The 72,089-nt window shown below is 36.3% G+C and overlaps 1 protein-coding gene and 3 pseudogenes across 1 annotated transcript; 3 read left to right on the forward strand and 1 right to left on the reverse strand.

Annotated features, from left to right (window-relative positions):
* The first annotated feature begins 3,639 nt into the window (after positions 1–3,639).
* Positions 3,640–5,258, forward strand: LOC150032919 (uncharacterized; annotated as a pseudogene).
* Positions 5,259–21,059: 15,801 nt separating this feature from the next.
* Positions 21,060–21,816, forward strand: LOC150032920 (receptor-like protein EIX1; annotated as a pseudogene).
* Positions 21,817–21,824: 8 nt separating this feature from the next.
* Positions 21,825–22,421, forward strand: LOC150032921 (uncharacterized; annotated as a pseudogene).
* Positions 22,422–27,200: 4,779 nt separating this feature from the next.
* LPAT2 (lysophosphatidyl acyltransferase 2) lies at positions 27,201–35,100 on the reverse strand. The gene is made up of 11 exons (XM_039049371.2): positions 34,722–35,100; positions 33,951–34,073; positions 33,423–33,462; positions 33,220–33,293; positions 32,939–32,998; positions 32,666–32,743; positions 32,380–32,538; positions 29,969–30,094; positions 28,601–28,693; positions 28,147–28,233; positions 27,201–27,675 (listed from the first exon to the last, which is right to left on the reverse strand). The coding sequence occupies exons 1-11, from the start codon at positions 34,800–34,802 to the stop codon at positions 27,430–27,432; spliced, it is 1,167 nt and encodes a 388-aa protein (XP_038905299.1). The 5' UTR covers positions 34,803–35,100; the 3' UTR covers positions 27,201–27,429.
* Positions 35,101–72,089: the final 36,989 nt, after the last annotated feature.

Raw genomic sequence — 72,089 nt, forward strand, 5'->3', positions numbered from 1 at the left:
ATCTGAAGAGTTGCCTCCCTTCGAGATTGCGAGGAATATAGAGGAACAAATTTCAAAACAACCGCAAGGTGGAATTGTCATTAAAGAAAGCCCTGTAGTTAACCGACATACTCTGCCTTCTGAACAATCACATGAAGAAGCATCACACCCAAATATAATGTCAGTCACGACGGCCAATGTGGGAACAAGTGAAGAAAGGATGGCTGAACTCGAAAAGAAAGTTAACATGCTGTGGAAGGCTGTCGAAGAAAAGGATTTGAAATTGCATCCCTCAAGATTCACATCGAGAGTCTTGACACTGGTGAATTAAGTCGTACACCTGTAGCCAGGAATGATGATAAGGGGATGACTATTCTGCAAGAAGGTCAACCACAAAATTCGACGTCAAATGCTCCGTTGTCTGTTCAGCAATTACAGGGGATGATTGCCAACGCTATCAAGGCTCAATATGGTGGACCTACTCAGACTTCCCACTTATATACTAAGCTATATACGAAGAGGATCGACAATTTAATAATGTCAAATGGGTACCAACCATTCCAATAGTTTGACGGGAAGGGCAACCTAAAACAACACGTTACCCATTTCATCGAAACATGTGAGAATGCTGGTACATGAGAAGATTTGATGGTCAAACAGTTCGTTCGAACTCTGAAGGGAAATTCCTTTGACTGGTACACTAATCTTGAACCTGAAACTATTGATAGCTGGGTCTAGCTTGAAGGAGAGTTCCTCAACCGTTTTTATAGCACGAGGTGTATCGTCAGCATGATAGAGCTCACGTCCACCGGACAACGAAAAGGGGAACCGATCATTGACAACATCAATCGCTGGAGAGCATTAAGCCTTGATTGCAAAGATATATTAACTGAATCATCAGTAGTGGAAATGTGCACTCAAGAAATGCATTAGGGACTTCTCTATATTATGCAAGGGGTAAAATCCCACACCTTTGAAGAATTGGCGACTTGAGATCATGATATAGAGCTAAGCATTGCTAATAGAGGAAGAAATGATTTGTTGGTCTCAGAGGTAAAAAAAGAAAAGAAAAAAGTGAAAAGCATCCAAAAGGTATCGAAGGTTGCCACTAAAGAAGCCATGGTCGTCAATACACCCTTTTGAAGTTCATCTCCAAGGAGAAAAAGATTGAAAAAGGCCAAGATGGGGGCGAGAAAAAAATGCTCGACATTGAAAAAGAGAAGAAAAAGTCTACCTGTTTCTAGACTTCGATCTGCCTGATACGTTAAAGCAACTACTGGAAAATCAACTCATTAAGCTTCCCAAATGTAAACGACCTGCAGAAGTAGGGAAAGTAAATGATCCCAATTACTGCAAGTATCACAAAGTTTCTAGTCATCCTGTAGAAAAGTATTTCGTACTGAAGGAGTTCATTTTGAAGTTAGCTCAAGAGGAGAAAATTGAGTTGGACCTTGACAACGTGGCACAAACAAATCACACTGCAATAACGATTCATCCTGATACTCGACTACCTATGATAGGGAGTTTGATCCAATTTGGATCTCTTGAGCCTGTCATTATATATTCTTCACCGGACCCCTTCCAAAAGACCGACTTCTAGAAAGTTGACTCCTGAAAAAAAAGAGGAAGAGGTGGAAGATGCAATGAGGGATGGGCATTAGTAACTCGTCAGAAGAGACGCGAACAAAATTTTGTTTAGAAATAATCTCGTGTGTATCGAGGCTATAAAAGAAAGAGTAAGACTCAAAGAAGAAAAGCAAGGAAGAATACAAGAATACTTAGTTTAGTTATTGAAGAAAGTGAAGAGATTCCTTGACCTCGACAACCAATAACCTTGAAAGACTTTTTTTACAAAGAGTTTTCCAGTTGAAACAATTTCGTGTCACGTCATCAGTTCAACCGAAGATGATGACACCTCTTCAAAGTCTTCAGAAGCGACAGTCAAGCTAGCGAAACTACCTTCTTTCAGCATAAATGTGAAGGAAATCAAATATGAGGATTTCCATGAGCAACGAAAAGATCATTCCAAATTACAATCGTATATGAACTTTACAATTATAATCATGAATAAAAACATATAGTTATGCAAAAATATAGAAATTACAACATGCTATACAATAGATCAAGGACAAGATTAACACACATTTGTCGACTCATCATAAAGCTCCTTGATCACGAATGCTCGACCACAGCTACACGACAACACACAAACTCTCGTCCAACACGACCGCTACACAGCACGAACACTGCACACTCGAACTATGCGATCGCCTTGGTCATGAACACCCCAAATAACACGAACGGCCTCCACAGAACCTCAACAGTATCGAGTTGAATATGACACCACCAAGAAGGCTACCTTAGTGTTTTCGATGTGAGAATCCAGAGGGTGGGCTCTGTGTGGACTTGGTTTGAGGTAGAAAAATGGAGGAAACACAATCGTGTAAACGATTGAGCAAGTGTGAAATAGAAGAACCTATCGTATAGGTCGATGCCCAATCGTTTAGGAAAAACTAAGCGATCATTTAGCTCATCGTTTAACTGAGTGTCTATCACCTACTAACACTCCATGATCATTTAGCTAACTCCAAGCTGCCGCTTAGTAAATCTAATTTACTTGACAACTTCCCGTGAGTATTTTTCGAGATTAGAAATCTCAAAACAAAAATTTTCTAAACATTACTAAAGAAAAGTTGTGGCCACTATGTTCAAGTCCCGGAATCAACCCTTAAGGGAGCAATCTCTACTTACCCCTGCTTCGGGGAAAGAGTGAATTCCATCTTGTGTAATGAGTTCCCAGCTTCCAAATCAGACAAGTCCCCAAAAAAAAAAAGGCATGTTGAGTTGGCAATCTGGTCACTCTCACCCATACTAATCAAAGGACTGCCCTCAAAAGCAGGAGTTCCCAAAATACTCAGGATTGAGGTCATGTCACCTATGGTCGTTTAGGTGAGATGTAAGTTTCCAGTATCAACGATGTTATATATAAAGTCTAGTCATCTCGTGGTCTGGTCTTATACAAACTCTTTATATAGGATACCCCTGCTCGCATGTCTCTGCATGAATGGTCAGGATCTATCATCCGTAGTAGTTTACAACACTTGCAAACCTCTACAAAGCGGGTCGTATCTGTAGTGTCACCAGGATCAGGTATCCCACCTTAATCCTTATACTACAGACCTATTTAGGTTATCACTTAAGACATGATCCACTTGTATATCACATATACATGCTTATATTTACATAAGATAACCTTGGAGCTTTGTCTATTGGATACAAGTAAATGCCAGAATGAAATAACAATTATTTTATTCATAAAACAATGTATATAATTACAAACAACAAGACTCCGAAAGAATTAAGACACCATCCCATCAAAATGATCTGTTGTCACCCCCCCCCCCCCCCCCCCCCCCCCGGAGGTCGAGGATGCACTTGTCAAAATATTAAAAGAAAGTGAAATTTCAACTACTTTGGCAACCCAAAAAAAATACATGTGCTTCATGTTGTATATCGATATGATTCACCGATGAAGATTTAATACTTCGATCAAAGCTCCATAATAGACCCCTATTTGTGTCAGGATATGTCCGAGAGTAAAAACTCAGTCGAATCCTCATCAATAATGGCTCGATTGTCAATATATTGCCAAAATTAACCATGAATGAATTGGGTATTTCAGTGGAGGAGTTGTCGGGTAGTAAATTGGTAATTCAAGGCTTCAATCAAGGAGCCCAAAGAGCGATAAACACAATTTGTCTAGAAATCACCATAGGGGATTTGCAAGAAAGTACCATATTTCATGTGATTGATGTAAGAACCACCTATCGGTTATTGCTAGGGCATCCCTAGATTCATGAAAACGGAATAATAACCTCCTCCATACTCCACCAATGTTTTAAACTCTATCAATGCCGCATAAAAAAGGTTGACGCTAACTCGAATCCATTCTCAGAGGTTGAATCTCACTTTGTTGATGCAAAATTTTATCTAAAAAGTAATAATATTAGTGAAGTTATAACGAAAGAGGTTTCTGTGGCTAAAGGCACTTATAAGCCCGAACAACAAACGATTACAACAACAAAGTCAAATGAAGTAGATGCTTCCAGAAATCGAGGAAATGATGAACCGACCACCGAAATCAAATATGAGGTGTTAAAGAACGAAAAGACGATTAGCCCACAAAAAAGGCAAGTCACCATTTGCATAATTGGAAAAGGCGAGTCACCATTTGCATAACAAAATCAAACCCGTCTGTCCTACGTGTGTTTGATATTTCAAACAATAAGCTTTTAAGAGAAATCCCAAGTTACTTGAATAATTGGACGAAGATGGTTCATAAACACTATGTTGACGAATGGTACTACAGTAATTTCAATAGCAGCAAAAATTATTTGGAAAGAACAAGATTGGTTATGAAAGGAAGAACGCTTGAATATGATTCTATTCCCTACTACATTTTGACAATAGATATTTCAAGCAATAAATTGAATGGTACAATTCCAAATGAATAACAAATCTCCTCAGTCTGGGTACCTTAAACTTGTCGAACAATGATCTTGTTGGTACCATACCAGTAAACATCGGAGCCATGCAACAGTTACAAACCCTCGATCTCTCCTGCAACCATCTTTCTGGAAACATTCCCACTAGTCTAGCTTCTCTAAATTTCTTGACAAATTTTAATTTATCATTCAACAATTTGACAGGAAGCATTCCCACGGGTAGGCAAGTACAAACATTGAATGACCCTTCCATTTATGAAGGCAATCCTTTTCTAACGAAGAACTCGAGTGGCAAGAATACAAACAGTGGTGTTCTTATTTCAACAAGTGAAGTAGATGGGAAGGAAAATGACTTAGAAATCTTTGGCTTTGGCTTCTATATCAGCATTGCAATTGGTTTTCCTGTTGGTCTCAACATTTTATTTTTCACCATGTCACGAGCCGATCATGCAGAATATTGTACTTTCGCTTTATAAGTCGTGTCAGTTACAACATACTTGAAGGAATTGGATTTGTTATCATCTACATGAGAAGAATGAGAGGGAGAATATTTTAATAAGTGTGTACAATGCATGTATGTGGAGACTTGATTGTCAACCAAATGTGAAGATTTCAAAGTAAGAACACTGTATTTGCAATCCTTTTTATGATATACAATATATGAAGAAATAAATTTTATGTTACTTTTATCCTTGTATTACTCTGCCTTTGTTTTCAATATTTAAAGTATGTATAATTTCTTTTAATACTAATAAAAGATACCGTTTAGGGGTTGTTTGGGAGGATGAAATGGGAAGGGCTGGAATGGGATTTCATTCCAAGCCCATGTTTGGATTGAGGGCTTTTTGTAATCCTAAAATCATTCCCTTTCCTTTTGATTACAACCCAACCCTATTACAACCCTCTTCACCATCATCAATGCCTACAACGCCACTACTTTGAAACGTCAAACATCTTATTAGTACACATGAAACTGTATATTTCAGCTTTATTTGTTTTAGCCAATAAATCCAATTAAAATAGCACAATCTTACTCCAAATCCACAAGTTTCGATGACATTTACTGTTGGCAGTACAAATGACAAGAAATAACTGATCCGAAGCACCCTTGCGTGACTGTGGAACTCGAGATTCTGGGCATCGACCTGCAACCCATGGAGAGCAGTGCGGGTTGGCGAGCGATACCGTTGAGATTCGACGATCAGAGGCGCGGCTGAGCGTGAATCAAGTGGCGGCGACTGCTTCGTGGTCCAGACGTGAGAAGGGGTAGTGCAGTAGCGTTCAGATCTGGGCAGTGAAGGGAGGCGACAGCCGAAAGCTAAAGTCAGAAACGACGACTGAAGCGTAGATCGGGTCTTGGCAAGGGTGGCGTGCTGCTGAAGGGGAAAAGACGACTGAGTGGGTTTCGGTTGGGCAAAAATGGCGAGGGCCTGAGCTTCTGCAGCGACGTGACGAGAGTGGGCTGGGTCGGCTGAAGAGGCGAGGCGGCTGGCTCACGGAGGACGAGTGACGGAGAGTGGTGTCTAGGCGACGACTCGAATCGGGGAAGAGGACCTAGGGCTGCTGCACGTGAAAGGAGAGGGGAAGGGAAAGGGAAAGAAAAAGAAAAAGAAAAGAAAAGAATTGAATAAAATAAAATAAAATAAAATAAATAGTAGATTTTATTTTATTGAATTACCAAGGATAATGTTACTGAAATTGCATTATTATATAAAAATGTGCAGGATGTTACATAAGTCGTGCATGCCTTCAATTTGTGCACATTAACCATCAAGTTAATTTCCATTTTTTTTAAACAAATTAAAAATTTTAAGGTAAAAGATAATAGAAAAAATTGAAGGCCTAGAAACATGCTTAAAATCTAGTCCAAAGTTCACGAAAATTTGTAATTAACCTTAATGATATTCAAGTCGACTCGACAAGCGATGCTGATTTTTCAAATGATTCATTTAATGGACAGAGAGTTGTAGTTGGAAATCAATTCCCCTTTGACCTTAAGTCGTCACAATAAATCTGATGGTAGATAGTTCCAATTCAACTTGACCTAAAGTTGTAGCGATAAATCTGTTAAAATTGTCAACATTTATGCCCATTGAAATTGACCTAGTAAACCACATGCAGTTCTCCCTAATCACTTTGTTTTAAAAATAAGTTGCACAGTTTGTTGAGGTTTTTTCTCTCATTCTGCAAGAACTTCCCAAGTACTTTTTTTAAAAAGAAAAAAAAAACATTCACGGTGTTCTGCTTCAACCTATTAACACAATTTGTTTAGATTTTAAAAATCAAGTTTTGGAGAAGCTTTGAAGTTAAAAGGGTGCTGTCAAGAGGATTTTGGTTGTGGTTTCGACAAGCTTTTCGGTAAGATGATTGGGAATTATTTGGTTAATTTGGTTGCTGGAACTAAGCTTTTTTTATTAATTGTAAATTTGGATTATGTTTAGGCCTAATTCAAGATCCATCTAAGCTAAGAGGAAGATTAATTTGCTTGTCGCTTAGACATAATTTTTTACTTCGAGGTAAGTAATCTTACCACTAGAACTGCCCATGGGCCAGGCTTTAGTTGTATGCTAGCATGATAAGTGTATGCTATGGTAAATGTTAGCATGTTGATTGACAGTATGACCTGAATCAAAGTATGTTCTGGCACGAATTCTCATTTGTTTACATATACAACTAAGTACTTAATCGTTAGTATGTGATAGTATGTGTTTTCATATGTCGATGTCTGATCTGCTGGTGTTGAAGCATACTTGCATGTTGTGGATTTATGATGTAAGTTATACATGGATGATGTATAATATGTTATTAAGAAATATGTGTATGTGATGAAGCCATGGTATCAAGGATTTTTATGTATGTTTTAGAACTGTACAATGTTGAATCTTAGCACGTTAAAACTGTGTGAATATCCTCATTGATTAGTTAGATGCTCACCAGTTTGTGTTTCCTTCGGGATTCACCAGTTTGTGTTTCCTTCGGGATTCACCAGTTTTGTGTTTCCTTCGGGATTCACCAGTTTTGTGTTTCCTTCGGGATTCACCAGTTTTGTGGTTCCTTCGGGATTCACCAGTTTGTGGTTCCTTCGGGATTCACCAGTTTTGTGGGCATACTTAACTACAATAGGTTAGGACTCAGTCTCTTGTCTGTTTCATGTATTTATGTGCCATATGCGGGTATCTAGAGGACATAGATGCCTAACCTGACCCTAGTGGTGGGGCTACTTACTGAGTATTTCATACTCATTATTTCTTATGTTGATGTTTCAGGTAAGAGTAGAGATGCACCGACGATGGTACAGTGGAATTCATGATCGAGCCACTGGGACTAGTTTTTACGCTTCTGCATCATGAAATTTAGAATCCTTATTTTACCCTCAATTTCTAGTTTTACTGTTTGAAACTTATTACGAAGGATTGTTACTTTTATATTTTAATAGTCTTTACGAATTATGGGTACCCTATTATTGTTTTAAAAATTGCATTTAATAAATTGCTTTTGAACTTCTCTTGTCTATTTAGCATTTGTTTCAACATTACTGAGCGTCGTTTCAAATCCTATACATGTATTTATTTTAGTAACGGCCTAACCTAAGTCCTAGGGGGTCAGGTCGTTACAACTTATTTACAAGATCATTCACTTAAATTGATGTAGGTTAGATAAATGATTATAATAATGTTTTTTGAGATGAAATAAATGATAACAAGGATGGTAATCTTCTATATTGTTATAAATAATTTAATTTTTTTCTAACTTTTACGTATCAACTATTATGGAAAAATTGTATGGATGACCCATTTTTTGGGTCTAAAATGTCAAATGACCCATTTTTAAAAAATAATGTCAATTGACCCTCTGCTGACATCATCGTCATACCAAATTACGTAAATTACCCTTAAAAGTGCCTCGCTCTCGCTTTAAATTTCCTGGTTTGACATGATTACTCATCAGTGTACGAATGATTTGACAATTTTCACAACTAAATTCTCAAATCAATAATACCTAAACACAATACAATGGTGATTTCTTTAAACTCTAAACTCCATTTCAATGATGATTACTCCCTTGTTTTCGACAGTGTTTTGTTGAACAGAGTTTTTTTGAACGGGGATTTCCAAGACGAGGCTTTTTTCAAAACGGAACAGGTTTTTCAGAACGGTGTTTCATTATTTTGAGTCTGTTTCATTATTTTTGCTATGTTATTTTTGGAAAGGTGGGAATTGAGCATTACGAAATTTTGTATTGGGAGAGAGAGCGAGAGATAGAACGAGAGTGAGAGAGAGCAAGAGTAAGAGAGAGAGCGAGATTAAGAGAAAGCGATAATACATTTCAATTGCTTGTACAACTTAATGAAAAATGTTCTCTTAGTTTGTAGGATGATAGAAAAGTATCTACTTATTCGATATGGAGGTGATTGAGATGAGAATAAAAGTTCGTATATTGGGGGAGAGTTAACAGAAATCATTGTGCCTGTTACATTGAAGTACGAAGAACTTAAATCTCACATTTATAGGGTTACAAATGTCAGTTTTTCAGAGTTTGATCTTATAATCACAACCATAAACAAGCAACTGCTACGGTTGTTGGTTAGTTGATTAAAGATAAGTTTACAGGTATAGGACGTATTTATAAATCTTGTCATATCATTGAGGACATAAGGAGAGATTATGGAGTGAACATAAGTAATGATAAAGCGTAGCATGCAAGGGAAGCCGCATATGATCTCACTAGAGGTACTTAAGAATACTCATATTCCATACTACATGCTTATGGGGAAACGTTAAAAATAGAGAATTTGGATACAGTGTTTGAGATCGAAGTTGAAGATGATGTGCATTTCAAGTATATGTTTATGGCATTAGACTCTTGTATTAGAGGTTTCGCAAGCTATCGGCCTGTGATAACTGTTGATGAGTCGCACTTGAAAGGAAAGTACAAAGGGACCATGTTGGTTGCAGTTTCTATGGACGAAAATAATCAATTATACCCACTAGCATAAGCAATAGTGGACAATGAAACCGATCGATCATGGAAATGGTTTATGTCGAATTTGAAATGCAGTATCGAAGAACCCGATAATTTGGTGTTTGTGTCTGATCGAATGATATCTATCAGCAATGCTATTCGTGCATTTTTTCTCACGGCATTTCATGGATTGTGCACGTGGCACATAGAACAAAGTCTTATTATAAACTTTAAGGATAGTACGGTCGTTGGGATATTTAGAGTTGAGCAAGGGCATTTCGCATGACAGAGTTCTAGACAAAATGGGATGAACTCCGTAATTTTTGAGACGGTACTGTCACGAAATATCTGGAAGACATCGGTCTTCAAAGATGAGTACGGGTTTATCAAATAGAATGAAGATATGACAACATGACGTCCAATAGTGCAAAGTGTTTCAATTCTTTAACTAAAGAGTATTGGTTATTGCCCATAGTATGCTTGATTGAACATGTTAGAGGAATGCTCTAATTGTAGTTTTATGAACGGAGGAATTATTGGACATCTTGAACGACATTGCACTTTGACTACTGTGAAACCTGATTGGTAAGTGAGGCCGATAAGGGTTGACGATATAGGGTTGAGCCTACTGATTGTTATCGGGTCCACGTGCGAGATAATCGATTGGACGGTATTGTGAATCTTCACACGAAGGAACACGTATTAGGAATTCGACTCACTTGGTATCCCGTGTTCGCATGCAATTGTGGCCGCCAAGGAACGAAACATACCCATTTAGAATCTTTGTAATCGATTTTATATAATGGACTCTCTAATGACTGCATATGCAGAGCCTATAAATCCACTCGGGCATATATCTGAATGGAAGAAAGCTCTTGGATATGTAGAAAAAACTATCCTTCCTCCAAAGTTTGTGGCACAAGTCGGGCAATGGAGAGTGAGAAGAATACCATCTAGAGGAGAATTTCGCAAACAAATAAAATGTGGTAGGTGTGGGAATTATGGGCATAACCGCAAAAACTGTAGCGAACCGTTTACAATTGTGCGACATCCTGAAAATGGCAGAAATGACTCAAATGTTGGTCATGGTTGATTGTCTAAATATAGTGAAGAAATCGTGACTCAAATACCTCTCATCTAGTTTAGTTTATCACTAACTTTATCTTGTAACGGTCTGTTGGTATGTATTATAAATACCACTGATAAGAAAATAAAGAGGAGTTTTTCATACTTTCTATTTTGTCTGTAAATAAAAACAAGCTGTAAGCAATCTTGAAGTGAGAAAGAAAGTGAATCTTCTTGTAAATCACGAAAACACAATCTTGTTATCAAATCATATCGATTTCAGAGTATCAAGTTGAATCGCGTATCAATTTTCTTCTATTGAGTAGCATCAAGTCAGAAGTTTTTCATCTTCGAGTTGCTTCAAGTAAAGATTAATACTCATCGAGTAGAGTCGAGTATCGATCAGCACTCATCGTGTTCCATTGAGCAAAGAACAGAAACTCGTTGAGGATAAAAGGAAATTTCCACCAAGTATCGAGTATCTAGCATCGAGGATTTAACAGAGCATTTCTCAACCATTTCTTCATAATCTCGCTCTCTCTCAAAATCTCGCTCTCTCAATCTCCATAAGTGAATGAATTTAAATAATTTTTTTTTAAATAAAATGGTTTTATTTAAAAACCATTTTATTTTTAAATTGCTTTTCAATAACCAAACCTATGGTGGTTTATCACCTAATTCCACCATCTTCTTCATCAATTCTCCAAGTAGGAGCTGCCCTCCATGCAGCCATACTTTGCTGCATGATTTCAGAGTTTAAAATAAACCTCCATGCAGAGAGGTTAGGGGAATTATGAGATTTTTGATACTGAACTGTTGCAAAGTTGAAAACCTTTTCAAACCATAAAAAATCATCCCAAATTCAGCTTGATTTGAGTGCTTCCACCACACATTCCTTCTTGAGCTTTGTAGAAAAGATCTTGGTTGTGGTCTTGTTGAAGTTTCAAGCTTAATCTTGAAGTGATTTTGTTGAATTTGTGAATTAAGTCTTCAAAGCACTTTTCCAGTCAGATATGTGCTCGAGTGGACTTTATAGGCTCTACATACGTAGTCATTAGAGAGTCCACTGTATAAAATCGACTGCAGAGACTCTAAATGGGTATGTTTCGTTCCTTGGTGGTCACAATTGTATGCGAACACGGGATACCAAGTTAGTCGAATTCCTTATACGTGCATTCCTTCGTGTGAAGATTCATAATACCATCCAATCGATTATCTTGCACGTGGACCCGTTAACAATCAACTGGCTCAATCGTTTGCCTTTATCGGCCTCACTTTCCAATCGAGTTTCACAGTAGTCGGTGTGAAATGTCGTTCGAGATGAACAGTAATTCCTTCGTTCGTAGAACCATGATTGGAGCATTCCTCTAAAATGTTCAATCAAGCATATTATGGGCAATAGCCAATACTTTTTAGTTAACGAATTGAAACACTCTGCACTGTTGGATGTCATGTTGTCATATCTTCGTTCTATTTGATAAACCCATGCCCATCTTTGAAGACTGATGTCTTCTAGATATTTCGTGACAACATCGTCTCGAAAAGTACGAAGTTCGTTCCATTTTGTCTGGAACTCTATCATGTGAAATACCCTTGCTGCATCTCCAAATATCCCAACAACCGTACTATCTTTAAAGTTTGTAATAAGATTCTATTTTATGTGCCACGTGCACAATCCATGAAATGTCGTGGGAAAAAATGCACGAATAGTATTGTTGATAGATACCATTCGATTAGACACAAACACCAGATTATCGGGTTCTCCGATATCGTATTTCAAATTCGACATAAACCATTTCCAGATCGATCGGTTTCATTGTCCACTATTGCATATGCTAGTGGGTATAATTGATTGTTCCCGTCCATAGAAACTACAACTAACATGGTCCCTTTGTACTTCCTTTCAAGTGCGACCCATCAACAATTATCACAGGCCGACGACAGCTTGTGAAACCTCTAATACAAGGCCATAATGCCATAAACATATACTTGAAATGCGCATCATCTTCAAGTTCAATCTAAAACACTGTGCTCAGATTCTCTATTTTTAACGATTCTCCATAAGCATGTAGTATGGAGTATGAGTATTCTAGAGTACCTCTAGTGAAATCATATGCGACTTCCCTTACACGCCACACTTTATCATAATTTATGTTCACGCCATAATCTCTCCTCATATCCTCAACGATATTTCAAGGTTTATAAATACGTCATATGCCTATAAACTTATCTTTAATCAACTAACCAACAACCGTAACAGTTGCTTGTCTATGGTTGTGATTCAGAACTTCGATGGAACATGTGTGTAAACTACAGTATTTTGTGATCTTGAATATATCAGACCCTTCCATTTTCACTGCACGAAGGCTCCACTTACAAGTCTTCCCAATACATTTGACAGTGAACAAAGATTTGGTTGTCTTCCTGACCCTAAATTCAAAACTTTTGTTGGACAAAATAGATAATCACATTTTCAACTCCTTTTTACTAAAAAAAATAGTTGACCAACTTCAACGTCTCTCCTCTACGACTTGAAGACATAGATGGTGGAATCACTGAAGCTGCTATTGAACAACATACATCTCTATGATCACGATCCATTTCATTCAATCTTGTTGGTTGCTCATTAACATCCACTAAAGGACCACAATGTTGCTCTGGATGACCACAATCCATATAATCAAGTCTAGGTGATCTCTCATTACCAACAGCTGAAGTATCACCTAATTTTGTATCACCATAATTCATTGAATTCAATCTTGCTGGATTAGTGCGGTCGTTGTCTAGTGATAATGTTAATGGTACAATGTTAGTAGACAATGGAATATCATCCTCTTCCCGACGAAACTCATGATTCTTCATATTATTTTTCCACAGTCACATCATCATAATCACATTTCCAAACTCCATTCTAATATCTTCATCCTGATTCGATTTTAGCATTACAGATAACTGAAGTCTACAAAGCTCTTCTCGGAAAAGAAAGAAGCGAACATCATCATCATTCTTTATGGATTGTGGAGGGGCTTTATATTCAAGCTTATATTTAACTCTCATTATAAGATCAAACTCTGAAGAACTGACATTTGTAGCCCTGTAAATGTGAGATTTAAGTTGTTCATACTTCAATGTAATAGGCACAATGATTCCTGTCAACTCTCCCCCAATATACGAACTTTCATTCTCATCCCAATCATCTTCATATTGAACAAGTAGACATTTTTTTGTCATCCTACAAAGCAAGAGAAAATTTTTCATTAAGTTGTACAAGCAATTGAAGTGTATTCTCTCTCGTAATCTTGCTCTCTCTTACTCTTGCTCTCTCTCACTCTTGTTCTATCTCTTGCACTCTCTCTCCTAATACAAAATTTCATAATGCTCAATTCCTACTAGGGGTGTTCATGGGTTGGGTTGGGTTGGGTTAGGTTGGGTTGAAAGACTTTTTAGACCCAACCCAATTGTTTAGGTTGTAAATTTTTTCTTCTACCCAAATATCCCTTATTAAAAAATGAACCCAACCTAACCCAACCATGAAATATTTGGGTGGGGTTGGTTCGGATTAAGCGGGTCATTTATTTAAAATTTTGTTCTAAAAAGAAGCAAAACGTAAATATATACAAACCTAATTTAATTATTTTCATATTTTAAATTAAGATTAACTACTCAATTTCAATTTATATAGTGAATTTTTTTTTTCTAAAGTGCAAATAAACTACTTTTAAGAGTTATTGAAGAATAAATTATTCAAAAAATATTAGAATTAAATGAAATTAAAATCAATATATGTATAAATAATTGTGTTATAAGTAACAAAAAATATATTTTTCAAAGTTAATAATAAATTCGGGTTGGATCGAGTTGGTTTGGGTTATATTAGGTGAACGCATGAACCAACCCAACCTATAAAATTTTAATTTATTTGAACCCAACCTAACGGTTTGGGTTGGGTTGATCGGTTTTTTCGGGTCATCGGATTTTTTGAACACCCCTAATTCCTACCTTTTAGAAATAACACAATAAAAATAATGAAACAAGCTCAAACTAATGAAACACTGTTTTGAAAAACCTGTCCGTTTTGGAAATCCCCGTTCGAAAAAACTCCGTTCATCAAAACACCATCGAAAACCAGGAAGTAATCACCGTTGAAATAGAGTTTAGAGTTTAAAGAAATCATCATTGTATTGTATTTAGATATTATTGATTTGAGGCTTTAGTCGTGAAAATTGTCAAAACGTTCGTACACTGACGAGCAATCACATCAAAATAGGGAATTTAAAGCGAGAGCGAGAGTGTTTAACCAGATAAGAGCGGGACTTATAACGTGAGGCACTTGTGAGGGCAATTTACGTAATTTGGTATGACGATGATATCAACAGAGGGTCAATTAATATTATTTTTAAAAAATGGGTCATTTGACATTTTGGGCTCAAAAAATGGGTCATCAGTACAAATTTTCCAACTATTATATTAGTTTAAATTCTTAATTCTATTAGAAAAGATGTTTTTTTAAACAATTTCAAAATTAAAATATGAAGCCTTTTTGAAGTCTAGAGCATAATTTCGATATTTTATATCTATATAATGATCATTTTTTGCCCTCTAAATATCAAAAGATTCAAGCCTATGCTATGAGTATGAACAAACCTCCTCCATTATTAGTTCCCTCATTTCTCTATGGTTTTGCTGCATTTGTTTTATCACAGTTCGCACTTATGCTATCAACTATCTATAAAACGAAGTCTATCTAATCTTTCAGGTAGATTTTCTTCTTGAAATAATGGCAGAAATTGTTGTGAATGGCATGGTGTAACTTGTCATTTCATATCGAGAAAGATCACAAAACATCTATCTGTAAAACTCTTTGGGGTTTACCAACTTGATATCTGTTATGACCCTGCAGCTATCCTAAACTGTTCCTGCAAATTATCTCCTTTGATAGAACAATATAACTCCCACAACTATCTGAAATAAAAAGAATTCCAGACCAGCTCACAGGCAAACGAAATATTTATATATTCTCATTCAATATAGAAAAACTTGAGAACAGAGCAGCTTGATAATCAGACTTCCACAAGAAAAGAAATAAAAAATGATGAAAATCTATGTAAAGAACAGTTAGCCATTCAAGGAAGCTCGGAAGCCCCTCCTCTAGGAAACTCTTCCTTATTTTTCTACCTGCCCTTGAATTCCTTTCTCCTTTCTTTTTAAATCTGCAACTGAGGGCCCTACCTCAACCGTTTTCAATCCTTACTATCTTCTCTGCCCTTCCAATTGCTGATTCATTCCCATCTCCAACCGTATTCTCTCCCTTTCTTTCCTTTTACCCCTCATCTTATATGTGTAAACAATTAAAGGTCTTACAATTCCTCCCCTCTCGAAACACACCTTGTCCTCAAGGTGGAATGTAGGGAACTGTTGTCTCATTGCAGGTGCAGCCTCCCATGTTGCTTCACTTTCGAGCAAACCCTTCCATTTTACTATCCATTCTTGCATAACTATTTCCCCATTCCAGCTTACTCCTAGTACAACTTCCGGACTGACTTGGAGTTCAAACTCTTCTGTTAAAATAGAAGGAATGTGCTAGACTTGTTGAGTTTGGCCTAACTTCTTCTTGAGTTGTGACACATGGAACACATTATGAATGGCTGCCTCGACTAGTAAATTCAAACGGTAGGCCACTTCTCCAATCTTCTCTGCTATTGTATTGGGTCCATAAAATTTAGGAGATAACTTCTCACTTCTTCTTTTAGCTAGAGTTCGCTGCTTGTACGACCTTAACTTGAGGAATACCTCATCTCCCACCTCGAAGTTTAGTTCTCGACAATGTAAATCAGCATGTTTCTTCATTCGATTCTGAACAATCACCAAGTTTTCCTTGAGAGCATTCAAAGCTAAATCTCTGTCCTTCAGCTGCCTTTGAACACAGTCATTAGAAGATTTTCGATCTCCATAGTGTAATATAAGGGGAGGGGGACGACCAAACACTGCTTGGAAAGGAGTGGTTCTGATGGATTGATGAAATGTCGCATTGTACCATAATTCTGCCCATGCTATCCACTTGTTCCAATGAGTGGGCTGTTCATTACAAAACACATCTTAAATAAGTCTCTAGGCAACAGTTGACACTCTCGGTTTGTCCGTCAATTTGTGGGTGAAATGTCGTGCTTCTTTTAAGTTTTGTTCCCAAGGATGTGAACATCTCCCTCTAGAAATTACTTAGAAAAAATTTGTCCCTATCTGTTGTGATTGATTTAGGAATGCCATGGAGTCTAACTACCTCTTGTATGAACAGGTCTGCCATTTGTTTCGCAGTAAAAGGGTGTTTCAATGGCACAAAGTGACCATACTTGCTAAGCCGGTCGACCACTACAAGGATATAATTGAACCCTCTAGCCTTTGGCAGCCCCTCTATGAAATCCATGGTCCATTCTTCCAATGAAAACTCGGGAATTGGTAGCGGATGTAGCAACCCAGTCGGTAAGAGTGACTATGTTTTGTTACATTGGCATATTTCACACCTTTCAACATATCTCTGGACATCAGATTTCATCCTTAGCTAATGTAGCTCCCCATTCATCCTCTTGTATGTCCTTAGAAAATCCGAGTGACCACCCAATACGGAATCATGAAAGGTGTGTAATAGTGAGGGGATCAAGGATGATGTTCGTGGGATAACTAACCTGCCTTTGTATAGCAACCTTTGATTTTTTCCACTGATAAGGTGGTTTTCCTTCCGGATTCTCCTTAAGTATAGCTATGATCTTTTGGAGTTCTTCATCATCTTCCATTTTCTTAAGGATCAAATCTACATCCACTAGGGCCGAAGATATTAAGCTATGTAATTCAGGTGCCTCTTGAACCCTCGAAAGAGCATCTGCTGCCTTATTGGTCAGTCCTGGTTGATATAGAATCTCGAAATTGTACCCTAGTAGCTTGGTTAGCCAACGTTGAAACTGAGGTTGGACCTCTCTTTGTTCAATGAGGAATTTCAATGCCTTCTGATCAGAAATGATGGTGAACTTTCCCTTAAGTAGATAGTGTCTCCATTTCTGAACTGCCAATACCACGGCCATTAACTCTCTTTCATAAACAGACTTAGCCTGTGCTCTTGAGGAAAACTTTTGGCTAAAATAGGCTATTGGTCTGTCTCCTTGAGTAAGCACTGCTTCTAACCCTATGCCGGATGCATCAGTCTCGATGATGAATGGTTTGCTGAAGTTAGGTAAGGCTAGCACTGGACATGATATCATCTGTCTTTTTAGATCCTCAAAGGCTTCGGTGGCTTCCTCACTCCATTTAAAGTCGTTCTTCTGAAGTAATTTGGTGAGAGGGGAAGCTCGGGTGTTATATCCCTTCACAAATTTTCGGTAGTACCCTGTGAGTCTTAAAAACCCACGCAATTCTGTTATGTTCTTTGGTTGTGGCCAGTTGACCATGGCTTTAATCTTATCTCCATCCGCCTCTACTCCTTGGGAAGAGATTAAATGTCCCAAATACTGAATTTGTTCTTGACAGAAGACATATTTCTTCTGGTTGGCATACAATTAATGATCCCTAAGGATGGTGAACACTATTCCCAAATGTGATTCATGTGAAAACACGTTCGGGCTATAAACCAAAATGTCATCAAAGAAAATAAGGATAAATCGACGTAAAAATGGTCTAAAAACTTGGTTCATAAGCGATTGGAATATGGTTGGTGCATATTTGAGGCCGAAAGGCATGACAAGAAACTCATAATGTCCCTCGTGTGTGCGAAAAGCCGTTTTTTCGATGTCTCCCTCCCTCATTCTGATATGATGGTATCCGGACTTGAGGTCTAACTTGGAGAAAACCATGGCCCCATGTAATTCATCCAATAGTTCTTCTATCACCGGTATAGGAAACTTACCAGCTACCATGACCTGATTTAACTTTCTGTAATCTACATAAAAACGCCATCCTCCATCCTTCTTTTTGACTAATAGAACAGGGCTCGAGTAGGGACTTCTACTAGGTCGTATAAAACCAACCTGCATCATTTCTTGAACTAACCTCTCTATTTCTTCCTTTTGTGTGTGCCCGTATTTGTAAGGTCTTACATTGATGGGGTTCGTCCCCTCCTTGATAAGAATGTGATGATCTATTGATCTTTGTGGGGGCAGTGTGGATGGAAGCTCGAAAATGTCCTGATTCTGTTCCAGAAGCAACCGAATCATTAATGATAGTTGGAAGTTCATACCAACTCCTTCTTGCACATTGTTTTCTGTCTCTTGTTCGATCTCTAGCTGCTGGAAGTCTACTAGGAATCCCAAATCTTCTTCTTCCCACTGTTTACTCAACATTTTAAAGGATACTTCAGCCTTGGTTAGCGATGGATCCCCTTGCAACGTTATATGAGAGCCCTCGGCCCAAAAGTCCATGGTTAGAGACGGCCAATGTATTCCCATAAATCCTGTGGAATAAAGCCATGACATTCCTAAAACTACATTCATCCAACCCAATTCAATTGCCAAAAAGTCTGCCTTCACCTTCAACCCAGGAAAATTTAGTTCTACCCCTTTGCAGATTCTCTTTCCTTCTATTTCACTGCCATTTCCGATCACTACCCTAAACCTCATGTGTTTTTCTGTGGGAATGTTTAGCTCTCTTACCGTGTCTTGGTGGATGAAGTTGTGTGTCGCCCCTGAATCGATAAGGACGAGCATTTCCTTTCCCCTGATTTCCCCTTTCAACTTCATGGTTCCTTTTGCTGAGAATCCTAGCAATGAATTCAGTGCCAACTCCAATTTCTCTCCTACTTCTGCATTATTTAGCTCCAGCTTTTCTTCTCCTTTCTCGCCTACCTCTTCCCCTGGTTCCTCCTCTTCATTAGCAACGAACAACATTAGTTGGTGATTCTATTGGAACTTACATTTATGACCAGGTGAATATTTCTCACTGCATCTGAAACAGAGCCCTTTGTCGAGCTGATCTCTGAACTCAGCATCAGACAGACGTTTCACAGGTGCTTCTTTCTTCGTGGGAAAAGATTTAACAGGTATTGCAACCTGTTTCATCGGTAACACTTCATTCCCCTTAGTTCGGGCCTTCTCGGTCAATTCTCTCTTCCCCTGGTGGGCCTCACGGTTGCTAAGCCCATTAACTCCCAGATCCTTGAGAGCGATTTTTAGAGCCAAATTTCTGTCATTGACCAGTTGAGCTTTTCACATACAATTGTCCAACGTCTTCGGGTTGCGGCTGATGACTTCAGCTTGTACGGTCGGCTTCAACCCATTCAAGAAGGCGTCTCGTAAAACCTCTTCAGACAACTCCGGTAACGGCGCGTAGTAGGTTACAAACTTCTTCACATAGTCCGAGTAAGTCCCTTCTTGTTTGATTTTCAGCAATCGGGCGTACAAATTTCCTTCCCTCACCTTCCGATAATGATCGAACAACCTTGTTTTTAATTCTTCCCAAGTTGTTATTGCTCGGCGATTGTTACTCTAACGAAACCAATCCACTTCATCAGAAGCAAAACTGATGACGACCACCTTCACCTTCTCGGCATCAGACAGTTCGTGGATTTCGAAGTAATGTTCTGCTCGATAAACCTAGGACTCGGGGTTCTCACCTGTAAACATTGGCATTTCAAGGCGTTTGTACTTACCTTTGTCTGCTCTGGTTGCAAATCCCGCGTGGGATGGCTCTGCTTCTTCTGCTTTACCCTTCGCCTTGGTCACACTACTATCAGTGAGTGTAAACTCCTCCTTCTTCCTGGTTGTGTTGCTCTCCCTCACTTCCTCGATTAGTCTCTCTAAGTTTTTGCACAATCCACTTATCAACTCTCGTAATCCAGCCATCTTCTTCTCGACCGACTCCATTCTTTCTTCAAGTTGTTTTTGAGCCATTCCTCGCGTCTTCCCCAGGTTTACGGCTCTGATACCACATTGTTACGACCCTGCAACTATCCCAAACTGTTCCTGCAAATTATCTCCTCCGATAGAACAATATAACACCCACAACTATATGAAATAAGAAGAATTCCATACCAGCTCACAGGCAAACGAAATATTTATATATTCTCATTCAATATAGAAAAACTTGAGAATAGAACAGCTTGATAATCAGACTTCCATAAGAAAAGAAATAAAAAATGATGAAAAACTATGTAAAGAACACTTAGCCATTCTAGGAAGCTAGGAAGCCCCTCCTGTAGGAAACTCTTCCTTATTTTTCTACCTACCCTTGAATTCCTTTCTCCTTTCTTTTTAAATCCACAGCTGAGGGACCCACCTCAACCATTTTCAATCCCTGCTGTCTCCTTTGCCCTCCCAATTGCTGATTCATTCCCATCTCCAACCGTATTCTCTCCCCTTTTTCCCATTTTACCCCTCCTCTTATATGTGTAAACAATTGGAGGTCTTACAATATCATCTTCGTCGTAACGACGATATGACCCTCTTGCAATACAAAAGGTCGTGCTTGGGTGGTGAAGTTAGTTCTTCTCTACTTGAGCTCAAAGATCTAAATTATTTGGACTTGAGTCTAAACAATTTCAGTGGCGCTTTAATTCCACATTTCTTCGGGATGTTAAAAAACTTGAGGTACCTTCAATCTCTCTTCTGCATATTATGGTGGACAGATTCCTCCCGTTTAGGAAATTTGTCCAATTTGAGGTATCTAGACCTTTCTGTAGATAATCAATTTCTAGATGATAGAATAAATTTCAAGGTTGGAAACTTGCTATGGCTTTCTGGTCTTTCTTCTTTAGAATACCTTAATGTTCGAATGATGGATTTGAGTAGTTTACAAACAAATTGGATGCATGAAATTAATCAACTTTCTTCCTTGTTGGAGCTACATGAGTGACTGTAGTCTTCTAAGTTTTGATACTTCAGTTAGATTTCTAAATCTCACTTCCCTTAGGGTTTTTAACCCATCGGACAATTTGATAAATTCTTTGTTTCCTTTGTGGCTGTCTAATTTTATCAGTCTTACAAAACTTAAACTATAGGATAACAATTTTCATGGTTCAATTCCTCGAGATTTTGTAAAATTGAAAAATCTTCAATATCTTGATTTAAGTGGGAACAACTTAAGGAATAGTGGAGATCACAAGCCAAGTTGTTTGTGAAATCTTTACAATTTATAATTGTTGAAACTTTCTTTTAACAATTTTGGTTGTACAATTGATGAGCTTTTTAGAAGTTCTTCAAATTGTTCCCAAAATAGTTTGGAATATTTGGAGTTGTTTCATGATGAATTTGTGGGAGAGATCTCAAATTCACTGGGGTCACTTCGGAACCTAAGACACTTGGATCTTTCAAGTAACAAATTCGATTGACAAGCTCTATACCTTCGAATATCGGTGATTTGATACCCAATTTGAGTATGTTATATTTGTCCAACAATCGTCTTAGTAGTATGATTCCATCATCAATTCAAAAAATGAGTTATTTGGAAGTACTTTCACCATTAGATAATCAATTTTCAGGGGATTGTTTGATTATTCGAGTGATTTCAAATCATTATTTGTTATTGATTTGGCCAGCAATAATCTAGATGGAAAAATTCCAAGCTCAATAGGTTTGTTGACACTCCTCGAATATCTAATATCGAGCAACAACCATCTGAATGGAGAAATTCCAAAGTCTTTACAGAGTTGTTCATCCTTAAGAGCATTGATCTCAGTGAAAATAGACTATACGCAAGCCTTTCTATTTGGATAGGAGAAGTTGTGTCAACATTGTGGTTGCTAAACCTACGATCTAACCATTTAAATGGAACCTTCCTTCACTTCGTGTGTTTGATGTTTTAAACAACAATGTTTCGAAAGAAATTCCAAGTTGCTTGAATAAATGGACAAATATGGTTTATAGCCACTTTGATAATGAATCGTATGCCAGTAAGTTCAATAGCAGCATTAATGGTAGATATTTCAGGCATTGAACGACCCTTCCATTTATGAAGGCAATCCTTTCCTTAACAAAAGCTTGAGTGGTGAGAATGCAAACAATGGTGTTCCTACTTCAACAAGCCAAAAAGATGGAAAGGAAAATGACATGGAAATCTTTGGCTTTGGCTTCTATATCAGCGTGGAAATTGGTCTTCCTGTAGGTCTCAACATATTGTTTTTCACCATTTTCACAAGCCGATCACGAAGAACATTGTACTTTCGCTTTATAGATCGTGTCAGTTATAGCATACTCGAAGGAATTGGATTTGTTATCATCTTCATTAGAAGAATGAAAGGGAGAAGATTTCAATAAGGTTGTACAATAAATGTGTGGAGACTTGATTGTCAACCAAAAGAGAATTTCAAATCAAGAACACTGTATTTATAATCCTTTTTATGCATATCCAATCTAATAATGTTTGTTGTCTAGTGTTTGTGGACTGTTTACTAAATGTATACAATATATAAGAAATAAATTTTATGTTGTTTATCCTTGTATAACTCTACCTTTGTGCCAAACTGAGCATAGCTCAATTGACCGGAGGATTTAGAAGTGCGGTTTTCATAATCATCATCTTTTTTCTAAAAAAAAAAATAATAAAGTTGTTACTCAATCAACAATAAAACTCGAATATGACATCTGAATATTATAGACATGAAACAAGAACACGATTATACGATTAAGCAGCTCTTATAGTGTTGACAAAAACATACTATAAATCATCTAATAAAATGAATTTTATCAAAAAATTGATTGTTATAGTCATAGTGAATCAATCAAGACTTGGATCATCTAAGATAGTATGAAGATTGAATTGCTCCTGAATAATGGGAAAAAGATAAGGTATTGGTCCTGGAATGTTCATCTCTTGAACCCACTTATCCATCTCTGATTTATTTTCCAAACTTTCTTTATTATCTTCTTTTTCAGTCTTTTTGGTTTCTTTTCTGAATAATCTTGAACTTTCTTCTTCACTCTCTGATCTCTCTGTCTTTTGCATACTCAGAAAAACATCAACTTTCCCTTGGGATATCTCCTCTGATAATGACGACACAGCCGGAGACTGTATGTCGTCGTCGCCGTTGCTGATGTGACCTTTGTTTGCAATCTTCCCTCTGCTACTTTTCTCATTTTGCATACTCAGAAAAACATCAACTTTCCCACTGGATATCTCCTCCGACAACAACGACATCGCCAAAGACTGTATGTCGCCGTCGCCTTTGCTGATGTGACCTTTGTTTGCATTCTTCCCTCTGCTACTTTTCTCATTCATCGTCACCCAAGAAACCAATACAATATTGAGAGAGGGGGCAATCAGATGAAATCGAATCCCTCGATCCGTTTGTTTAACTTTTTATATTATTTACGTGTTCATCAAAATATTTAAAGATGTGAAAAACAGTTCATTTATACTTCTAATAATTGCAAGTGAGTTCGTTCACATTAATAAGGTCTATTTAGCTTTCTTTCTTTCTATATTTTTTATTTAACAACACGAGAATCGATCCTCTGATTTTGAGGTTGATAGTATAAGTAGTATGTTAATTGAGCTATATTATATCAGTTGAACTATGCTCACTTTAGCGTTTATTTAATTCATTTGAGCGAAATTTAACTGATTAATGTATATTCTCGATCAAATATTCGAATCTCCTATGCACACGCAATAAATCCATCTTTACTCATTAATTGTATCAATTTTCACCTTAAATTTTTTATTTTATCATGTTTATTTTTTACTATTTCATCCACCACTAATTGTAACAAAAAGCAATGCCTAAGAACATTTCTTTAAGTTATTCATTCTCTAACAACTTTTAAAACTAATTTATGGGTCTTAGATAAGAATTCAAGTTATTCATCTTTAATTAATATTTAAAAACTCAAGTAAAAACGGATCTTTGATTAACATTATACCTTTTTATTTTAGAGAAAACATTTTGAATTAATTAACCAACCATCCAAATATTTGGTTGAGTTCATAAGAATTATCAAGCATATAAAAAACTTATAATATGAACAACTGGGTTTGATAAAAAACAAGGTTGGAGTCCTAATTTTATGAAAATATCAATATGGATGGTAATTTCGAAAAAAAATTATGAAAATTGATGGAAATTATTATAATTAGTTAATAAAATTTTGATTATAGTTTAATTAGACTATAATTGACCAATTTTAATCACAATTTTTATAAAGTAAGATAACATTTAGATGTTTATTGTAAATTGTGTAAATGTTGATGCTAGAGAAAAAAATTAAAAAGAAAATTACAAAAAATTACAAAATAATATAAAGTTTAAGAATTCGAATTAGGTAATCAATTTGGTTGTAATTATATACAGAATTATTTAAATGATTAGTGAACACAACTAAAATATATTGTGATTTGATATACAAAATTAAAGTATTAAATCATGAAAGAAAGTATGAAGATCAAAATTTTCTTGCATGATGGAGTAAAGATTATCAGGAACAGGCCCTGGAATTTGCATTCCTGGAACCCATTCATCTATTTCACATTCATTTTCTTTCCCAGTTGAACTAATTCCAATTTCTTTTTCTTTTTCTTTTTCACTTAATTTTTCATTCTCTCTCTCTGATCTCTTCCTTTTTGACCTTTTCTTCTTTATTTTCTCACCCACCACCGTACACGGCGGCTCCGGATATTGCTGCTCGCCACCATTCTTCGCCGGTTTACCTTTGCCGCGCTTTTCTTTCTTCCTCGTTGAAAGAAAGCTACTTGTTTTCTTCTTTTGGTTTTCGAGTTCTGGAATGAAAGATCTAAGCTTCGACCTCATGGTAACTCGAATTAATCATTCATGAAAATATTTCTTTTATTTTTTTAAAAAAAAATAGTAGGGTTGGACTGTTCTACTTCTAATCGGATGAAGAAATCCTAAAGTATTAAGGTTTCTTCATCATATCCTAATTTTAATATTTTAAAATATCAAATGGTTTTTTTTTTATTATTTAAAAGATATTAGGAATTCAACTTAATTTTGTACTTAGGGAAGGATTTATTAAATTTAAGGGGCAAAAAACAAATGAGGAAACTAAATCAAATCGATTGAGGAAACCAGAAGATTTAGATTGCAATTTTAGTAATTAATAAAAGAAAACGTAAGTAAATAAAAAGTTAAATTGGGAAATCATTTTAAATGATAAAATTAGTAAAAATATTTATAATAGCAAAATATCACATGTAGAAATAGATACTAGTCTATCGCGATCTTTGCATATAGATCGTAAAATTTTATTACATTTGTAAATATTTTAATTCATTTTTCTATATTTAAAAGTAGTCCTATCAAATACTATCTTAATTTATCTATGAGATTGCCTACAAAAAAAAATTTATAGGATTCCAAGGAGGGGAGGGAGAGGAGAGGAGAAAGGATATGAAATTTGTTATGTGCACATCAATAATGATATCAATAATAAAAATATATATTCTTTAAAAACATTAAGATATAGGATAATTGCATTGGTTAACATTTTTTTCAAGATTAATAGTTAAGGTCATGTTTACTGTTCCATAATCAAAATTGGTGCAATCTTAATGATTTTTTTTTATTATTTGTAATTCACATAATATTTAAATTGTCCCACTTTTCATATTACAATTGATTTATTACACTTACTTATGTGGTATTTGTATAGTAATATTGTTAAAAAATCGTAAATATAGCATAATCTATTCATGATAGACTCCTACTAGTGATAGAGAATTAGAGAAGAATGAAGTTTGAATAAACGATGATGGCTATGTTGGTGAACCATGGGGATATTCTTCTAACTAGATTTCCTCGTGGTGAAACGTTAAAGAGTATGGATGACTACTTTCGTGAGCTACTTTATAACATTGAGCATATAAAAATCAACAAATGAATCTAGGTTGTTTTTTTAAAGGTCATTAACAAAGGTTTGGATATCGTTGTCATGTCGATCAGATTCAATACCCACAAACTTCCATATAGCTTGGGAGTCAACTTCCATTCAAACTAGATAACTGCATATTCGATTGCCATATAAACACCTTCCTTTAAAGTCATTGTTTCAACTAGCTCAATGGATCTCAAAGCTAATGGAATGTCTCGTCCGAGAGAACAGTATTACCAATAGAATCTTGTATTATAACACCGCACCTCAAAAAGAAAGGCCCATGTGATAATTGTTTTACTTTTAATTTTATGTTTTTTTTAAGATTAGGTGCACATATAAGCTCACCCATATTTATATGATATCACAAATGTTCTAATATCAAATGATATGAAATCCTAGCAATCTTTAGGTACTTGATCTTGAATTCACAAACATTAAAACTCTCGACTCAAATCAATTTCAATCCTAATAATTATGTATCAAAATTCTTGAATATACTTGACATACAACTAGAGCATGAATTACAAAATTAAATAAACTTCGAAGAAAAAATACAAAGGCTTCTCAATTCATTTTCCAATCTAATGGCAAAACTTTCTTACTCAACCATGGCAAAAAGACTAAAACAACCTATTTAACAGGTTAGTCTATAAAAACTTCAATTATGCTTAAATGATGATATTGTATGCCCCACTAAACACAGTATAATAAATAAATGGAAAGAAAAAAAAAAATGAAGTGACACCCTCTTTTTTTAAAAGCTAAAACATACCCCCCTCCTTTTAAAGGGTAATGAATTGCTCACTATATTTTGTCCAACTACTAAATTTCATCTTTCATTTGTTGATGTACCAAATCAACTAAAATTTATCTAAATTTAAGGACATTTTCAAAAACAAAAGAAATTGAATGCCAATTTGGTAATTTGCAAAAATACACGATACTATGGAGAAAAAGTTTGATGTGAGAAGGAAAAAGAGTTGACATACAATACAGTTGCTGACACACAGGTATAAGTTCACAAAACCTACAAGTACGACTGCAGATAAACGAGCAATCGTGTAAAAGAAATATATCAAGATTTTAGGCAAAGGTGAGTTATGTTTGTCTAGACCCTAGTTTTGTTTTGGCTGTCGTCTGGGATCGAGTGGTTCGCCACTGGTCTTAGGCTTGGCTGGGACAACCTTTGCAGGGGTTGACCGCTCCGATTGGGAGAAACGTACGAGGATTTGCATGAGAACTGTAACAATGGCGAGGCCAGAAGCTGAGAATGTAAGACCTTTCCATGAAGATAAAAAGGTAGAGCCATGAAGAAGCTTGAGGGACCCCAAGATGAGGAGACATGTCCATGAAATTGCTACCTGCTCACAGTAAACCAAAAAAAATGAATGAATTGAACATTTACAAATCCTGTGAGGGAATGATAGAGACAAATCGATAATTTCATCAAATCGAACCGGAGTATGGTAACTTCAAAATCATTTCAAATATATAGGGTAAGATTTCTCATGAAGTGGTCGAGAAGTCGCACATAAACAAACTCATACAGCAAATCTAACCACAAATTCAAGCATATAAATGGACCAAAATTCAGCCATAAGGTATCCAAATTCAAATAAAATGTATAGAACGTGACCAGAATAGCCAGAGTATCCAAAGAAAGCTTCCTTGCCCAGCCAAAACACATCTTCATAATTAGACACCAATATTTCTAAAAAATTGTAAACCGAAATAATAAGGGCCATAAATTTCATTATTTACTCAAAACTTGAGGTTAAATTTTCATAAAATTCTCTCGCTCTCTTTTTTAAGGAGAAAAACAAAGAGCTTACCAAGAGGGACTTGATTGGCCGACCAAGTTCCTGTAACTCTGCATCGCTAAAGGTGTCTTCGGCTACATGCTTATCCAACAGTGCATCCTGGAACGCAAGAACCAAGAGGGTAAGGCAATTGATCGATAACTTTTCACCTACGAATAATAACCTGCAAAATCGGATTGTTTAGATCCCTTTTGATAACAATTATGTTTTTAATTCTGTTTTTAAAAATTATGCTTATTTACTGGAAATTTCTTTAAGGATTGAATTCTTAGCCAAATTTTAAAAGCAAAAGACAAGTATTTGGAAACTAACCTTTTTAGTATGCAAAAATAAAAAATTGGCTTGGATTTTGAAAACATTTGTAAGTACATAGCAAAATAAAGAATCTTAGAGGTGAATGTAGTGCTCTATAAATTTAATTTTCAAAAATCATACAGTTAACAAACGAGACTTTATTATTTTGTACCTTTACTACAAACAGATCTCTACACCATTGAGCAATGGCATCATCTGTCTCAGGCAATTCCTTCATAGAATGTCGCTTAATGTGCACATGTACCTACAGAAGCAGATAGGTTACGGCATCTTCTAAGACAGAACCAACTACCAAGCATAATTCTTTAATGGGCCGTCAACTATAAGTTGTCAGATTACAAGTTTGTATACACTTAATGAACAACTCATCCCCAAACACCAGTTCAAAAGTATCCCTACTCCCTAGCCCTCCAAGATGGAGGGCGAAAAGCACTTAGCACACAAAAGGGAAATTTTAATTTAATGCTTTTAAGAAAATCACCTTTAGTTTTTTTTTATTTATTATATTTTTCTTTTGTGAAAACAAAAACAAAAAAAAAAAAAAAGGGAAAAAAAAGCAACTGAAAGAAATCATTTAAAAATCACCTTTATTATGCTATTCTAACTAGAGAGCTTTATTTTTTTAAAAGGAAACAAAACTTTTCATCGAAATAATGAAATGAGACTAATGCTCAAAGGACAAAGACAAAAGACAGACTAAGAACTAATCAGAAAAACAACGGCATTCCAGATTAAACATAAAACTTGAATAGAAATAGAAAATCTAGCAAAAGATTTGGAAAGAAAGCACCAAGAGGAGGCCTTAATCAGAGCAAGCTCCAACCAACCAAACTGAGGAATAGACTCTGACTTGAAAAAACTCATATTGACCATAGCAACTGAGAATGATATTTCATTAATATCAACTGGACTATCTGATATTGCATAAGTTGGTTCCTCAGATTCACCATCTGGAGTCATTGAAGTGAATTTTGCAACAGCGCCTAAAGGTATGCGGAATGCCTTTGCAATTTTGGATGTGCTTAATGCCTCAAGACCATCCAAACTTTCCAATATTGAAGAACTGACTTTAGGTGATTAGAGTTTTTTATTTCCAAAAACTCCATTAATAATAATAAAATCACCTCTTATTGTCATCAAAAGATCAACCCATGATGGTTTCATTTATTGCATAATTTTGTATTTGTACAAAACTTTCTTTTCTCAAAGAACACAAAATTTCTATTAAAAAAAATGTTACCTATATTCAATAGGACTATAGCATAGTTTTTAAATACTGTCATTTATTGTCAAATTCTAAAACATGGGCAACGCCTCTGTGAGTGCTCATTGATTTTTCTCTCTAATGAAAGGGATGACTGCCATGAACCAAAATGAGTAGGATATTTACATTGAGGGGAAGAGTATTGTGTACAAATTGAGCAAGTTCCTCAAAAAAAAAAAAAGAAGAAGAAGAAGAAGAAGAAGAAGAAGAAGAAACCCCAAAGAGAGAGAGAGACTTTTGGCTAAGTTAACTTACCACAGAAGGCTGCCCCTTGAAGAGTCTTAGCATTGTAGGTGGAGGTGAGTTTTTGGGAATAGCTACCGTTACATCATAAATTGCTGGAACAAATGAGCGCATATGACCTACAGCTGACACAAAACCCTGAAAGCAACGGAGTAACAAGTTATGCCAATTCATAGGCATCAATAAATATAGCTCGGCACATGCTAGGTGAATAAATGTAAATAAGGTCAAATATTTTCTTCTAATGCAGCACATAAAAGAATGCATAATCAAATAAGACTTGCACCAATTGTGCATCGTTTTAGGATGACTAATGAGAAGAATAGCATCTAATGGGAAAGTTTCCCATTTCCCACTACCCAAACCTTTGCCCTTTCTTTAAAAGACAAGAAGTTGACATAATGCCGATGTAATGTATAAATGAGAGATTCAAAGTTGTGTGAAAGAACAATCAACATTAACAAACAAAAGATGAGTATCATAGGCGCATGTGGATGACCCTGACATGCTATGGTTAGTGACCTATTTAATAGTCAGTAAATTATCCCCAACCTTGGGTGTTGCCTCAAGTCCATACAAGAAAACAGTCAACACAACTAATAATGAAAATTATTTGAAATCCCAAAAGAAAGTGAACAGAATTCAATATCAATGGGAACGAGTAATATATTAAACTTCAAATTTTTTGCGTTAGAAGTTAGGTGATCGTGAATTGCAAACAGATAAATCATTGTAATACTCAAGGATAATGATAGAACCTCGACAAGGTCACTTAACATAATCGTCAACTTATCTCAGTGATAAAATGTCTTTTAAGCATATACGCGATCTAATGATCACCCAATATGTATTAGAAGATAACACATCTCCATTTATCCTGTCTACTTTGGGATATTAAAAGTTGTGAGATAGTAACTATGAACAAGTTTGCCCACGCTAAGTTTGCCAAAGCAAGCATAGCTCCACTAGCATATAGTATGTGTTAATAAAAAGACCATGAAAGATTATGGGTCGAATCTTCCCACCCCCTAATGTATTAAAAGAAACACTTAGAAAAGTTATCTTTAAGCAAGTTTCTAAATATAAACAATATAGGCCATTCTCACTGGAAAACCTGCATGCCAAAGTCTTTTGAAACAATACTTGCATTTGATGAAACATATAATACAGAAAAGAATTCTAACACACTTTGGGTAGAAATTCCAACCTCAAAATACCAACCAAATTTATGATGCAAGTAAAATTTACTTTCTTCGAAGGTAGGTGGAAATGTGCAAAGCAAGTTATCAAGATTATATATAAATATATTTTAGGCATCAAAATACGAACACAAAAACCATAAAATATTAAAAACACAAAGTCACACCGTTCAAGACATGTCAAGGAAATAAAATCCAAAAGCCTTTGCTCATTAGAAAAATGACAGACCTACTTGGAAAAAGGAGAACCCAACACAAAAGTAAAAAGGTTTACTCGTAAAGATAGGTAATCCTTACAAAAATCCTAAAATCAAAGAAGAAAACCAAAATACAGAAACACCCAAAAAGACAAGTCACTAATTTCCTTTAACAGAACTGAATTTTCCTTATGAAAAATGTCTTAAACAGTAGAATGGTATGTACTAAAAATGGGGACAAGGGTAATATAATAAGGAGATCCAGATACAGGACATGAACCTAATGCAGACACATTTATTAAATTGTATATTTTTTAAATATATTTGCAGGCCCTTAACCATTTTGACAACTTGCAGTCTAATATTTTGCAGTTTAAATAATGATATATGAGGGCTATGAGAGATTGAAATCACCAATTAGCTTTAGAATAGCCTACGGAGTACATTTCAAATGAAATAGTATATTTTTCTAAATGACCATAATCATGATGTCAAAACCCATGTCTTCTAACAAAAGTTAAATGCGATATTCAAAGCGAAACTGACACACTTTTTAATGGTTAAAGGTCTAATGAGAAAAAATGATATAGGTCGATACAAATTTTACTACAGTATATGCAAAAAATATTCTGAGTTCTCTCATTCAAAGTCTATTGTGTTTGCTGTTTTTTATTATGTTCACATCACTTTCAAAGTTGATAAGAACAAGGGTCGGAGTGCATGGTGTGTTAACACGTGTTTGCATTAATATGTGTCATATACAAACACGTTACTCAAATCAAAGTGTTAATAATTCGTACATAATATTTAATAGAAAAGAAAGTAGTAGTTAAATCATGCAATTCATAGCATAGAGCAAACAAAAGAGACACAAGAGGGAGAGCGAGGAATCAAGGAAACTGCGTTGAATTTGGTATCTTCTGTTTACAACTGTATTGCTTTTGCAGTGGTCAAGGAGTTCAAAGAAGGAGCATAAACAATTAAAAGAGCATCCAAATGTGGTAAGAATGAAATTTTCAACTCTAACCTTTGTACGTGGAATCAAAACATTTCTAGGAACAGGTAATCCATTGGCAATTGCATACTCTTTAGCTGCCAAAAGTTTTGCCTCGGTAAATCGAGTCCCTTCTACAAAAAGTGCCAACCAAAAAGGCAAAGGGAAGTCCTTCAACCGTAAAAGACCTGACTGTAGACACAGTAGCATGAGCTTCACATGAAATCAACATGTAAAGTACAGATAAAGCACATGATAAAATGGAAAAGGCCAGTGCATAGTGAAAAATCTTATATAAAGTACAGCATGAATGCCTTACCTTTAAAGTAATTTCATCCTTGGCCCAGCTTCTTTCGAGAAAAAGGTACTCTGAAAACCACATTGACCAACCTAAAACCTGCCAGAATAGAACTCTAAGTGATAGATTCTTCGCTCTAACAACTTCGGTAACTTTAGTCAGCAAAATACTAGGAGAAATTTAGCATCAGTAACAAGCATGCAACTGAAAAATTAAAAAAATTAACTTCAAATTTTGTTATAAAGATAATAATAATCTCATGAATGCTAAAAAACTTAAGAAAAAATAACTTACTGGCAGAAACTTTGATGACTTCTTCATTACAGCTAGTGTGCTGCCAAGACATCCAGATCTCTACCAAATGAAATTCAAAATTATTAATAAGGAGAAAGTAAAATAAATAATAAACGAAAGAAAATGGGATTAAACACACTGATTTAATGCACTAATAGAAACATATAACATGTAATAGAACTAGATAACAGCAAATGTAAAAAGCTGCAACCACAAATATGTGTGTGATACGTATTGAAGTTGAACTATCCTTAATTTAAAAAAACAACGGAAATAGGCACCTGAGCTAGAATCCATCCAACAAGCCAATCAATATCACTTCTATGATTGGAGATAACAAGTGCATGCTCTTTACCTGGAAAAGTTCATAGCTTATGTTGTCAGTTGAGCCGTTTCGTGGATATTCCAAAACAGATATAAATTTATAGGCAATACAAAGATATGCACCACGTGTGGATGCAAAAAGTGAAAATTGTACCCTTACCCATTAATTTAAGAGTTTCACGATCTGTATACACTTTAATCTGCATTCAGAATGGTTCAACAAATTGGTCTTTCATTAGTCTAATCCAAGAACCGAAAAACTAGGTACTAGGTCACTTGATATGGATTCAGTGCAAATATACAGAAAACTTGATCATCTAATGGTTTTAGTAATAAAAACATTAGAAGAAAAATGAATAGAACTCAAACTCAGTAGAGAACTGATAATTGATAAATTAGCTACATTCTTCAGCACAAAACAGTAATCCTGTAAAGTAACTAGAAAAAGAAAAAGTAAATGGAGGGGATTGTCGGATGGAGTAACCTTTCAATGAAGGGGAACAATTAATTTTGATTTTTTTTTTTTAATGTTTCTCCTTCACGACATTAAAATATAGTAAACCAGGAAAAAAAATGAGATGCAATAATAAAGTGATTTAACAACTAAGGAGGGAGAAAATACAACACAGCAACAACATTACTTCAATAACTACTAAAATGACATAATATGGGGTTCAGTATGATGCACCTTAACACCGGCCCACCAATCAATTAGCCAAACAAGTTCCAACCACAACAGTTCTGCAACCAATCTATTAATCCTTCTGTACCCATTCTTTGATAGCGGCCTTATAAAGACAAAGCATATTGCCTGAACCAAGGGCTCAGAGATTTTAGAGTCAGATCACATCATTCAGTGTGCACATAATCAGTATAACCAGCAAAAACTTTTAAAGAAGATGAGGTGAGAATGCAAAAAACAGATACTCGCATGGCATAGTATAATCACAATGACTACATAGAAGATAAACCACGTTCCTTAAAGCTCATCTGCCCACTCAATGTTACAACCGAGGCACAGTATTTACCCAAAACACCTGGATCCTCTTACCACATTGTGTCAAAAACAAGCAACGACGAATACTCATTAAACTAATCTGTAAATAATAAGCTCGAACAATGAAAAGAGGAAGGGAGAAAAACAGAATCTAAGCTAAATCTACAAGTTACCTTGGCGAAACCAGACGATTAATCCAAATAAAAGAGCAAGGAGCATGCATTATCACAAGCGAAACACACCACCAAATTAGGTGAAGCAACTTAACCTAACTATTAAAATCTCCGCCACTCACCTTAACCACACACACACCAAAAAATACAAACAAGAACAAAAATCCAGGAGGAACCAACAGTAAACAAATCGAAGCTCGAAGAACGTAGGGAAGCTTCAAAAGATCCAAATCGGCAAGGAAAGAAAGAAGAAGCCATACAGATCAAGGCAGAAGCAGGCACACAATACCTGAATGAGATTAACGACGAGGCCAGAGAAGAAGAATAGAACGCCCAATGGCAGGATCACCAGGGCCGCTGGAATCGCCATAGCCAGAAGCAAGCAAGCTCCACCACCAGTTGCAGAGAGTTTAGAGAAATGAGAGGGAAAGAAGAAGGCGGAGAAATTTGAAGAGAAATTTGTGATCAAATGGAAATGATTATTATTACAGCGAAACAATTGCCGAATGAAGAAATTATGGTGTGGGAAAGAGTGAAGAAACTGATTGAGAGAAAGATGATGAAGAGAATGAGAGAAGTTTTAAGCAAAGTCTCATCGCATCACATTTATCCCATCGACTATGGGAATATCGTAAACAGATGGCCAATTAAAAATGACTTTCTCTTTTATTAATTACATATTCAATATTTCAACTATATTAAAATGTCACCGTTATCTCTTTTATTAATTACATATTAAATATTTCAACTATATCGAGATGTTACCGTCTATCATACAAAATAACAAAATTTAATCTTCTTTTATAGAAATTGATAGAAGTCTATCTATCCATAAAAATCGATAAAAGTCTATTATCAATATTATATGATAGACACTTATAGAAGTCTATCTGTATCTATAAGTATTTTGTTTTTATTATTTCTATAAATAATTTAACATTTTTTCTATCTATAAAACTTTTCCATGTTTGTGATTATATATGCATAAGTTAAAGATTTGTGTAATTATTTTAAATGGTAAAATTGTTGAAATTGTGATTATATATGCATAAGTTAAAGATTTGTGTAATTGTTTTAAATGGTAAAATTGTTGAAATTGTGATTATTTATGCATAAGTTAAAGAATTGTGTAATTGTTTTAAATGGTAAAATTGTTGAAAATATTTTCAAATATAGTGAAAAATCAATGTATATCAACCATAGATCACGATAGACTTCTATCACTGATATTGATAGATGTCTATCGCGGTCTATCACTAATAGATGTATGACATTTTGCTATATTTATAAATAAGTTAGCTCATTTATATTTATTTGAAAATAGTCATTTTTTATCAATTGTATTTGAAAAATGAAATGATGTGAAACAATAATCGTCTAGAATAATGTGATAAAATCTATCAAATAAATTGGCCCTATAAAAATTGAATATGGTTAAAGTTTTTTAGACACGAAATTAAGAGTTTGAAGATTTATTGGACATTCTTAAAGTTTAGAGACATAATAATATTATATGTTTTTTAAACTTTAAATGTCGAGTAGATACAAATTTTTAAATTTGTAATTTAACCAACTATTTTTATTTGGTTTAGTTTTCTTTCCTGCTAAAATGACTCGTTCAATCAGAATAAAGTTTGAACTATTGTCTTTGTTGTTAAAAGTTTGTTTCTCTCACTCTACATGTTGTAAACATACATAAATATCTTGCGGCAAATCCAGAATTTCAAGTGAGGGGCACACCTCTATATGAGGTTAGAAGTTAGCCCATAAATTTCTAATTTTGTGTCGATATATAATTCATAAACTTAAAAATTGTCAAATATGTCTCTCAATCCAAGTTTTTGTTTTATATATTTCTAAAATATCAATTTTGCATCTAATACAACTCTTACATGTTAAAATTTGTTAAAAATTAAATGTTATGTTATGCATTAAATTTAATTTCGTGCTTAATAGATATGATTAGATATCTTTTTAAAATTAATGTATCAATTAGCTACAAAATTTTAAAGTTAAAGTTTAAATAGATACAAATCTATTTTTTTTCCTTATAAAACAGTTACTCTTCAAATATTTTTAGTATCGTTGAGATCTATTAGATATAAAATTGAAATAATTTATAGATTTATTGTATATTTTAAGAGAATGGAGTCAAAATTAAAAGTGTTGAAATTTATCGGTCACACTCTAAATTTTATAACAAAAATCTTACAACCTAATAGAGAATTGTTCACCTAAGGTACGTAAAGCAAAAAAGCCATTCAACCAATTTTTAGAAAATAATTTTATAAATATCTAAAAATATTTCTACATTATATCTATATATATATATATATATGAGAAAAACATGTATAATGTTATATTTGAAGCAACGTGTTACTTTGGATCTCTAATGTAACATTATGGTTTTTTAATAATTAATGAAAAATAATATACATAAATGTAAAAGGACACCATTTAAGAAGAAGCATGTGCCCCTATCCGATCTACCACAATATATAGGGGTATTCAAAAAATTCTATGACCCAAAAAAATCGATTAATCCAACTCAAACCCTATGGTAAGGTTTGGGTTGGATTATCAACTCATCTGAGTTGGGTTGGGTTCAAATAAGTGAAAATTCTATGAGTTGAATTGTTCATGGGTTTACCTAATATAACCAAGACCAACCCGAACCAACCCAAATTTATTATTAACTTTAAAATATATTTTTTTATTACTTATAACACAATTATTTATACATATATTGATTTTAATTTTATTTAATTCCAATATTTTTTGAATAATTTATTATTCAACAACTCTTAAAAGTAGTTTATTTACATTTTAGAAAGAAAATTTTCACTATATAAATTAAAATTGAGTTGTTAATCTTAATTTAATATATGAAAAATAATTAAATTAGATTTTTACACATTTATGTTTTGCTTCTTTTTAAAACAAAATTTTAAATAAATGATCCAATTAATCCGAACCAACCGAATCCAAATATTTCAGAGTTGGATTTAGATTGGGTTCATTTTTTAATAATAATTATTTTGATTGAAAAAATTTACAACTATACAAAAGAATGAGAAAGACGGAAAAAAAAAACATTTGTTTTATCCACTACTAAAAAATTGGTATCTTTCTCATGTCAAAATAATATTACAGTATTCCATGTGTAATGCACATGTTTTCTAGCTAGTTAAATAAGAATGTAAAATAAACAGATTTTCCATAGAAAGAATAAGTATAAATATAAATATGTCTAATTAATATAGTTTGAGAAGCTAACCTTAGTCTAAAAATTTGTCATTAAATGTTATATAACATTAGTTTTATTTTCCTTTTTAAGTGACCAAGGTTGGTTACATTTTATAGTTATATAGTATAACATGACATTGCACGTTTAATCATTTATAGGTTAATCTTTCATATTTTGTGCATACGTACACATGCAATGCATCCAAATTATTCTTGAAATATCTAGATCAAGAAGTGTACACATTCACAACTCTCGAGGCATTTTAAAGTAATACCACGTTTACTAATTCATAATCAAAATTGGTGTAATCATCATGAGTTTTCATTGATCTATCAATTGGGGCCTCAATCACAAATGTAATTGAATTAATTTTGATCACGTTTACTTTGACATTTTGTAAACATAGTTTGATTGAGATCGATGGTGTTTACTTTGCACTTGAAACGATATCATTCTCTTCTTACCGTTATTGTTTAAGGTCAATCGGTACAATATATGTAACTGTAACAACAATCGTGATAGGTTCATAATTCTCCTACTATAACAGTAACAGTCTCTGTAATCGTAACGATATATGAGTGGGCAAAACTTGAAAAATCGTTCAAAAGATCTGAATAAAACTACTGGATCTCATGCAATTCTTAAACACAATCAGATTGATCACTCTCAGCTCTGCAAATCGATTTGCGTTTGTTGATTACTGATTTGGTTGTGACCCCATATTTCATTACAATTACAAACATACAGGTAAACAACAACAAAAGTAATCAAATGGAGCCCATTTTTCAAATTACCATTGATGGATTACATCTTCAAGGAAATAAAACTTATCTAAATGATAGAATGATACTCTTTAACAACTTCTAAATTAGGTTGGGTTCGGGACTTGAGCCCATTAGGGGTGGTCATTCAAACCGCAATCGAACCGTTTCTAAAAACCAAACCGAAAACTCAGTGAAACCCAAAAATGCGGTTCGATCTGATTTGAAGAAATTTTGAAACCAAATTAATTCGGTTCGGTTCGGTTTCACTTTCGAAAATCGAATTTGAAACCGAACCGAACCGTTTTTAACTAATATATATATAAAGAGTAAAATCGAATTTAAAACCAAACCGCTTTTAATTTAAAGAACAAAACCGAATTTAAAACCAAACCGAACCAAACCGTTTTTAATTAAAAAAGAATATAACATGGTTTTTTTAAAAAATGTCAAAACCGAATTTAAAACCGAACCAAACCACATATATGCGGTTTAATTCGGTTTGGTTTGAACCAATAAATCGATTCGGTTTCACATGTTTAAAAATTCGGTTCGGTTCGATTTGACCGTTTTCACCCCTAGACCTCGTAACTTCCAAAAGCTGTAAATTAGGTATATAAAGTTGCAACTTGGAAGATAATCTCCTATCCTCACACTTAGTTTTGACTCCCCCTAATGAAGTTTTATATATTTGTATATGACTTTTATTAACGTGTTTCACTCTTGAATGAAAATTATGGCTCTGCCTAGTGGTTAAGGAGGGGCATGATGTATGACTACTAGTTCAAGGATTGATCCTTGGTCAGCACACTGTTTATTATTATTATTATTATTATTATATATGTTATTTTGTTTTTCAACTTTTTTTAAAAAATCTATAATTCCACTTCTTTAGAAACAATTCCTTTTTGTAATGTTCAATGAACATGTTAACACATATTTTATAGTACTAAGTTTTGAGAGTTGTGACTAGTAAATCTCTAAATTTTCAAATTTGGACTTTAATAAGCCTCTTAAAGTGAATAAAAAAAACTCTTAAAATATGTAATAAATCTATAAATTTTTAATTTTATATATAATAAAATCTCAAGATTATTAAAAATATTTTAAAATTAATCATTTTATTGGGCAAATTTTTTGTTCCAATCTTAAAATTTTCAATTTTGTAGTTAATAGATATATTATAATTGTAGCTGTTGGGATTGATGTCCTAAATCTCTTAGGGTCCTATAGTTTGTAAACTTTGTATGAACAAACATTTTAGTGATTAATAATATATGATATTTTATTCACTTTGTCTATAGAATATATGATATTTTAGTTGTATTAACCACAAACCAATAAACTAACATCCAAGGTTATCGTTGTAACTTAAACATGTATGTGGAGATATACAGGTGGATCGTGTTTAAGTGAATAATCTAAATGGTCTGTAGTATATGGATAAGGTTGGATACCTTATCCTGGTGATACTACGAGTATGACCCGCTTTGTAGGTGTTATAAATGTTGTAAAGTGCTACAAATGATCTGATCCTGATCATTCATATATTAGACATGCGAGTGGGGATATTCTATACAAATAAGTTTGTATAAAACCATACCACGAAATATTTAGTCTCGTTATATAACGTTGTTTATAATAGAGACTTTCATTTCACTAGGATGACCATAGGTAACATGACCTTAATCCTGAGTGAGTTGTGAACTCATGCTTATGAGGGCGGTCCTTTGATTTGTATGGGTGAGAGTGGCCAGATCGCTGACTCAACATGCCTACCATTTTGGGGATTCGTCTGATTGGGGAGCTGGGAACTCAGCTACACAGATGAAATTCACTCCTTCCCCGAAGCAGGGGTTAGTAGATAAATTGCTCCATTAAGGGTTGATTTCGGGGCTTGAATAATGTGGCACCACACCTTCTCTTGGCCCGAGAAGGATTTACTCATAGTGAGACTATGATATATTGTTCATTAGAGGATCAGTGGTACTTAATGAGTTAGATGTAACTACAGGGGCAAAACGATAAATTGGCCCAACTGTACTTACGAGCGATTTTGAAGGATCATTGTACTGTTGATTGGTTATATCCAATGGACACAAAAATATATCTGTAGTGCGAATAGTGCAGCTGTCGGTCTTTAGTGGAGTGCCCGACAATTAACGAATGGTGGATAATGTGATTAAAGAGTTTAATCGGTTATTCATGTACTGTTGGAGTTTCAAGCTACAGATCCATAAGATCCCCTTGGTAACTCAATGGATTTAGTTGAGAATCAGTTTTTGGGTTAGTTTGAAATGTTCAAATTAATAAGAGGGATTTAATTATATATGATATAATTAAATCAATTAAATTATATATGATATAATTGATATAATGTATTTGATATATTATTGTTTAATTGGAGGAATAAATATTTGAATATGGTTCAAATATATTTTCTATGAATAAGATTCATAGTTGTTAAATTTAATATAAATATGATTTATATTAAATGTCATAAAATAGAGAAAAAGAACTATGGTTTATATATTGTATATGATACAATATTAAAACTATGGGTTATAAATATAATATGATAAGTTGGTTATCATATTTATTTATATTATTAATTATCAAATAATTAATTCAATTTTTCTCTCTAACCACCCTTAGTGGGAAGTTAATTGATTTTATGGCAAAAATGGGATAAATGAAAATATGATTTTTATTATTCTAAGAGACGAGTATTCACGATTGATCTTCTACAAGATTTGTTCGAGAGCCTATGTGATAAACACAGTTTACTACATGATTGAAGTCTTGTTATGCGATAGCTTTGCTGTTGGGTTTTATGTCATAAAATACGTAGTTTGTAAACAAAAAAACTTGTTCTGAAAATTCAGTAAGTTGTTATTGAATATATGTATTGCTTATTAGAAATCCAATAAACCTAAAAAACCCTTGACTATTACATGAGTACTTGAACTTTATGTGGAGACATAAAAGTGGATCAGATTTGAGTAAATAGTCAAAATGATCTGTAGTATATGAATAAGGTTGAGTGCCTTATTCTGGTAACACTATTGGATGCGGCCTATTTTGTAGTTGTTACAAAGAGTTGTAAAGTGTTACAAACAAAGTGATCTTAATTCGTACATGTTATAACATGAGAAGTGGGGGCGTCCTGTGCAAATGGGTTTGTACAAGATCGGACCACGAAATCAGTCACTCTTACTTCATAACGTTGTTTATTGTTTAAGACTGACTATTTCAAAACGATGACCTAGGTAACTTGACCTTAATCCTGAGCTAACTATGAACTCATGTTTATTTGAGATTATCCTTAGATTTGCATAGGTGAGGGTTGACTTAACAACGTCGGCTCAATAAACCTCCATTTTAGAGGTAAGACCGGGTAGATAGCTGGGGACATAGGGTGCAAGAAGAAATTCACTTCTACCCGCTTTTAGGGATAGTAGAGAGGTTGTTCCCTTAAATGTTGACTCCAGGTCTTGAAAAAGGGGCCTCACCCTCTCATTGGATCGAGAGCGACTCGGTTTGTTGATTGGATCACAAATTAATTGTTCATTAGAGGATTGGTGGGACTTAAGAAACAAGAGGTAATCTCGGGGGTAAAACAGACATTTGACCCAACCATTATTACGAACAACCTGTAAAAGGTTAACTTACTAATTATGGTTATATTGAGTGGACATAATATATCTATAGTGAGGGAGTTCAACTATGGGATTTAGTGGAGTGACCCACTAGTTAACAAATGGGGGCTAATTCGGTGTAATGAGTTTAGCCAATTAATCTCAAATCGTTGGAGCCCATGATCTGTGGATCCACGAGGTCCCTCTAGTAGCTCGTAAATGGATTAGCTTTAGAGTAGCGTGATAAGTTAATTTGAAACGTTCAAATTAGAGCTAAAGGAATTAGTAATTACATGAGAATAATTACACATTTAATTTTAAGAATTAAATGGAATAGGAGAATTAATATTTAAATATGATTTAAATATATGAAGGTGGATTTGTGTGAAATTAATTTAATATTTGATATTAAATTAATTAGAATTAATTAAATTGTTTAAATAATTATTTATTAATTTTATTAGAAACATTAATTTATGAAATTAATAATATTTTCAATTTTAGAAATCAAATTGATTTTTAAAATCATTTGGTAAAAATTGAAAAAGTTAGAAAAACACAAAAATGGAATTATGGTTTTTCCAATTACACCTTCAACTTGCTCACACAAAACCCACATATTTTTTGCTTCGATAACTCCAAGCATGAGCTGCATCTCATGCAACCATCTTCTTTGCATGATAGCCTACAATATATTGAGAAGATTGGAGTAGAATTGAGGCATGCATTTAGAGAATTTTTGCTGAAAATTCGAGTTGAAGAAGTTGTTCTTTAAGTGGGGTTGTTGCATTGAGTTATTCTCCAAGTTCTTTTCATTCAAGCTTATTTTGAGTCCCATAACTTAATCTAAAGCTCCAAGATAATAGTGGGGAAGATCTTGAGGTGGTCTACAACAAGATTTGGAGAAGTTTGCAGCTGAGAATGAAGAATTCAAGAAATCCTACAAAGGTATGGCTTGAATCCCTCTTATTATAGTATGAGCATGCTTTAGTTACTGCCAAAATTAATTAATTAGAGTGTTTATCGATCTTTGTTGCTTTCACTGCTTGCTGATATATTCATAGCTTTGCCTTCCTTCGATCGTCTTCCTCCTCCAACTCCAAAACACTCTCTAACCAAAATAACCAAAGCCTACCACTCTCGAGTTCGCACACCGAGAATACCAAGGTAACTAAGTGGTAGTATCCTCTACCTTTTGGTTCGAGTTGCGTTGTTGTTTGTTATTGTTCGTTTTGAAGTGTTCGAGTTGGTTTGAATGATTAATGCGAAGAATAGTTCTTCAAAGGTATAATCTCTTGAACCTTGTTTCTTTGTTAGAAATCATGCTGTAATTTATATTTTATGCATAATCTGTTTATTTTACTGTAAATGTATGCGTTCAATCGAAATGGGATTTGGACGATCCGCTTTCGTTCAAAGGTTCTTTGTAAATTGAGTTCCTTCAATTGGTATCAGAGCCAGGTTGTGTTTTGATTTCCAAATTCCATTTTCTGTATTGAGTTGTTTACAGTTTGGAAGGTTTTACTTCTGTATTGCGTTTAACTGTTAAATGTATGTGGATGTTGTTGATGAATGTTTTGAGATAGTTGTCTCAATTTACATTTACGATAGTTAATTTGTAAGGGCCCCTGCGTTTTTGGGCATAAATTCTTGCAATCGAGTTTGTATTCATTTTGTTTTCTGAGTCGTTCGTGAAGCAATAGATGCAAGAGTTGTAGTTTGTTTCGATGGAGAAGACAAAACGGTGATCACATCGTGGATCTCAAGCTAGACAATCGTTTAGATTTGGCTATGCGTCAGTGTAGATTTTTTTATACGATCGTGTAACATCTGTTAAACGATCGCATAGCTAATTATATGCGATCGTGTAAAGTGTTTTTCTCCATCGTGTTGCGTTGGTTGCATGATCGCGTAGATGCTCGGGGGTAAACGATCACACGGTATTTGATACTCAACGCAAGACATGCGTGCTAAACAATCGTGTAGACTATCATGCTTATCGCATAGTCAGTAGCTGCACGATCACATAGTGTATGATACTCGGCATAAGCTACTTGATCGTGTAGACTATCATGCTCATCGTATAGTCTTTAGCTACACGATCGCGTGGACTTTCATACTCATCGCATAGTCCAAAGCTACACAATCGTTTGCACTCGACGATCAGAGGATCTTCTCCACAATCGTTTACACTCGATGATTAGAGGATATACAAACAGTGTTTTCCAGTAAAGAGAGAGAGAGAGAGAGAGAGAGAGAAAGAAGCCAACCCTTATACAAGCCCATAGAAAAAAAGATTTCCAAATATAAGAAACCCTAAAAAAAAAAAAAGTGCAGATAAGTAAGGAAGGATTTCGAGCTTGGTTGAAGGTGGCATATGGTAGGACATTCGTCTGAGGATCTGCTTCTCAAGCAACAAGCTCTATTCTCATCCTCTCTTTAGCTAGTTCTTGAAGGTGAAAGAGTTAAATCAACCTTTCAACTCAAAGAAAAGCTTACAAAAAATTATTCCCTAAAAAAACCTTTTGTCAATCCTGGAAAAAAAAAAAAAAAAAAAGGTAACAAAGGTATTAAGAAAAATAAAGCACACATTGTTTATGCGTTTTTACTATCATTCTTGTTCTTATATTTTATTCACTTAATCTATGTTTTACCCCTTTTTTTTATTTTCTCGTTCCGACATTCATATTCACATTTTAAATATATGAAATGGCCATATTATCATTGCTAACCATTTACTGTTTCCATTTACTTTCATTTATTTTTACATTTATCTTATTTATTTTTTTGTTTGATCTTCCTCTCTCGTCGTTTATTTATTTATTTACTTAGTCTCATTCTTATACTTATCATTCCCTCCTTTGCAATTTTTGGTTACTAATGTTATTTACTTTTATCTTCATTTTTATTTTATCTTCGGAAAAAGGAAATAGAAAAATATGTGTGTTGGTATTGTTGACAAAATGAAAAAAAAAATAAAGGAAGAGATAGTAGAAAAAAAAAAGGGGAATTGATTGCTTCTATAATCACATACTCTCTCAAGCAATTGATTGCTTCTACCTAGACTAATCTCTTGATTAGCAATTCACTATGTATGAACAAGATGAACATCTACATATGCACAACTTAGTAAAAATGCTAGTTTATCTTCTTCAACCCATTAAGAATTTAGTTACTCATGCTTACGAAAAGACAATGGATGGATAGAAGATAGAAGAAATTGTATTCATATTAAGAATAAAGAGTTTTTCAATCTCTATAACTTAATACAAAATGAAGATGCCAAGAAAAAAAAAATGTAATGGAAGACAAAGAAATGAAAATGTCAAGTCACAAGTCACGATTTTTTGTTCCCTTTGGCTCTAATGGTGACTGTTTCAATGTGATTGCAATAGTGGTGGTGGTCTCTATTCTTTTTCATAGAATAAAACTGAGCTCTTACTCAAAATTCTTCAAAAAGAAAAGCTTGAAGGAGTGGTGGCAATGGCGGGTTTTAGATGGAGAATGAACAAGGCTTTACCCAATTTCTTGGTAAGAAATCTGGGTTGTTCTCGTCTCTTATATAATCTATTGTCCTTCTCCTTAGACAAATCTTCAATGGGCTGTTAATGTAAAGCCCGAACCCTAATTACTTTAAGTAAGAGCAAGTAATGTGATGTCTTCTAATGAGTTAAATGAATCCATGTTTTAGAATGGATAGAGGATGGAAGCAAGAAGAAATAAGCTCTTGTGTAGCTAAGTGTAAACCTCGAATTCTAAGTTTCCTAAACAAGCATGTTTAGCCAAAGAAATGATATATTAAATATCTAATAAGTGAAAATCCATGTTATTTATAGAAGTTGTGGAGAAAGGAAAAGAAAAACATATTAAATAAGGAAACTCATTTATTGGCTTGGGCTGGAGGCACTAAATATGGGGTGACGTGGCGGTTAATCCTTGAACTCGGGAGGCGGCGGGAAGATTAAAAGGCAGAGGAACATCGAAAGTTTGGTTTGGCAATCTACATGAGCAAATTTAGTGAAATCGGTGCCATTTGAAAGCTGGGAGAATCTAGTTTTCGAGGTGAAGAAGAACAAAAAGTGAGGAATTTGCAAAAGAGGCAGAATCTAAGATTAATCAGGGCTCGAGGAGAAGATTGGAATCTCTAGGCCAAACTATAAAGAATTTTTGGCTGAAATTTTAAGATAAGAAATTGACTCAATTCTAAACATGTTTGTTGAAGGAAGTTTCTTCAAAAGAGGTCTGGATTTTGAGTTATGAATTTTTGAAGTTGTAAGAGAGAATCTGTGCATAAGCAGACATTTGCTTGGGAAGAACAAGGAAGCAGCTCACCGTGGAGAGTTATAACGAGATATGGAGAATAAGGATCTCGCTTACGAGGGAAATCTCGCTAATTTTATGCTGAGGATCTCGCTCAAGAAGGAAATCTTGCTAGAAATTGGGCTGAATCTCTCTGGTATGGTGAGTATCGCTAGGTTGAAGTTTGTTGAAGAAATGCTTGATCTCGCTCATGAGGATCTCACTCATGAGGAAGAATTCACTCATGATGAGTATCTCGCTAGTAAAGCTATCTTTGATGATGAAAGTTCCATTAGTAAATGAACTATTTTAGGTATTTTGCTAAGAATTCTAAGTAATTTAACTGGGAATTATGTCCTTTCAGGCCAAGAAGAGCTAGGAGAGATGTATAACCCGTTAAGAGGCCAACGAGCTGTGAGTGATTATGTGATGATTTAATGTTTTAATGATTTAGAAACCATGAATTCTTTGAAGTTATTTCTCATGCTAAGTGTTTATATGAAGTGCCAAGCAACCTATGTTTGAAGTTATTTCTCATGCTAAGTAAAGCATGTTTTCCATGGAAATTGACATGATTTAAGTATGTTATCTTGTCCAAATACTTTCAACATGTTTTAGTAACTCCATTTTCATGATGTTTACTAATGTATGAGTGTTTCAAGTATGTTATCCGTGTCTAACGCATGTTAATGGTTCTTACGAGCTAGTTCAACATGATTTAAGCGAACTTATTTTACAAAGTGTGAAGCATGCGTTAGAGTTAAGCTAAGGTTGAATGAAGCTTGATGTATTATGTTTTAAATACTTAAGGTTTTCAAAGTACATGCGTTGGTATTCCTAAACATAATGAAAAGGGATACTGAAAGATAGAGAAAGTATCCTAAAGAGTTTTCTATACTATATTTGAGAGCTATTCTTTTAATGCTCTTCGAGGACTTGATAGCTTAAGTGAGCCAGATACTGAAGGTAAGGAAGGTATCTGAATAAATGTATCTAAGGTATTGACGGTACATAGAAATTCCATGTGCACGTAGGTAGTTCTGAATGAGAGGCCGAAGTATGAGTCTCCTAGGCCATAAACCAGCAAAGAGAGGCCGAAGTATGGGTCTCACCTAAGGTATTGACGGTACATAGAAACTCCATGTGCACGTAGGAAGTTATTAATGAGAGGCCGAAGTATGGGTCTCCTAGGCCATATACCAGCAAAGGGAGGCCGAAGTATGGGTCTCCTAGGCTATATACCAACAAAGGGAGGCCGAAGTATGGGTCTCTTGGCCGATAACAGACGTTGGGAGCTAGAGCGATGTATGCTCCTTCTCAACTAAGGAATAATGATGTTTAATAGTGGTTAAATGTTGTTATCAATTTTTATGTTTAAAAGAAGTTTCTTAGATGCCCATCGGTATATTTAAAGAGATCGACGTAGGGATCTCGCCTAACCATAGTTCAGTATGAACAGGTCGAGTAGAGGTCTCTCCTGGCCATGGGTTGGTGTTGAGAATTAGAGCGATGAATGTTCATTCTTAACTAAGATTCAGGTTTCTGATACAATGGTTTTAAAGGTTTTATGTACACGTTTGCTTGGTATATTTTAGTTCCAGTGTTATGTTTTCAAGTTTTCAGTTTAAGCATGAGATTCACGTTTTTGTTAAGTCACTCACTGGGCTTCTAGCTCACGTTTTTAAATGTTTTCCTTTTTAGGTAGCGGTCAGTTCCCAAAAATTTTTCTACTGCTGCTCTGCCACTCAAAAAAACAGGTTGAAGGAAGTGTAATTAAAGACCTATATTAGTTAGTACACATGTGTTTGTCTAGTGACTAGTATTCTAGATGGGGCTCACTAAGTTGTAATATTCATATATGAACAATGCTGTGAAATCCTGTAATGTAAATGTGTTAAGTTCTGAGTTAATATGTTGGTACATTGAATTGATATGTATGTATTCAGGGTTTGAGTAAAATTTAACAGGTTACATAGGCAGTAAGTACCAGCAAAAGGGATGGTAATTGCTGCAGTCACCATTCCATCCAGGTTAAGAGAGTAATTTGGAGTAGGGTGTGACTGTTTATAGGTGTAAAAAAGAAGGTTCTTCAGCTCGCTCTAATGGTTCACTGATACATTGCATTTAATTCCATGTCCGGCAATGTCGACTACTCGCATCATAGATTTATTGGTTCTACTGTGTACGTCTCAAATCAGATACCGACTTCCATCTTGATGTGACGTCCACTACCTACGCGTCTGTCATTTTCTCTCTTCATGTTTCATCTCATTATGTGGTTTTTCGCGTTGTAAAATTGGACGTTGAGCTGATTTCTTCTATGCATCAAGGTTGCAACTTTTGCTTCCTTGGCCATTTTTACTCCATTTCCTTCCAATCTTGCATTCATCAATGACCAATTTTATAATTTTCAAGATTATGAGTTTTGTAAATACATGAACGCAGAGTAGGATTATTTGTTATGAATTTCATATCAATTTAATGCATCTTCCTCTAAATTTTCCTAATTATTCTAAATAAAGAGATATAATAACTTGTATTTCTACAAGTTATTACACCCCCAAATTTAAAACAATGCTTTTCCTCAAGCATGTACTTAAAGTCTCAATATAAATCTCGTACTCAATTTGACGCATTAACTAGACTCTAACATGCTTCCTTGCTTAAGATTTATTCAACCAACAGTTCTCCTCAAAGCATTATTCACCTACCTACAGAAATATTTCCTAACCTTAGATGTAACAAGCTTATTTCTTAAAATTTCCTTACTTATTTCTATAATTTCTTATTCACTTTCCAAAAATGTGCTCATGATTAAAAAATATAAAATCTCTCTTCATTACCTTTTTATTTTACAATCTTTATTAACTCATGGGTTGATCCAGGCCTCTCATCTTCATTTTGGCTTGCCCCTATAGGTGTCATGTGAGCATCTGACTACAAGCACGTGCCCTTCTCAACTTTATTCCTGCCTTAGTTATATTTTCTTCTCATTTTGATATAGGTGCTGGAGTTTGCGTGAAAGAGTTAAATAACATGCAGCGGAAGTATCAAGGATCCATAAGCATTCAAATTCATTGATTTTGGCAGAAACTAAAGCATGCTTTTCTAAAAGAGGGTTTTAAGATCATACCTTTGAAGAACTATCCAAGAATCCGAATGTACAATAGTAGTCTTCATCAGAGATCACCGTGAACCACCTCAAAGTCTTCCCTACTATCCTTTTGGAGCTTTAGACAGAGATGTGAGACTCAAGAACAGCTTATAATGGTGAAAAATAGTGAAGAACACACAGTAGCCGAATGGAAGAACACTTTTCTTCTCACAAAGATTTTCTCTCAAAATTTTTGCATTAGTTCTTCTCAAATGACTCCAAACTTCTTTATATATTGCAGATGAACATGCAAAGAAGTGAATTGCATGGCTTGCAGCTCATGCTTGGAGAATTAATGAAGAGAAGTTAATGGCTTTTGTGTGAGCAAGAGAAGATGAAGATAATGGAAAAAATGCATTCTCCATTTTGTTCAACATGCAAAATCAGATTTTCATTTTTCTTTTAAAAAACATAAAATGATTTTAAAACCATTTTGATTAATAAAATTGAAAAATTATTTTCTTAAATTAATTTAAAATATTAATTAATTTAATATCAAATATTAAATTAATTTTTGCACAATAATCATCTTCATATATTTAAATATATATTCTTCTGTTTCGTTCAATTTTTACATTTCAAATTAATTTCTCAAGCTTCTCTAAAGCTTATCCATTTACGAGCTAGTAGGGGGACCTTTCAGACCTACAGATCAGGGGCTCCAACGATTTGAGATTAATCAGCTAAACTCATTAGTCTGATCTAATCCTCATTCGTTAACTAATGGGACACTCCACTATAGCCCATAGTTGAACTCCCTTCATTGTAGATATATTTGTTAGGATTGGTGTCCTAATTCTCCCGGAGTCTCGTTGTTTTGTAAAGATACACATTGTTCAAAGAATAAAATAAGTGTTATTTAATTCTGGCATTTAGTCATATCTAATAAAAAAAGCTCCTTGGTTATCTTATGTGAACGTAAACATGTATATGTGATATACAAGTGGATCATGCCTTAAGTGATAACCTAAATTAGTTTGTAGTATAAGGATTAAGGTGGGATACTTGATCCTGGTGACACTACGGATACGACCCGCTTTGTAGAGGTTTGCAAGTGTTGTAAACTACTACAGATGGTAGATCCTGACCATTCGTGTGGAGACGTGAAGCGAGGGTGTCCTATACAAAGAGTTTGTATAAGACCTGGACCACGAGATGACTAGACTCTGTATATAACGGAGCGTGGAGACGTTTCTGCCTATGTGCGTAGAGTTTTACTCTTTGTTCCTTTGTATTTTACATGTTGTAATTTCTGTATGAATCGCATAACTGTTGGTTTAAAGTCGACTGTAAATGATCTGTTGATTCATGATTGTAATTTGGAATAGTCTTGTTCCGCTGCTTATGGAAATCATTGCTTCCGATTTCCTTCAATATTATGTCCACTTAATAATCATAATCAGTAAGTCGATCTTTTACAGGTTGTCAGTAATCATAGATAGGTCAAAAATACCGTTTTACCCTTGTGAATACATCTTGTTCCTTAAGTTCATATTGATCCTTTAATGAACAATTATGATTCATAATCTCTATGAATCAAATCCTTTCTCTATCATGAGAAGGCGGGGCCCCGGTTGTTCAAGACCTGGAATCAGTACTTAAGAGAACAACCTATCTGCTAACCCTAAATAGGGTAGGAGTGAATTTCATCTTGCATGTCTATGTCCCTAGCTATTTATCCGGTTTTATCCCCAAAATGGTAAATTTATTGAGCAGTGCTATTGGACTACTCACAGATCAAAGAATAATCCTGAACAAATAGGGGTTCATAGCTAGTTCAGGATTAAGATCGAGTTTGAAGGAAATCAGAATCGAGATTTCCATGAGCAGCGGAACAAGCAAATTACAATCATGAATAAACAATGCATTTACAATTAAATTCAATACAAACAGTTATACAAATCACAGAGAAATTACAGCAGGAAAGTTACACATAAACAGAGAGCAAACTCTACGCACAATGGCAGAAGCATCTCCACGCTCCGTTGCGCGACCGCTCGAACAATCAGCAACCACGAACGCTTGATCTACACGACCACAACACCACAGCAACATAGCACGAACACTTCATGCTCGTCCTCAACGATCTCCTCGGTCATGAACTCCTCCGCAACACGAACGACCTCCAGAAAACCTCGACGGTGTCAAGTTGAGTCTGACACCACCAAGAAGGCGACCTTGGTATTCTCGGTGTGAGAATCCAGAGAGTGGGCTCTATTCAGACTTGGTATGAGGTAGACAAATGGAGGAAACAATGATCGCATACACGATTGGGCAAGTGGGAGATGGCAGAGACCTATCGTATAGGTCGATGCCTAATCGTTTAGATAAAGCTATGCGATCGTCTAGCAAAAGCTATGCGATTGTTTAGCTCAGTCTGTTGCCTACAGACTCTACACGGTCGTTTACCTTGGTCCAACGATCGTCTAGCAAAACTATACGATTGTTTAGTAAATACTGCAGATCGTTTAGCTCGCACCTTTACGATCGTTTAGCTCGCCCAGCCGTCGTTTAATAAATCCGAATTTACTTGACGACTTTATGAGTTTCTTTTGCGTGGAGAGAAAACTCAAAACTTTTCAGTGTTTGTAAAAAAAACTTCTTCTTCAAAATAAGAAACCATTTTTTTTAAACTCACGGTTACCATGATCATTTAACCACCCACTACTTTGGTTATTTAAAAGAAAAAGAATTGATTATCCAATAATTAATATTATTATAAATATAAATGATAACCAACTTATCATACTATATTTATAACCTATAGTTTTATATTTCATCTCATGAAACATATCAACCATAGTTCTTTTTCTATTCCATGGTACTTAATGTAAATCTCATTTACATCAATCTTCCACTAGATGTATCTTATACATCATACAGATTATATCATATATAATCAAAATACCTCTTGTCAATTTGAACATTTCAAATCAACACCAAGAACTGATCCTCAACTGAATCCATTGAGTTACCAAGGGGACCTCATGGACCTGTAGCTCGAAGCTCCAACGGTACGTGAATAACTGACTAAACTCTTTAGTCACGGGATCCACCATCCGTTAACTGCCAAACACTCCACTAAAGACTGACAGCTGAACTCTTCTTACCACAAACATATTATATGTCCATCTTAACCAATCAGTAGTGCGACAATTCTTCACAGATCGCTCGTAAGTACAACTAGGCTAATAACCGTTATATCCTTATAGTTACATCTGTCTCCTTAAGTATCACTAATCCCTCTAATGAACATAATGTTGGGGTTGATGCCCTAAAGTCTCGTATCCTGTAGTTTGTAAATAGTATATACGAACCCTGTGATTGTTAATATATGATATTTACTTCACATCTTGTTGTTTTGCTCGGTTATTTGTTTTATTTTCTTTACCACAAACCAATAAACACAAAATCCCTGGTTTCTATATATGACTCAAGCATGTATGTGGTGACATACAAGTGAATCATGTCTTGAGTGATAACCAAAATGGTCTGTAGTAAATGGATATAGGAGGGAAACCTTATCCTGGTAATGCTATGGACACGACTCGATTTGTGGAATGGTCACAAGTGTTGTAACTTGTCATAGATGGTTTGATCCTGATCATTCGTGTTGGGGACATGTGAGTGGGGGCGTCCTATACAAAGAGTTTGTATAAGACCTGACCACGAAGTGTTAACGTCTCGTTATATAACACCGTTCATGACAGAGACTTCACTTCACTAGGATGACCATAGGTAAGATGATCTCAATCCTGAGTGAGTTGGGAACTCCTGCCATTGAGGGCGGTCCTTTGATTTTTATGGGTACGAGTGGCCAGGTCGCCGATTCAAACCTACCATTTTAGGGATTCGTCTGATTTGGGAGCTGGGAACTCAGCTACACAAGATGGAATTCACTCCTTCCCCGAGGCAGGGGTAAGTAGATAGATGGCTCCCTTAAGGGCTGATTCCGGGGCTTGAACGTTGTGGTGCCACACATCTTTTTTTGGCTCAAGAGGTGTTCACATATAGTTGGACTATGTTGTATTGTTCATTAGAGGAATCAGTGGTAGTTAAGGAGTGAAATGTAACTATAGGGGCAAAACGGTAAATTGGCCTAGCTGTACTTACGAGCATCTGTGAAGGGTCATCATACTCATGATTGGTTATATTCGATAGACACAGAAATATATCTGTGGTAAGAAGAGTTCAACTGTTGTTCTTTAGTGGAATCACTGACAATAAGGATGGTGGATCTCGTGGCTAAAGAGTTTAGTCAGCTATTCACGTACTGTTGGAGCTTCGAGCCACAGGTTCATTAGGTCACCTGGGTAGCTTGGATAAAGTCGAAAACCAGTGTTTGGATTAATTTGAAATGTTCAAATTGACAAGAGGAAGTTCAATTATATATGATATAATTGGACTGGTTAATTATATATGATATAATTGACTAAATGTATAAGATACATTATTTTGGAGGAAATTAGATATAAATATGATTTATATCAAGTAGAGGAGAAAATAATATAGTAGATATATGATATCAAACTATAGGATATAAATATAATATGATTATATTTATTAATTAAATTAGTTGATTAATTATTTGATAATTAACGGTTTTATCCATGTTCGGACGTGGGAAGTGGAGCTGCGATGGTTATGGTAACCGACGGATTAAAACAATGAAAATGATTTTCATTTTGATCATTTCGTGCATTTGTATTATCGCGCGCCCAAAAAGAATCCGTGAAAGTAATCGCGAGAGCCTATACGATAGAAGTTCGTCTGTCTAAACGATCGTCTGCCTCAGTATTCTCTAAACGATCATATACGTTTTTCCTAAACGATCGTTCAGTTTTTCCTACACGATCGTGTAGCTCTACTATATGATAAGCATTTCCGCTATATGATAGCAGAGTTTCATCTCCCACTTACTTATCGTCTACATGACGCATTCTCCTTCATCCTCTACCAAACTCACCAACGCCCACTCTTTAGGTTTTTGACGTCGAGGATACCCAGGTTTCTCTTGTGGTGGTGTCGTCCCTACTGCATTGTTTGTGTACGTTCTGATCGTGCTGTTGCAGTCGACATACTTGTCGGGTGCTGGTAGATCCGTTGGAGGTTTCTGCTGCTTAAGGTTCAGACATTCGAAGAGTGTCTTCATTTGGTATGAACCATTTCCATGATTTTTACTGTATTCTGAGCATGCCGATAATTAGATTATATGCATAACTATATGTGTGGAATGTATGTCTTTGTGTTTCGGTCACTGTGAAATCGGAGCGATCTAAACCCACTCATGGAACTTTCGGTATGAGATCCTTCAATTGGTATCAGAGCCAGGTTTCTGATACTTCGATTTCATCTGTTGCAACGAAATAACATATACCTTCATGGTGGGTGCATTTCTACGCTGTTTTAAATGTTAATTCTGTTGTGAATGTGCCAGATTAATGGATGTTTTCGGGATGAATTGCCTCGGTTTGTTTAATTCTTTTTACATTTGCGGTTGTTTGTAAAGGCCCCTGCATTTTTTATCATAAATAATTGTAATGAATCTGTATTCAAAATATTTGAAGTCTTGAGTTGTTCGTCGAAGTTCTAGGCAAAGGTTGCGACTCTTCGAGGAAGGAGATGATCTAGGGTTGATCGCATCGTGCATAAGAGGTTCTATGCGATCGCTGTCCATCGCATCGTGAAAATGAAGGACTATTGAACGCATCGGTTAAACGATGGGGTATGCGATCAAGAGTTGGTCGTATCGAGTTAACGATCGTGCATGCGATCGCTGAGTATCGTTTAATGCGCACGCACGCTAGACGATCGTTTAGGTCAGCAAGTTTCATCGCTTAATAACTGACTAAACGAGCGCTTAGCATTGCAAGGTAAATCGTTTACCAAGTTGCACGCATCGAGTAGACGGTGAGACGCTCGCGTATCGTTTAAAGTGCGCTAGACGATCGTTTAGATCAGCAAGCTTCATCGCTTAGTAACTGACTAAACGATCGTATAGTAACTCAAGGTAAATCGTTTACCTGTCGTCGCACTATACGATCACATGGACGATCAGGCTTCGCAACCTCGTCGTCGTCTACGCGATCATTTGCTAATGTTCCTATCGTTTAATGCACGTTGAACGATTGTCTACCTGCTGGAGTTTGTTACACGATGAAGACCTCCTGGTGGTTCAAGACCGGGTTCGCCTGTGAACCGGTTTGCTTGATAAAAAATGTAATAGATAGGGTTTTCATTCCCGTTTTTTGGTTTAAAGGCTCATCCCGGTCCATTAATCTCTTTGTTTAATACATGCGATGTATGTTTTATATGTCATATGGTATGCACATATAGTAAATCCCACCTTAGGTTATGCAATGTTCATGCATCATCTCTTTATTGTAATATAAGAGTTATATTTATGCATGCATAAAAAGCATTGATATGCATCATCTTTATATTATAATTGTTATAGTATAAGGGGTGAATGATAGCATGTTTACTTGGTTATTACACGTTATATAAAAGTTATATAATAATGACCGGACATTGCATGAAGCCTGACATATAGGTTACTTTATAAATGTTATAAACGGCTCGTTATGCACAATGTTTTTTAGTTGCTTCTTTTTAAGATTAAAAAGAAATTAGAACTAAAATAAATAAGAAAGACATGCATTCACTTAGGTTTAATTCATGGTTTTAAAATGTTTAAAACTTGGATCACATAGACCTAAGATCACGGTTTTAATATGATTAGCACCCCAAGGCTTTAATCTTTTAATCAGTTTAATAGGATTAAATTGGCTAATAAAAGGTTAAATGTAGCAAATCTATCTATAAGGGACCTTTTGTCTAAGGCAGGTTCTGTCTAGGCTGGGGTATTTAAGTTGACGAAAACATAACACCTCTGCTTGGGAACTTACTTGGGAAAGTGAATTAGATAGATTTGATGCATGCATGCAAGTTAAGAACAATCCATTAAAGTGTTTAAATGTGACTACTTGAACTTGTTTATATTTCATAAACAAACATTGTTTATGAGCAGACTTTAAAAAGAAGCTTAGACTAAAATCAGTAGTCGGATTGTCTAGGTTAATGTGGGAAGTACTTGGGGCATAAGATGCTTCACTTAAACCTTTTAATTTTCTCCTAAAGTCCACACCGTGAGATCTATCCTCGGCCTCCCGGAACCTTTGGCATGTCCCCCCAACAGATGGTGTTTGGGTAGGTTAATATCAAGGTGGATGGAGAGAATGTTCATAGTAAGTGGGAGAGGGAAGTGTGACAGCATATCCCTCGGTCTCCCTTATTAGGTTGAATAAAGTTTCTGCACATCGCCTTGAGGCACCCTGGGAGTGTCCCCTTAAAGGATTGCAGTTTTGTGCATTTCTTTAATTGATCTCCTGCAAGAGGATAAGGTAACTTAGTCTCTTGTCTTAATCAGTCTTTTCCCTACGGTAAGCGCATTAGGGCGGGATTCTGGCACCGAAAACGAGAGGTTACACTTACACAGAATGGTTAAAGTTTAACGGTTCTGGACCAAAAAATGGTGGCTGTTAGGTTCAGTTCTAAGAGTTGTTCTGCCTAATGGTTGAGGATGTCTCATCGTAGTGAAAGGGCAATTGATCACCCCAACGGTGGCATTTTTCCTGACTCACTGGGTCATTATTGTAAAATAGAAGTCTATAACTTAGGGTACGTGAAACTATTTTGCAAAACTAATTGGTTTAAAAGTGGTTTAGCAAAATTTAATAAAGATTTGTTCGTATTTTCAGCAATTTTTTTCAAATGGATACAGCCACCTTATCGTTGTTAAGCGTCGAAAAATTAATCATCGAGGATCTCATGTTTGCTCTCACGGAGGCTTGTCCTCCTATTCAAGCTTTAAATTCTGCTCGAAATGTTCAGGAGGTATACGAGCAATGGACAAGGGCGAATGAGAAGGCCCGAGCCTATATCTTGGCAAGTCTTTCTGACGTCTGGGCCAAGAAGCATGAGCCTATGGTCTCAGCCCGTGAGATCATAGAGTCCCTGCGGGGGATGTTTGGACAACTGTCTGAACAGCTTATGCATGAGGCTCTTAAATACATATTCAATTCCAAAATGCAAGAAGGCACCTCTGTTCGTGAACATGTGCTAAACATGATGGTCCACTTCAATGTGGTAGAGTTGAATGGGTCTACTATCGATGAGGGCAGCCAGGTTAGCATAATCCTGCATTCTTTGTCGGAGAGCTTCCTGCACTTTGTTAGCAATGTGATTCTTAACAAAGTGAAATATAACCTTACAACTCTCTTCAACGAGTTGCAGACATACCAATATTTACTGAAAAGTAAGGAGAGGCAGAAGGGTGAGGCAAATGTTGCTTCATCCTCAAGGACGTTCCATAGAGGTTCGACCTCAGGAACGAAGTCAACACCTTCTACTTCTAACTCTGCAAAGGGGAAGAAGAAGAAGTGTGGTAAGGGAAAAGGGAAGACACCTGCTAACCCACCGCTTGTTGCCTCGAGGAGTTGTCCACCAGTTGCTAAGGGAAAGTGTTTCCATTACAACCAAGATGGACATTGGAAGAGGAACTGTCCTCGGTATCTGAAGGAGAAGAAGGTAGCCAAGGCGGATAAAGGTAAATGTGATTTACTTGTGCTCGAAACTTGTTTAGTGAAGAATGAGTATTCTGCCTGGGTAATTGATTCATGTGCCACTAACCATGTTTGTTCTCCTTTTCAGGAATTAGATCTTAGTGATAGCTGGAGGCTGGTGAGATAACGATGCGAGTAGGCACCGGGCACATTGTCTCAGCTGTGGCAGTGGGAGGACTCCAGTTAGCTTTACAGAATAGGTTTCTAATTTTTAAATGATGTATATATTATTCCTGAACTAAAAAGGAACCTTATTTCTGTAAAGTGTTTATTGCAATGTAAATACACTGTTTCTTTTAATTTGAGTAAAGCGTTTATTCATAAATATGGTGTCTTTATTTGCACAGAAAATTTGGAATCGAATTTATATGTGTTAAGGCCGTTAGCAATTAATTCCCTCCATAATACTGAAATGTTCAGAACTGCTGTAACTCAATCAAAACGTCAACGAATTTCTCCAAAAAAAAATGCCCAATTTTGGCATCCACGTTTAGGATACATCAATCTCAATAGGATTGAGAGATTAGTGAAGAATGGACTTCTAAGTAAGTTAGAAGAAAATTTTTTGCCAGTGTCCGAATCTTGCCTAGAGGGTTAGATGACTAAACAACCTTTTATTGGAAAAGGTTCTAGAGACAAGGAGCCTCTTAAGTTAGTACATTCTGACCTTTGTGGTCCTATGAATGTGCGAGCCCGAGGTGGCTATGAGTATTTTATCAGTTTTACTGATGATTACTCCAGGTATAGGTATGTTTATCTTATGCAACGAAAGTATGAATCCTTTGAAAAGTTCAAAGAGTTCAAGGCTGAAGTTGAAAACGCATTAGATAGACGAATTAAAACACTTCAATCGGATCGAGGTGGAGAGTTTTTGGACTCGACATTCCAGGACAATTTGATAGAATATGGAATCGTTTCCTAACTTTCAGCGTCGGGTACACCTTAGCAGAATGGTGTAGCGGAGAGGAAAAATAGGACCTTGTTAGACATGGTTCGCTTGATGATGAGTTACGCTCCCTTACTGAACTCGTTTTGGGGTTTCGCAGTAGAGACTGCGGTGTACATACTCAACTGTGTTCCCTCCAAGAGTGTTGCAAGAACACTTTTGGAGTTGTGGAACGAGCGTAAAGCTAGTTTATGTCATTTCCGCATTTGGGGTTGCCCTACACATGTGCTTGAGGCAAATCCCAAGAAGTTGGAACCATAGTCGAGGTTATGCTTCTTTTTAGGCTACTCCAAAGGTACACAAGGGGGTTATTTTTATGATCTAATGGAAAATAGGGTGTTTGTTTCAACAAACGCTACTTTCCTGGAGGAGGATCATATAAGAGAACACAGTCCACGAAGCAAAGTCGTGTTACGTAAACTTTCCAATGAAACTACTGAAACTTCAACAAGAGTTGTTGAAGAGCCTGCTACATCAATAAGAGTTGTTGATGAGAGTTCATCCAGTAGGTCCGTTCCACCTCAAGAGTTTAGGGAACCTCGACGTAGTGGGAGGGTTGTGAACCCACCTATTCGCTATCTGGGTTTCACAAACATCCTTGCTATGGTAACAGATGGCGACGTTGAGGATCCATTGTCTTATAAGAAGGAAATGGAGGATGTTGACTGAGATGAATGGGTCAAGGCTATGGATCTCGAGATGGAGCCGATGTATTTCCACTCAGTATGGGATCTTAAAGGTCAGCCTGATGGGGTTTGCCCTATAGGTTGTAAATGGATCTACGAGCGCAAACGGGGTGTTGATGGGAAGGTACAGACCTTCAAGGCTCGACTTGGTAAAGGGTTATACCCAGTTAGAGGGAGTCGACTATGAGGAGACTTTCTCGCCTGTTGTCATGTTAAAGTCGATCCACATCCTCTTGTCCATTACAGCTTATTATAATTATGAGATTTGGCAAATGGACGTCAAGACGATCTTTCTGAATGGCAATCTTGAGAAGACCATTTATATGGTGCAACTTGAGGGATTCATAGCCCAAGGTCAAGAGCAAAAGGTTTGCAAACCTAATCGGTCCATTTATGGACTGAAACAGGCGTCTCGATCTTGAAACATACAGTTTGATGTTGCGATCAAGTTGTATGGCTTTGACCAAAACGTTGATGAATCTTGTGTCTACAAGAAGATCATCAACGCTTCAATAGTCTTCTTAATGTTGTATGTAGACGATATCCTACTCATTGGGAATGATGTAAGTCTATTGACTGTAGTTAAGAACTGGCTAGCGACCTAATTCAAAATGAAAGATTTGGGAGAGGCTCAGTTTGTTATAGGTATACAAATCTTTTGGGATCGCAAGAATAAAGTGCTAGCACTATATCAGGCATCGTATATTGACAAGATGTTGCTCAAGTACTCGATGCAGGACTCCAAGAGGGGCTTACTGCCGTTCAGGCATGGAGTCACTTTGTCTAAGGAAATATGTCTTAAGACGCCTCAAGAGGTTGAAGAGATGAGATGGGTCCTATATGCGTCTGTCGTTGGCAGTTTGATGTACGCGATACTCTATACTCGTCCAGACATCTGCTACGCTGTGGGCATAACCAGTAGGTATCAGTCTAACCCAGGCCAGGGTCACTGGACCACAGTGAAGAACATCCTCAAGTATCTTTGGACAACGAGGGACTACATACTCGTGTATGGTGTGAGGGATTTGATCCTTAAAGGATACACGGATTCTGACTTTCTAACTGTAAGAACTCTCGTAAGTCCACATTAGGGTCAGTCTTTACTCTTAACGGACGAGCTGTAGTGTGGCAAAGCATTAAGCAGAGGTGCATCACCGACTCCACTATGGAGGCAGAGTACGTAGCGGCTTGCGAAGCTGCTAAGAAGGTCGTCTGGCTTAGGAAGTTCTTGATAGACCTAGAAGTTGTTCCAGATATGTCTAGGGCCATTACCCTATATTGTGATAATAGTGGGTCAGTGGCAAACTTCAAGGAGCCAATAAGTCACTGGCACGGAAAACACATAGAGCGGAAGTATCATTTGATCTACGAGATAGTGCATCGAGGGGACGTGATCGTCACGCAGATTGCTTCGAAGCATAATGTTGCTGACCCGTTTACGAAGGCTCTCATGGCTACAGTGTTTAAGGGTCACCTACGGAGCATGGGTCTACAGGTTCGCCCGCGGCTGAACTAAGGAAGGTAGGAAATTTTATTGTACTGGGCTTTTATGCCCTAGTTTATTGTTTTGCACTAAGTTTTTTGTACACCCCACTTCTCTTTAGGACAAGTGGGAGATTGTTGGGGTTGATGCCCTAAAGTCTCGTATCCTGTAGTTTGTAAATAGTATATACGAACACTTGTGATTGTTAATACATGAGATTTACTTCACATTTTGTTGTTTTGCTCGGTTATTTGTTTTATTTGCTTTACCACAAACCAATAAACATAAAAATCCCTGGTTATCTATATGTGACTCAAGCATGTATGTGGTGACATACAAGTGGATCATGTCTTGAGTGATAACCAAAATGGTTTGTAGTATATGGATATAGGAGGGAAAACTTATCCTGGTAATGCTACGAATGCTGCCCACTTTGTGGAATGGTCACAAGTGTTGTGACTTGTCACAGATGGTCTGATCCTGATCATTTTTGTTAGGGACATGCGAGTAGGGGCGTCCTATACAAAAAGTTTGTATAAGACTTGACCACGAAGTGTTAACGTCTCGTTATATAACACCGTTCATGACAAAGACTTCACTTCACTAGGATGACCATAGGTAAGATGACCTCAATCTTGAGTGAGTTGGGAACTCCTGCCATTGAGGGTGGTTCTTTGATTTGTATGGGTGCGAGTGGCCAGGTCTCCGATTCAAACTTACCATTTTGGGGATTCGTCTGATTTGGGAGCTAGGAACTCAGCTACACAAGATGGAATTCACTTCTTCCTCGAGGCAGAGGTAAGTAGATAGATGGCTCTCTTAAAGGCTGATTACGAGGCTTGTACGATGTAACGCCACACACTTTCTCTTGGCCCGAGAGGTGTTCACACATATTGAACTATGTTGTATTGTTCATTAGAGGAATCAGTGGTACTTAAGGAGTGAGATGTAATTACAAGAGTAAACGGTAAATTGGCTCAACTGTACTTACGAGCATCTGTGAAGGGTCATCGTACTCATGATTGATTATATCTGATGGAGACATAAATATATCTGTGATAAGAAGAGTTCAGCTATTGGTCTTTAGTGGACTGACAGTTAACGGATGGGGATCTCGTGGCTAAAGATTTTAGTCAACTATTCACGTACCGTTGGAGCTTCGAGCCACAGGTTCATTAGGTCACCTGGGTAGCTTGGATAAAGTCGAGAACCAGTGTTTGGGTTAATTTGAAATGTTCAAATTGACAAGAGGAAGTTCAATTATATATGATATAATTAGACTGGTTAATTATATCTGATATAATTGGCTAAATGTATGAGATATATTATTTTGGAGGAAATTAGATATAAATATAATTTATATCAAGTAGAGGAGAAAATACTATAGTAAAAATATGATATCAAACTATAGGATATAAATATAATATGATTATATTTATTAATTAAATTAGTTGATTATTATTTGATAATTAATAGTTTTAACCACGTTCGGACGTAGGTAGTGTGGCTGCGATGGTTATGGTAACCGGCAGATTAAAACAATGAAAATGGTTTTCATTTTGATCATTTTTTGCATTCGTATTATCGCCCGCCCAAAAAGAATCCGTGAAAGCGATCGTGAGAGCCTATACGATAGAAGCTCATCCGTCTAAACGATCGTTTGCCTCACGTGTTCTCTAAACGATCGTATACGTTTTTCCTAAACGATCATTCAGTTTTTCCTACACGAACGTGTAGCTCTACTATACGATAAGCATTTCCGCTATACGATAGCAGAGTTTCATCTCCCACTTGCTTATCGTCTACACGACGCATTCTCCTCCGTCCTCTACCTAACTCACCAAAGCCCACCCTTTGGGTTTTTGACGCCGAGGATACCTGGGTTTCTCTTGTGGTGGTGTCATCCCCACTGCATTGTTCGTGTACGTTCTGATCATGCTAATGTAGTCGACATACTTGCCGGGTGCTGGTAGATCCCTTGGAGGTTTCTGCTGCTTAGGGTTCAAACGTTCGAAGAGTGTATTCATCTGGTATGAACCCTTTCCATGATTTTTACTATATTTTGAGCATGCCGATAATTAGATTTTATGCCTAACTGTATGTGTTGAATGTATGTTGTTTGTGTTTCGGTCACTGTTAAATCAGAGCGATCTAAACCCGCTCATGGAAATCTCGGTATGAGATTCTTCACATCAGTCATAGTCCTACTATGACTTAGTATTCTTTTCCAAAGAGAAGCTGTGGCCACTATGTTCAAGCCCTAGAATCAACCCTTAAGGGAGCAATCTCTCTACTTATCTCTGCTTCGGGAAAGAAGTGAATTACATATTGTGGATTGAGTTCCCAGCTCCCAGATCAGACAAGTCCTAAAAAAGGTAGGCATGTTGAGTTGGCAATCTGGCCACTCTCACTCATACTAATCAAAGGACCGCCCTCAAAGGCAGAAGTTCCCAAAACACTCAGGATTTAAGTCGTGTCACCTATGGTCCTTTAGGTGAGATATAAGTCTCTAATATCAACGGCGTTATATACAGAGTCTAGTCATCTCGTGGTCCAAGGCTTATACAAACTATTTGTATAGGACATTCCCGCTCTACGTCTTCATATGAATGGTCAAGATCTACCATCTGTAATAGTTTACAACACTTGTAAAGCTCTACAAAGCGAGTCGTATCCATAGTGTCACCAGGATCAAGTATCCCACCTTAATCCTTATACTACAGACCTATTTAGGTTATCACTTTAGGCATAATCCACTTGTATGTCACATATACATGCTTAAGTTCACATAAGATAACCAAGGAGCTTTGTTTATTGGATATGAGTAAATGCCAGAATTAAAAAAAACTTATTTTATTCATCGAACAATGTGTATCTTTACAAAACAACGAGACTCGAGGAGAATTAAGACACCAATCCCAACAGAGTTAACCTAGGTTATATAAAAAATGAAATAGTCAGTTTTAATAGTAAACGGTCGTTATAAAGAAAAGTGACTATTTTCGTGGTCCAGTCTATATGCAAACTCATTGCATAGGATGCCCCCACTCACATGTCTCAACATGAACGATTTGTGGATCACATTGTTTGTAGCACCTTACAACTTCTTGTAACAACTACAGAGTGGGCCGCATCCAATAGTGTTACTAGGATGAGATATCCAATTTCATCCATATACTTATTAGACCATTTAGGCTATATACTGTTAACTTGATCCTGTTTATGGCACTACATAAAGTTACAACATTCAGACTATAGCCAAGGATGCGTTTATTGGAGTTTCATAATAAGATGCAAAATGAACAAGTCATTATTATTGATAAATAGAATGTTTAACACAAACTGCGAGTTCTAGGACATTCCTAACAATCTCCCACTTGGACTAAAACTCCAGTGAAAACAAATATATACAATAGAATGTTGAGATACATAATGGGAAATATACAATAAACTAGAGCATCTAAAATACCATAGACATTCTCCCACTTGCCCTAGATTACACTACTCGGAGTCCTAGTCCAATTAGGTGGCCCTCGAAAACTTTAGCTGAGAGGGCCTTGGTGAATGGATCAGTAAGGTTGTCTTCAGAGGCTATTTTTTGATGAGCACATCTCCTCTGTGTACGATCTCCCAAAGGAGATGGTACTTTCTTTCAATGTGTTTTCCACGTTTGTGACTCCTGCGTTCCTTTGAGTTAGCAATTGCACCATTGTTATCACAATACAGTGTGATAGGCAGGTGCATATTTGGAACGACTTCCAAATCAGCTAAGAATATGCGTAGCCTATAAGGATCAAATCTGATCCTGAGGTAGATTTCTTAGAATCTACGTCAGTCTGAAAATTAGAATTAGTGTATCCTGTAAAGATCAAATCCTTAGGTCCATACACAAGCATATAGTCCCTCGTTCTCCTTAGATATTTGAGGATATTTTTGACAGCGGTCCAAAGACCGTGTCTATGATTGGATTGGAACTTGCTGACGATTCCAACTGCAAAACATATGTTGGGGCGTGTACACAACATAGTGTACATCAAACTCCCAACTACAGAAGCATATGGAACTATGTTCATCTCCTCAATCTCTTGAGGTGTCTTAGGACATTATTCCTTTGACAAATGAATTCCTTGCCTGAAAGGTAATAAACCTTTCTTGGAATTTTGCATATTATACCTTGACAATATCTTGTTAATATAAGATGCCTGAGATAGTGCCAATGTTCTATTCTTTCGGTCTCGAAAGATCTATATTCCTAGAACATACTAAGCTGATAACTTGCAGAAATACAAGTTATTTATACTGTTTTATTTAGATATTGTGGCTAAAAGAAAGGAAAGTTGCGTCGATAGTATAAAAATTAGCTAAGAAATGCGAGAATTATAAATTATCATAAATACACCCACTGACACCATTGCAATGGTAGAATAAAATGTTTCAGTTCTGTTTTGTAGGAAATCAGTCACCGCATGCGTTCATGGCTCAAAGATAAAATGAACAACGCATCTAAGTCGCATTGCGCCCATCATTCAGGAACGAAGAGATGATCAACACAATGACGGCGCATGTGGCAATCGATCAAGAGCTTTGCGATCAACGCAATTTAACCCGCATGCGGTAATAAAAAATAACACCGCATGCGGCGATCGATCGAAGATGTAAAGAGCAACGCATTTGCGGAGGATTCTGACGCGTGTACAGCTTTCAGTTGAGCATTTCTAACGAGATTGATTGCTAACAGAAGGAATATTCACTCCACCATTTCAGGAACTACCTTAACCATAAAGTGGGGACCACAATGCAAAGAGTCAAGCTTCATCTATAAATAGCTTTTGCAATTTCATTGAAAAATATACTTGAATACATAGAAACGTGTATATACTGATCTGAGAGAGAGACTGGTCTGAAGCGTTTTCCAGAGTAGATCCGGGATAATCACGAGACAAGGCTGAGAGGTGAGTCTTCGGGCAAAGAATCCTTCCAATCCCCGACTCTATACAAAGGTCACTTCTACCAGAAAAGCAAGCCTGAGAGGGAAGCTCTCCTCTTCATTACTTCCATACGCTGACAAGCACTACCTCCGTTCAGATCTGTGTCAAGACGTTGACACACTTTCTGTATTTGTCTCTAAATCTCTATTTCATCACTTGTGCTAATCTTCTTTAATCTTTCATTCACACCATGTATCGAAAGCTTAATCCTAGTATTAAATGTTATGATCATTTCCATTATTAGCTCTCTGTCTATTTCCGTTCATCCATAATCCATTTTCTCCATGACGTTTTTCTATTTCCCTGGGTAATTAGTAAGAATTAAGTAAGTAAATTAATTTTTGTTAAGGAAATAATTAAGTTTAGCTAAAGCATGCACGATTGCATCTTCACCTGTGAGAGCAGAAGTGAAGATGTTATTCCGCCTATCGAGAGAGGGTTGGAAGAATACATTAACTAAAGCGAGAAGTACTTCTAGAGATGGAAACAACCTTCCATTCATCACGTTCATCCCTGTTTCACCATAGAGATATAGGAACGCGTCGATCACCGAGAGGTGTACGCCAAGGGAAAGCGGAACCTTAGTTGCATCTTTAACGCAATTAACAAACTTATGTTGTTTTTACTAGTTATCCTTTCTCTTTCTGATTCATCCATAAAGACTTGCCATCGCATACCATGAACCTTTGTATAACTTCACAGTCAGTTTCGATCTCAGTATCATGTATTTTGTATCTTGTATCATCTTAGTTTAGGATTTTACTTTTTACTGCACTTTTATTTTATCAACACAATTTATGTTTATTGCAATTTAAATTCCTGTACAAACCCAATTCTTTATTAATTGTAAAAATCGATCGCATGTATCGCAAAAGTAACACATTAACGAAAACAATCCCTGTGTTCGACCTCGGATTATTCTGAGAAACTTGCGTTGGAATTATACTTGGTTTCAACGCAAAGAAACTTATGACTCGCATTACTCTATCGCATACTACAAACATATCATTAACAACGCATACATTTAGAAGTAGTATCACATAAAAATACCGTGTCAAGTTTATGACACAGTACACGCATAGAACAGAAAATCCATTTTTAGCGTTACATAAGCATCACCCAAATCTTTCATTTGGAAATGTGTTGCTAACCATCTCTTTACGTCAACAAGAAAACTTGTCTCATGAGCAAGATATCATCAACATATAAAACTAAGAATGCTACATTTTTGTTGACTATCTTCTTGTATACACAAGGTTCGTCAACGTTCTGTTCAAAGCCATGAGATTTGATTGCAATGTAAAATCTTATATTCCAGGATCTGGATGCTTGTTTCAATCCATATATGGATCAATTAAGCTTACAGACTTTTGATAACGGGCAGAAATGCATGTTATTACAGTGCTAAGTTATTAAACAACGAAGGTTTGCGTTGATAAAATATATAAAATTGCATCCAAAAAGCATTAAGTTCATAATATTGCGGTCGCATGCGTCCATCGAATGAAAGCAGTTAACTTATGTATTTTTGTGCAGAATATGTGTTGACGCAAGGCGGAAAATGCGATCACAAGAAATCAACGATCGAACGCAGCATTACCGCAAGGCTTTGCGATGATTTGCGCTCACAAATATCTGCTCAAGAAGGATTGTCGCATAGAGTCGGCGCAACTTGGTGGGCGCATCTGGGTGAAAAACAGAATAAATCACGATGGGACAGAAAGCTGATGACGGTCGATTCCGAATTAAGTTGACAAGCCGCTAACGAACTACTGTAGCAAGTACACTCAACTTTACAGTGACAAATATTCGGCGCATTAGACAGAGAATTAATGTCATCCCATCAGTGCAATCATAAGAGAGAAGAAGCCTTTCACCCTGAAACTCTATAAATACTGAAGGCATCCTTCAGTGAAGGAGTTCGAACAGTTAGATAATTTTCCTTTAGATAGAAGTAGCCTGGTTCTTAGTTTTTCTTTCACTTAGAAGGCGGAGCGAGAAAAGGGAAGAGGCATCGGAAGATTGCTCTGATCAGCTTAAGAGAGAACTCAGAGGCGTGGAAAAGCAGAGAGAGGACCGACTCTCGCAAGAGCGAGACTATCTTTTGAACAGAGTAGAGAAGAGCAGTGTAAAAGCCTTGGGAAGCAAGAGATTGCTACCAGGCTCTTTAATCTCATTTCGCATTGTTATTTTGTATTTCAACTCTATATCTATAAAATGGAACTTGCTTATTTACATCTGTTCACTTTCTTAAAAACACGCATGAATAGCTAAATCTATCGAATGGGTTGAGAAGAACTAAGCTAACATGACCTAGGATCTTGATGACATGCAGAAATACATGTCATCTTAGGCCTTTTACTTAGAATTATGAAGGTTGTTAGGCTGAATATGAGTCGATCATGATAGGAATTCACGAGAATATGAGTTTATGTCGATCAGCATGTCGAATCTTAGCTAACCCTTTATTTTTTGTTAATTATGCATTCAATGTTCTATCTTTGTAGCTAATGCAGAAAATGGATGCAAATGTGGAAACCGAACCACCGCATACGGAGAAGCTCTCCATCGCAAGGCAAACGCATTAGATTAATGCATGGATGTTGCGGTGTTTAGCCGCATGCATCCATCGCATGGGGATTGTGCTCGTCAGGCGATTACGGTCATCATGTAAAGTTACGGTATTAAGCGAATGCGCTCATTGAATGACTGCGGTTACACGATAACGCAAACTAATGAGATCAACACAAGGTAAATGGAATGAACGCATCAACGCATCTACCTCGAGAAAATCCAAAAGATGATGTTGACATTTCACCTACCACGCCGTTAGTGGCAGAGGTTCAGAAAGGACGAACGTGCCGAACGTCAGAATCAGAGCAATCCAATTAATGCTATCGGCGATTCAAGCTCTATAAATCGAAGCCGATGAGCAGAAATTCAATCATCCAAGGTTTTTGCCTGAGGTTCGCCTAGGGCGGAACCTTGCGATCTAGACAAATGCATGAGAAGAAGTTTGAGAGTTATTCACCTCCTTCGTCCATTCCGAGTGACGATCGGAGCCTTCGACCGGAGTTAGATCTCGAGAGAGTCAGCTCCTCCGCCCATCCATGGCACCACCAGCAGCCTTGACACATATCCGCTGGAAGCAAGTCTTTACTTCTAGCCGGTCATTTCCTTTTCCTTTTCTTTTCCTATATTGTATTATTTGACATTTTGTGATTAAGGAATTAATACCACTTGTTTTCAATGCACTTCTCTGTTTCCTTTAACTCCATCTCCATCTTCTCTGCTTAGCATCTTTACTTTCATTGCAACACTTAGTGGGATTGCTTGGGTATTGCATACTTAGTCGTGTGGATTAGGGATATGAAGCATGTAGCAATCCATCGAGAGGTGTGCGTTGCATGAGTGTGCGAGTAACCTTATTTGCTTAGTGTGATGCTGCTGCAATGCCTGTCTATAGGCTAACGCATTGCTTGTCTATGAGTAAAGTCAGCAACAATCAACTGTCCGGGAGGGTAAGCGGTTGGACGCATTAAGAAATGTGTGCATTGTTCACTAGGTATAGTAACAATCTTGCGTCAACCAAGTTCATGCGATTGTCTTGTAGTATGTATGCTTCATTCGTCCATTAGGGATACTTGAGAGGGTTGTCTAAGGGCAAGATCTAGGCTTAGAAAGGTCAGGTCAAAATCTAGGCTTGGGAGAGTCAGATTAGAACACATAATACAAGAGATAAAAGCTTAGGAATAAGCACTGTTTGTTATTAACCCATCACATGCATCCAAGAGATAGGATACAATTGAGTGCGGTCACTGCAGCGTTGTGTGCATTTTGCATCATCGCATAGGAAAAGAGTAAAGACTTAGGAATAAGCTCTATGGACACTTTTGCATTCAACACATGCGTCCTAGACTTAGGAGCACCACATTTGCATTGGAAAATGATTTGTCATGCATGAGTGTAGCATGATCGCATTGGCTTGCATTGACTAGGGTTGCCCTTGCGGTCACTCTTAAGGGTTGCAATGAAACATCTCCGCATTTTATTTATTTTCCCATACATTTATTTTATGTCAAGGTTTGTCGTATCTCTACCTTTCATGCATATTCTCATTGTGTTGTCTGCTAGATAGAAGTAGAAGTAGGATTAACTAAGCAACATCCCTTCCATTCTTTTATTTAAACCGCCGCATGCACATCACCGTAATCTTATAGCTACAAGTCCCTGTGATCGACCTCGAATTACCCGAGAAACTTGCGTCCATGTTATACTTGCCGTGAACACAAGAAAACTTGTAAGGACGCATGGTCATCGCATACATTCGTTAACGCATTATCATTCCAACGCATGACCATCGATGCATGACTATCAACGCATATCTTAGGAACATGCATCGCATACCACGTCCAAGGGAATTTGATTGTCGAGTAAAATCGACTTCCAAATTTCCGCCATCAATTTTTTGGCGCCGTTGCTGGGGACTTGCAACTAAATGTTTGTTAAGTTTTGTGTCTCTGCGAGTAAACTTTTTATCTTGGGAGTATTACAGCTTGTGCGACCAGGTTGCAAACAATATTAAAGTGTAGACGATGCACTGAAAGCCAGTATTGACCCCAAGGTAGAAGGACAATCAGTCACAAAGGAGCTGAAGGTGATTCTAAGCACATGGTGGCCAACATGCGCCCAACAATTGCTGGAAGTTCCAATGGTCAGGGCAATTCATTCCCATCATGTTCCCATCAGTAGGATTTATACTTAGATTCTGCTGAAAAAACTTGTTGCACAACATGTTCCCATCACCGCAATTCATTCCATTATTTCACCGCATAAAATAACGCATCAAGTTTTTGGCGACGTTGCCGGGGACTTCGGCAATTCAGTGTGCTAACGAAAAATTTTCTTATTTCTTTGAGCCCTCAATCTTCGGCAAATTACGACTCAGAGATTGAAAGAACGTTTCGACGACGATTAAAAGACAACCACCAACAACAAGACAAGGCGAAACAACCGGAAGAAAGGGCTGCAAATGCAAACAATATAATGGCCAACCCATCCTTCTGGCGAATGACCGTAATAGACCCATTCGGGATTATGCGTCGCTCAACCTCTACGATTTCTCTCCAGGAATCATAAGGCCTGTGCTAGACGGGTCGAGGTTTGAAATGAAACCGGTAATGCTACAGATGATCTAGACTGCTGGGAGGTTTTGAGGGACGCGTGGCGAAGACCCACACGCCCACCTCTGGAGCTTTATAGAAATCTGTAACACTTTTGTGTTCCTGAATATCTCCACCGAGGAAGTTTGACTAACTTTGTTCGCATTTTCCTTACGCGATCAAGCAAGAAAATGGGCGTATTCTCTCAAACCGGGAAAGATAACCTCGTGGGAACAAGTCGTGGAAAAGTTCAAGAAGAAATACTTCCCACCTACTGAAAATGCCAGGAGAAGGAAATTAATAACGAATTTTGAACAAGAAACGGATGAATCGCTCAACAATGCTTGGGCGAGGTTTAAAATGCTGGTAAGAGACTATCCACATAATAGCTTACCAGACTGTTTACAGATGGAGATTTTTTTACCAAGGACTGAACTCTACTTCGCAGACCGCTGCCTATATAGCAGCAGCTGGAGGTTTGCTAGATAAAACATATGAGGAGGCCAAAAATATACTTGATCGCATTTCCAAAAATCACGAGGACTGACGAGAAAGCGATCAAAGATTAAGAATTAAAGATAGTGATGTGAACAACGGGGCCATCGCATCCCTTTAGAACCGAATGACTGTGATGATGAGTTTGATACAAGGCATCATAATTAATAGCAC

Source organism: Benincasa hispida, chromosome 11 (genome assembly GCF_027475165.1).
Source record: "Benincasa hispida cultivar pf3 chromosome 11, pf3_genome.v1.1, whole genome shotgun sequence".
Classification (NCBI taxonomy): domain Eukaryota; kingdom Viridiplantae; phylum Streptophyta; class Magnoliopsida; order Cucurbitales; family Cucurbitaceae; genus Benincasa; species Benincasa hispida.

Bases quoted from the DNA above. Each gene is read 5' to 3' on its own strand.
- LPAT2 (XM_039049371.2), bottom strand. From the start codon at position 34,802: ATGGCGATTCCAGCGGCCCTGGTGATCCTGCCATTGGGCGTTCTATTC. The intron at 34,074-34,721 runs GTATTGTGTGCC...CCCTTGGTTCAG, and splicing joins TCGTCGTTAATCTCATTCAG to GCAATATGCTTTGTCTTTAT. The intron at 30,095-32,379 runs GTTAGAGTTGAA...CGTTGCTTTCAG, and splicing joins TTTTGATTCCACGTACAAAG to GGTTTTGTGTCAGCTGTAGG.